The sequence below is a fragment of the Phoenix dactylifera genome, unplaced genomic scaffold, assembly GCF_009389715.1.
Source record: "Phoenix dactylifera cultivar Barhee BC4 unplaced genomic scaffold, palm_55x_up_171113_PBpolish2nd_filt_p 000007F, whole genome shotgun sequence".
Lineage (NCBI taxonomy): Eukaryota > Viridiplantae > Streptophyta > Magnoliopsida > Arecales > Arecaceae > Phoenix > Phoenix dactylifera.
The window spans coordinates 1,049,737-1,107,202 of record NW_024067666.1 but is presented as its reverse complement, the minus strand read 5'-3'; the positions used below and the strand labels follow the sequence as shown (position 1 = coordinate 1,107,202).

Genomic DNA, 57,466 nt, shown 5'->3' with positions numbered 1-57,466 from the left:
TTGTATGATTTTTGAACCAAGACTATTGGTATGGAAATTTGCAAGACCATCGTGAAGGCTTGCTATGTTTGTGAATGATGGAGATAGCTGGCATTGCTATTATGAAATGAATGCCCTAGCTGTCACTGTATGAATACATTGCTTAAAACATGTATATGCCTTTATATGCTGGAAAAGAATCACATAGCCGTAGGAAAGGGTCAAACAACCTCGCTCTTGGTCCTCTTTATCTCAATCAACTGTACTTTTCCCTCAGTGGTCTTGCTTATCCTCCATATTATATGCATTAAACTAGCTTTGAATCATATAGGGCATGATATAGAAAGAACTTAGTGGGGAGCTTTAAAAAGATAATTTACCAAATAACCTTAGTATCTATATACTTTTGCCATAACAATTAGTAGTCTAGAACTCAAGTCCTTCCATAATAAATGGAAAAAAATTTCATATTTGTTGGTCACTCGGTGGCGTTCATCCTTGACTTTGAGGTCCAATGTATTATTTTTGAACCAAGATGATTGGTAAGGAAATTTACATGAACATCATGAAGGCTTGCTTCATTTGTGAACAATGGTAATAACAATCATTGCTATACTGATATGAATATCCTGTCATTATGTAGGGATACATTGTTGCTTGTGTGTATGCTTTTATATGCTGCAAAAAGGAGTCAAATAACCATTGAACGGATTCATGGGATTTAAATTTATAGTATGCCATATCTTGTAGCGTGCATGGTATTCCATGTCTACTTTGCTGAAGCTATCCATATATGCGATAAGGATGTTTCTACTGATATCACAGTTCTAAATAGTGGCCATAACAGCCATTTCAATAATCATGCAATGTCATCTTTGTCTTCAAACATATATCTAAATTCAGTTAATTGTCCATCTTGAGCACCTCAAGTTGAAGGTAACGTACTTGCTTGAGTTATACCTCCTTACGCTCATAACATCATCTTAATTTCCCGCAGAACAAAGAAAAACTAAAAGATCTCCCATTGATAAGGGCACTGTTACAATAAAGGCAAGGGAACTCCAACATCTGTTGCAGAGGTTGGGGTTGTATCTTTTGAGCAAAAAAAATGATTGAACTTCTTTCACAATGTTGACCATTAGATCATGCCCTGCACAGATCTCAAAGCACTACGAACTTCTCTATTTATTCATTTACATAGATCTCGAAGTAACTATTGTGCGATCCAACTGTAGATTTGTGCAAAGAAAGGTGAATCACTTTGCACGAAAGATACAACCCATGTCCCTGTTGCAGATGGCACCATCCTCTATAATTAGCAGTCTTCAGGAACTAGGAAGAAACTTAATTATTGCCAAAGCAAGCATTCTTAAAAAGATGATCGTATGCCCGATCAAGGACTTGTTTCTCCATTGTTATGAATTGGTAGATTTCCTTCATGGTTCTCCTAATTCTCTTTTTTTATTAAAAAAAAGACTATATGGTAAAATAGTTGACCGTGATGTGCATGATATCACCATCAGTTATCTCTTTTTTTTTTTGAGAGAGAGAGAGTACATGCATTTAGTTTTCTTTGTCAATTTAAGGTTTAGCACCCTTAAGGATCCACATAAATTATGTAAGTTATTCTTCATTAGGGAGGGCGATGGCATCGGCGATCGAGGACTCGTTAGGGAGGGCAGTCACTATGCGGATGCTGGTGTCAACTAAGGCACAACAAATAGTGGGTCAGCATTGTAGAGCTTGACCTATCAATGCCCTAGGACTTGAAAACCTGCACCACCTTCGTCATCAGCAAGAAGTTCACTTCTATTAGAAAGGGGTAGAAGAGAAAATCAAATAAAGACAGAGAGAGGGAGAGAGACTGAAAGAGAACTTAGGGCTAGTTTTTGGCAAGAATTTTGATACTTGGACTCAACTGAGTCCATATCATTTTTTTTTCCTCAAAAAGAAGAAAGAGTTAATATCAGACAACTACTACACATTATCTTTCATGTAGGTACCTTCATTGAGCCTTGATCCTAATTACTAGGAGGGTGGACAACATTGCAACAATATGAAAAATGTAGGATTAGCAATGCAACAGTTAGATATGCAAGGAAGTATTTGCAATTCCATACAAAATGCAAGGGAGTATTTTTTTTGTTAGTCTATTCTAATAAACAAATTGACTTCATAGACCGCTATACTAGCACCAATAGGGTGAAAAAGGAATTGAGCTATCAAGCTAGGCTCTGTTGTAGCTCAACTCATTTTGTAATCAATTTGAGCTTGAATCAACTAAGTTAGTTTTAAGTAAAACTTGAGCTCCTCATGTGTTATATTCACTAATTTTGCAATAATATTTTGTTTCAGAATAGGATTAACTGCATTTTCTATATTACAAGTATATTTTCTTACCTTTGATGGGTATTTGCGCATTTATTTTCATAACACAGTAGCACTAAAAATTATTTATTCTATTCGATATCTATAGCTCATTAAGCTAGGGGAGGGGGAGGCTCTTGTTAAGTGAATTGTGTTAGAAAAATTGGATGGAGTATAGGTGGCATCCTGTTCATTCTCTTCTTTAAAGAGGGTGGAGGCGTGTAGGAGGGAAGGAGAAGCATTGAACCCTTGATTCCTCCTACACCACATGACCACAGTGCGCCCTAGGTGGGGCAGTTGTGGTCACGTGTTTCTCTCGAACTTTTTGAACTCGTTTGGTTTCTGGAAAAAGGAGGAGGAAAGTTGGGTCAACAAAAAAAATGAAGAGATGCCTCATATTTGGATAGAATTTTTAAAAGAAAGAGGTAGAAAAACAGCTATCCTATGAGATTAAAATTTGTATATTTTATGGGAAAGAAAAAACCATGTAGGATATGGAAAAGTCCAATTCTCACCAATTGGAAATTGGATAATTTTTTTCAAAAAATATCCTTAAGCTTTTAGATAGAATAGGATAAGGTCTTTCTCTTTAATAAGGATATAACAGATATTTTACGCAATTTTTATATAAAAGTAGATGCTCAACTAAACATAAACTACTCTAGAATGTGATACTTTCTCACAATCAACTAAATATACAAAAATCACTTTCTCAAGTATTATATTCCTACTTATTAGCTTCCTAAAAGAAATATTTCGGCGAGAAAAAAATTCTTTCTATAAATCAAACAAGTCCTCTAGGTTAAGATATCAAGTATACATGAGCGGGGGGAGAAACGTCAATTTCTTGGCTCAAATACATGTACAGGGCAGGATGGTGCATAGGCTTGGTAACTCCACTGGTTAGAAAAGCATTTTAATGTAACCAAGCAACTTGTAAAATAGACTTCCTGGTCTGTCTCTATAAATTGTAATTATATTTTTATTATTTAATCATATCGAGTGTGAGTTTTAGTTTTTAATCCCTTCAACAAAGTCGTTTTGGGGCCTACACAGTGTGTGCAGCCCCCTCTTCTCATTTCGAAACCTTCAGACTGGACTTGCTGCAGCTATCCCAACATTCTGTTCGACTAGTCCCTTTAGGCCTTGCTGATGGGATTCCATTTTTGTTGAAGCTGTCTCATCCAATGGACTAGAGGCCTTTCTAGTTGATGATGAGCCCAAGAAGAGCTTTCTAAAATAGAGCTGTAATGGTTGGATGAGAGCTAGAATATTTTTCTCATTAACTTCTTGCTCTATTGACAAATTTTTCATATTAATTTTTGGGCAATATAGTCATCCGGTTGCTTTATTAGTTAGCAAGGTCATATTTCTCTTGGAAGAGAGGGATGATTAATTAGCACCTTGTCCAGATCATATTTCACCTTATTATTTTTCCCTTATTTTCTTATAAATTATCATATGCTTTATATTATTATTATTATTATTATTATTATTATTATTATTATTATTATTATTATTATTATTATTAATGTAATTTTTAACAAGAAATAAAAAATTTTATGGTTTAAAGTTTTATTTACAATTTTTTTTTGTGAAAAATAGGAGGGGTGAGAGAAAACCTCACCCGCGTAGCAGCCTCCACTAGGCCCCCTTCTACCTAAAAATGTTTGACGAAGGCCTTCCGTGGTATCCTTCATTGGGTTTCTCATTCACGTATGAGTACGTCACCCCAGCGCTATTTCAGTACCAGTGGACCAGAAAGTGCTTTCATCGTGTGTGTCCAAGTGGGTGGCATCCAGTTCCCATATTTAATCGACGCCCACATATTTTTTAAAAAATATTTAAAATATTACTTCGAGTAGCCTTGTAAAATTGTTAGAGTGGCCAATAGAGCCACGAAATGGGTGGCTGCTTATGTGGCTTGCCACTCCGGAGACATCCTATCAGCTACTTGTTTAGTACTTAAATTTGGGCTTCAATTTTTTATTTTACTATTGTCAACTCCGTTTATTAAAAAAAAAAAAAAAAAAAAACCCAACATGAGGAGGGAAGACTGTCTCTTTCCACGGTGGTGGTATTTGCTGACGCGGCTAATCAGCGGACCGACACCCCGGCATCCGATCGCCGCCCGCCAAGTTCAGCGCCGCCTCCAAAAACCCTCAAAAAATCTTTTCCCTCAGCCTTCTGAAAAAAAGGATGGCGCTCTCCTCCGTCTTCTGCCCTCTCCTCGCCTCCAAAACTCCGCAACCCAAGAGCGCCCCCAGCTTCCATCTCGGAACCAATGGGCTCCGCCCTCCTCCCAAAAGGACTTCCTGGCCTTTCATTCCTCGCAGCAATCGCGGCCGTTCGATCGGTATCAGATGCGAGAGGAGGGACGACTCCTTCTACATGAGGAGGTGCGTGGAGTTGGCGAGGAAAGCAACTGGGTGCACCAGCCCCAACCCCATGGTCGGCTGTGTGATCGTTAAGGACGGAGAGATCGTTGGCGAAGGGTTCCATCCCAAGGCCGGGCAGCCTCACGCCGAGGTATCCCACACTTCTCCTTCGCCTCTCTGTTTAATTCTTAAGTGCTTTCCCAGATGCAATAGCGTAGTCCGTTCTGTTTCCATTCTATCTGTCTCCTGCTATTGGATTTATAGTTATTGTTGTATCTTTAGTTCGCTGATGCGTTATTACCGAAGAAAAATGTAATCTTTGATTCGAAAAAGTGACCCATATAATTTATTTTCACATTTTTCTGCTATTGGATTTATAATTACTCCAGTAATTTTAGTATACTTAAGTGTTATTAGCTAAGAAAAATGTAATCTTTGATGTCATGTAATTTAATCTTCATTTTTATTCTGTTGAGCAAGAATTTGTTGATATTTATGTATTGGAAGAGTGTTTTTTTTTTTTTATGTGTGTGTGTGGGTCCATTTTGTTGTATAATTTGAGGGTGAGCCTTGGCACAACAAAAAGGTTTCTCCATTATAACTTGGGTGTCGCAGGTTCAAAACATGAAACAGGCTTTGCCCCTTGTTCGGGTAAGGCTGCGTACATCTAGCCCTCCCTATACCCTGCAGCAGAAGGAACCTCATGCATTGAGCCACTGTTTTTTTATTAACTATGGTGTATAATTTATTTGGTGTTTAGAATTTGGAACAACAGAAGAACTTTAATGATCCATAGCTCTTCTATAATTGATCCAATATTTTCTCCACTATTTTACTGAGGTCATTTTGTTCTATTTGCCGAAGTACTTTTCTATTATGTGATAAGTATTTTGTAGTATTTTATATTTCAACATCTGGATTCTGGACTAATATGTGCTGCATGTCTAGGTATCCGGTAAAAGACTTTGTCCATATCAGAGATAGCATGCAGAAATACTATATTTGTATTTGTATTAAGTAGCATTATACTTCTTTTTCCTCCTATTAGACTCCCTCTTGTACATTTTTTGAGTTTCATAGTGTATTTATCTGTCAATGTGTATTGTAAGCTTATGTTAAGTTCTATTGATTTTTCTTTTCCTCCTGATTTCAATATATAGAGCCATTATATGCTTATCATTAACAGCATTATACAGATGTAACTCATGGCACTAGATCATATTTACTGAAACATTTTGATCGATAAAATGCACATATTATAGCCATTTGTCCAATTTCCTTTCTGCTGTTACTCATGCATTTAGAATGTTGTGTTTTCTCTATGACCATTTTTCCCTCATGCCCACTGAAACTTAAGGGGTTTAAGGCACAGAAATCTAACAGACCAAGTTAAGATGGGGCTAAACTTACTGGACTCTAAAGATTTGGGTGATGAGCGCCTGACCATCTCGAAAAAAGAACAATAAGTTGATTCAACAAGATCCATTGAGTCAAATTGGGCTAAAAAGCCTTTGTGGTGCTCAAAATGGGTTCCATGCTTCGATATCTGTCAAAAAGAAGTGCTAGACTTACACTTGCACCAGGTGAAGGGCACCTATACGTGTTATGTGCAGCAAAAACTCTACTAAATGCTGTTCGGTTCCCAACTGTAAATTAGATGGGATCTGCAAAGCCATGAAGTTGTGCAGCTCATAACACATGTATATACTGTAGCCTACTGGCAAGTGCATCTTTGACATGCTTTCTGCCCAAGTTATCCAAATGCATTTCTAACATGCACTGCAAGTATCTTTAATGTAGTTCTAGCCACTGGCTTCCAGGTGCTGCTGCTTCCACTCTATTATTGAGAGGATTAGAGAAAAAAAAAAAGGTCAGCATGGAGGGTCTTTTCTGACACAGTTAAGGCAGCAATTAATCAGCATTTTGCCATCTAATAAAACTTATCATGCATCAACATTCATCTCTTCACCATTTAGCTGCACAACTTGATGGTTTTGCAGATCCCATCTAATTTACAGTTGGGAACCGAACAACTTCTATTATATGCTGTAGCCTACTGGCAAGTGCATCTTTGACATGCTTTCTGCCCAAGTTATCCAAATGCATTTCTGACATGCAATGCAAGTATCTTTAATGTAGTTCTAGCCACTGGCTTCCAGGTGCTGCTGCTTCCACTCCTATTATTGAGAAGATTAGAGAAAAAAATGGAGGGTCTTTTCTGACACAGTTAAGACAGCAATTAATCAGCATTTTGCCATCTAATAAAACTTATCATGGATCAACATTCATCTCTTCTCCATTTTGTTCTTTAGCTTCCACATGTTGTTGATGTGCTGGGATCCAGTTAGATGCAAAAGGTTAACGGTTGGTGCCAAAGTTTCATCATAGAAATTGCGCAACTAATTGCACTGCTGAATCAACATACATGAAGTTATATTTGATATTTGCAGGTTTTTGCAGTGAAAGATGCCGGAGATTTGGCAGAAAATGCAACAGCATATGTGAGCCTTGAACCCTGCAACCACTATGGAAGGACCCCTCCTTGTACCGAAGCGCTGATTTGTGCAAAGGTAAAGAAAGTGATTATTGGAATGGTGGATCCAAATCCAATTGTAGCTTCAAAAGGAGTGGAAAGGCTCAGAGGTTCAGGGATAGATGTTATTACCGGTGTGGAGGAAATGCTATGCCGGAAACTTAATGAGGCTTATATTCATCGAATGGTTACAGGGAGGCCATTTGTTACTTTGAGGTAAGGCAACTAGCCCTCAATCACTGATTCAAAAGAAAGAATGGCTATGGCTATTTTGCTTGACAAAATGAATGGGCATCATAATAGCAGAACCAGTGTCCTCTTTACATCCTGTTCTTATTTTATAGAACTTCTTAGACGATTGAACTTCACATGGTGGAAACAATCTATGTGCAGACGAAGTATGTAAACCTTTTGATAGATATATGTACTATGAAAGCCCTCCAGAACTTTATGAAATCATAAGAACTTTTCACCCGGTAGACAAATAATAAACACACTGGTCAAATTTTTAAAATTTATCCAATGTTTGGCATATTTTTTTAAAATAAATTATTAAAAGGCTGAATGAGATTGGATATGCAAGTATTTTTCTTTTGCGAGAAACCCTACACTATCAAACTACTCTATAGGTATACTTGATGGGCTGTAAAATAACTGCCTTATTTCCAGGAGGTCATGCTTCAGAAGGGAATCAAACATTGATTTCAGGAAGTTCATGCTTGAAAAAGTTAAAGATAAGCACTACTCACGTATAAATGATTGTCAATCTATTTCAAACCCACGTTTTGTTTTTTGTTTTTCTTAATGCAGTTGTCAGAAGCAGATAACCTTAATTTGTTAATCTCAATTATTGGACAAAAATTGACATAGATATATGATCTCTGATATCAAGGAACCCTGGTCCATAGAAAGAAAAAAGAAAAAAGGTCTTTTGTCCGCATTATAAATCATTGGATAAGGGAGAAAATACACTTGAGACATGTCTCTCACTCGTGGTGAATGCACAACGATCTGAACACACCAAAGTAGAGTATTGTTCTTTATGTTTCTTAAATAATAGAAAGAAAGAACTAGCCCAACAGTCCAGAAAATATGCTACGAAACCGTGATTGTATCTATCTGTTAAGCGCTGTTTCAACCAGAAAGTTTGATACATCTAGATTATATTTATATTCTTTCTTTTTTGTTGAAGAGATTTTTTTAACCTCTCGAGAAAATACAAGCAGGGACCTAGGCAAGGCCAAATCCCTCAAAATCAAAAGATAGCTATTAACCTATTTATGATAATTATTCAGCCCTATATTAAACCTTGTTTGGTTGACCATTCAGCATACTCATTGGCTTCTCTATACATATGAGTGTCCCTGAAGGTAGATAATGTCAACTCCAAAGTTTATATTGATATTCACCGAGTGGCATGATAGGTGGGGTCTCTTTATATTTCTTGGCTATTTGTTCTTGTAGAACAATCACAGTTTGCCTTTAGTAATGTTCCATTCTGATCGCATCATGCTGTGTAATCATTTGCAGTTGTTGAAAACTGCTAGGCTGATGAAAATGAAATTAAATGGCATGGACTCGGTTAAAAGGTTTCACAATGCGGCTCCAGTATGCAGGTGGTCGAGGTCTTGCATGGTGCCAAAGTGATATGCAGCCACTCTTAATTTGGTGCCTGTGTGGTGTCTATTTAGAATATTAAAAAATTAAATAGATTTATAATAGCGAACAAAAAGAGTACAGATATTTGAAATAGCTCAGTGAAAATTCACGGAAAACAGAAAAACGATAGAGGATGTGGAGGGCTGCATATTGGGGGGCTTGGACTTATGCAAGTCATTTGTTGTCTCATCATGTGGTTCACTTACATACATAGGTAGCCTAGACTTTTCTTTGTGGTAGTCGGGGGGTTGCATAGACATATGCAACCACATGCGCATCAGCATAGACCTTTTTAAAACAGAGCTGATAATTTTTGCAGCTATGCTTTTCCGTTTATGGTTTACAGATATATATATATATATGTATCTTTTATGTCTATATGAATTGCAGGTATTCTCTTTCATTCAACGGGAGAGTTTTAAATCAGCTTGGACCAGGAGCAGAAGAATCAGGTGGATATTACTCAAAGTTACTGAAAGAATATGATGGGGTTGTAATTTCCAGCAATTTGTTTCCCAAAACCTTCAGCTTACCAACATCACATGAGACTGGAGCCACTCAACCTCTCCGTATTATTATTGCAAGGGGAGTAAATTCGTTACACCTTCCTGCTCTCACCACAGAATCTGCAGGTAAGCTAGTGGTCTTGGCAGAGAAAACCATTACTGTGGAGCCTAAATTGGAAGATGTCAAAATAGTTGTCCTTGAACAGATGAGCTTGAGTTCAATTCTAGATTATTGTGCCCATCAGGGATTATGCAGTGTTTTACTAGATATCAGAGAAGATAATGAAGTCCTTAAAGAACTTCTTGATGATGTTCTTGATGAGCACTTGGTGCAGAAGGTTGTGATGGAAGTCTGCCCAATTTGGTGTAGAGGTGAAGAGGCCTTTTTGGCATTTGGTAGGAAATCATTTAGATTGAGGGACTTGGAAACAAGGACCGAAAATGAGAATGTTGTGGTAGAGGGATATATATTGTAGTTTCAGTGGGGTGCATTCCGCATTTTTTTTTCCGGCATTGTTAACTCCATCGCCATGTCAAACTATATGGAGCTTTTGAGATGTTAGGTCATTTAATAGGATATTGGGCATCCTATGCTAATTTTATGCATATGGCCATGGCCAACAAGGTGCTATTTTTAATTGCATTGCGAGCACAAAAAAAGAAAAAAACAGTCATTTACTCCCATCGAATTAAATTACAAATTTTGATTTGCATCCTGATCCTAGCTTTCAAGCACTTCCTGTTTGTTAATGTAAGACAGAACTAACCAAAGAAGTCTAGACATAGAAATGACATATATATGGCTGCTAAATGCCTCCATTGACATGAGAAGTCTAAACACCTCCAACTCATTTACAGGTGAACCTTTATCATACCAACACCTTGATGAAGGTATTGGAGGATTGATTTTTTCCATTTTGGATCAATATCAGTAAAATTCATCTTATGCAACTGCTACTATAATCTCAGAATGATCTCTATTCCTGTAAAACTATAGAAGCAGCTTTTGTGTGGCACCGATGCAGTGAATGTAGAGCCATTGCCTTGACTCTTCTGGTCTTCAGATTGTCTGGCTTGTGATGAAGTTTCCTTCCCTCTGATTGCTTTGAGGCAGTGGAACATTTGGCTGTTGTACTTTTTCATTCACATTCTTTTGTTTTCTGGTAAGATTCATTCACATTCTTTTAGGAAGAAAGATTCATAAAGTATTTAACGAGATAACCTGATCTCAAAATTACTAAATTAAAGCATTTTCTACAGGTCTCAACAAGTATTTCGCATAGGTTATCAAATCTGGAAGGCAGCTAATTTCATTACTAAGGAGAGGAAGTGAGATGTCAATAAGCTATATGTTTTTTTTTGAATAAAAGAAATGGACCATTATTTTTTATTCGTTACCCCAAGTTTGATTCCCTCAATTATAGCCTCCACTTATTGCTGATTATAATTTTAAAATTTTAAGTTATCCCTTCTGCTCAATTTCATTGTTTTCGCTCCAAACAATGACCACTCATGTTTAAGGGAAGAGAAAGACAAGCGCATATCTATACTTTCTGAGGCTAAGATTGGGGTATACTTGCGATAAAACTTGTTTGAGGATATTAATTAACCAAATAAATGCTTATAATGTTTTAGTATTTTATTTAAATTATCTAAATTATATCTAGATAAATATATTTTGGTTGGTGAAGAATGTTTATATTTCCTTAGTTAATAAAGAACTTCTAGTGGCACAGAGTAGCCGCAGAATCTCCTTTATGTGACGCGAGATTGGGAGGTACTTGCCGACTGTGTCGGCAAACACCAGGTGGCTGATAGGCGATGGACGGAGCATCGATGTGACTGGTGATCCATGGGTGGATGCTTTTCCTTTAAAATGCTGGCCGACTATGGTGGATACTGAGGCGACAGAGGGGCTCCGGATGTGCGACTTCCTAGCACCAGGGAAGGCAGAGTGGGACTAGGCCAGACTACATCAATTGTTCGGGGTACATCTTGCTGAGAGGATCCGATCCCTTCCAGTACCAAGATGTGAGAGGCCAGACGTCAGGGTTTGGGGCACCTCATGCAGGGCCAGTGTCAGGCTGGGTGATCTATCCCGGGTTATCCAGCGAGAGCATGAGCGGGGATCGGACTGCGCCTGGATTTAGAGGTCTGGGCTCCACCCGAGGGCAGCACTTTCCTTATGGAAGGTGACGTGGGACTGCCTTCCGACGAGAGCAGTGCTGAGTAGGCGTGGTTTGGGGATCCCTGCAGAGTACGGGGCTTGCGATGCAGAGGAGTCTGTGGACCATATGCTATTCCAGTGCACTTGGGCGAGGTCGACATGGCAGTAGACAGGGGTCCCGGAGGAGGCGTGGCGTGAGCGACGACTTTTCCTATAGATGATACGACAGTGGTTGGCCAGTCCCAGGACATGTCAGGAGGCCATCAGAGCGATTTGCACAGCCCATCAGATCTGACTGGCAAGGAACGCTCGCACCTTCGGCAAGCGCAGAATGTCGTCGAGGTTTGTTGCGGAGTCTGCTCGAGCACTGACGATGGAGTCTAGACTCACCATCCCTTCAGATACACCCTTGATAGCTCGGAACACCTGAGGTTCCTTCTCTGCTCAGGCAGTTCCTCGGACGGTGTTTTTTACTGGAAAGCCCCCACCTCCGAGCTTCCTTAAGGTCAACTTTGACGGGTCGGTGTTGGATGGAGGTACGCAAGGCGGGGCATGCTTTGTTATACGAGACCCTCATTCCAGGGTAGTGACAGCGGGCGGTTGCCGGTTGTTCGACATATCAGTTCCAGAGGCGGAGTTGCGAGCTGCTAGGCCGGTCTTCGCCATATGCAGTAAGTGTTGCGGGCCAGCTCGATCATCTTGGAGAGCGATTCGGCTACAATTATTGGGTGGATTCGGCGGGAACCGAGTGGTGAGAGCACAGACCACCCTCTGATCCGGGACATTGGGATGATGGTGAGGGATGGTGTGGCCTTTGAGGCCAAGCATGTATTCAGAGAGGCCAATGGGGCGGCTGACTGGGTGGCTACATACACGGCCCACCACTCAGGATACGCCCTGTGGATAAGAGAGAGGGAGATGCCACTGGCACTCCGTGAGATTGTGTATTTTGATTTTCTTGGGTGTATTCGTACACGCGTTGTATGAAGAACCCGTTAAAGCAAATAAATAAATAAATAAATAAATAAATAAAGAACTTCTAGTGAACCAAAAATTAGAATTAAAATTTTGACATCTATGAATATTTTTATACCTTGAGAAGACATTTAAACTCTTTTGAAAAATATAACTTCAAAAGCCTATTTGCACCCAGCACCCACACTTGTTTGCCTCCCAAATTGTTTGGCTCTCACTTTCTCTTGTTTTTATTCTGCTCCTTATCTCTTTAGAAATCTAAATTTCAGTCTCTCTAGAATTGATAACCTGCTAAAAGTGGATCTGTTTATCTCTTAACATGTTGATCTTTATCTATACCTTTATCTCTAGAAGTGGTAGCCGGCTGAAATGGATAATTCTTTTTTTTTTCTAACCCCTTTTTAGTTAGACGGTGAAGTATTAATTTACTTTAAAATTATCAAAATAAAAAAAAATGCTGAAGTTAATCCCTTTATATAATGTGTAGGAAGTATATTGCTGGATTAAAGCTTTAGTCAATTTACTATGTTTATCTTTGGAAAAAATTAAATCAAGCTTGAATCAAGTTATGTTTCAACTTAACTGTTTGATTTATCCTTAAATTGCTTATGCTCGTTAGGATTATCGAGCAAATCAATTAAGTTTATATTCAGCTCGTTCAAAATTAAGTTTGAATTGAGCTCAAAATAATAGTAGACAAATTAAGTTTGATCCAAGTATTCAAGTTAAAAATTATTTTCAAACCAACCTGGATCATATCTAAGTTCAATCAAGCTCAGCTCAAATTATACCCCTAATTTGGCAGCCAACGCTAGAACAAAGCAGCGTTCTTGATAGCCAAAGGAAAAAATAAAAAAGAAAAGAATCGTGGTGCTCTTACTTTTAGCAAAAAATACAGGAGAATTTTGAAGGGCTATTATCCAAATAAAAAAGAAAAGAATCGCCGTGCATTGCTTCTGATCAGCTGGCCAATTTATCCAAATCCAATGTCCTCTTCAGTCCAAAGACCAAGCAGCATCTCAAGATTGGCAACTGGAAAATCCTAGGTATGGAGGAGCAGGTTCACAACTAGAGATACCTGTATCTATTACTGGGAGGAGATTATGGACAACGGAGTGCCGCGAGATCGAGTAAGGCATAGGCTGAAAGGGTGGCAGGTGAGAGCACTCTCCATGATGGATAGAGTGACTCAGTCCTGGCCTATCTGCTGACTCACATAGCTATGCCCAGGGCTGCACTAGTGAAGGTGGAGCAGTTATTCAAGAACTTCATATGGGGTGCGCACGATGGGATTTCATCTTATCGCTTGGGAGGTGGTTTGTCAGCTTCGAGACCTTGGGGGTCTGGGTATGTGCTCTCTGTTAACGAGGAAGGAGGTGATGGCAGCCAAATATATTGCTCAATTCTTGCTTGAGCCGGACAGCCTGTGGAGCTTCCTGATGAGGGCCAAGTATGTAGACCAGACTTGGCGTTTGACTTCCAGGTTGATCGTCCCAGCTCTTTCATTTGGTGAAAGATGTTCTCTCGTGCCCCAGAGGTGATGGCCCGAATCCGGTGGACAGTTAGAGATGGCCAATCGATTAATGTGGTCAACGATTCTTGTCTGTCGGATATTTCTATTCGATCATGGCCCACCATGGTCGATGTGGAGAGCTTGGGCCTTAAGAGTGTGCGACCTATTTAGGCCATGTGAAAGAAGATGGGATGTTGTACGGGTCTGGAGCCTTTTTGGGGATCAGTTAGTGAAGCAGATCCTAGCTATTTCGATGCCTCGAAGGGGAGGAGCTTACAACAGGACATGGAGCTCGACTTGCAGATCTAGGGTGAGAGTTAGCTATCTTGGGGAGCTGTACAAAGTTGAAACACCTCATTCGTTGGATAGCGGCTGGCTGTGGAGGCTCTATGTTCACCCGTGAATAGCTTTATTCCTTTAGAAGATAGCGTGGGGTTGCCTCCCAACGAGGGGAGTTTTGAGCATATGGGGTGTGAGTCTCCACCCCACTTGTGACTGGTGCTAGAAGGAAGAGGAGGTCATTGAGCACGTGCTGTTCAGTTGTCTGAAAGTAGCTTAAGTGTGGTAGGTGGCAACTAGGGTTTCTTGTAGTCTCCATCCTCGGTTGCATCTTTTGTTGATTACTTGAATGGATCAACCAACAGACCGATCATGGGATATTGGGGTGTCATTGCCGCCTATGTTGCATATCACACATGGCTGGATAGGAATGCCAGAACCTTTTAAGGAAAAAGGTAAAGTTTGAGGACCGTGGCTACTACGGAGATTATTTTAGCATAAGAGTTTACTCAAAATCAAGCTGTAAGGAGGATCTGGGATAGCTAGCGGCATCTAGAGCCCCCACTTAGCTCTTGGAGCGACTCAGACGATTCTCGTCTCTTGGGAGCCTCCATCCTCGAGCTTTCTCAAGGTAAACTTTGTGGGAGTGTGCTTGAGGAGGAAGGTTGAAGAGGTGCTGGGTTTGTAATTAGGGACGTCGACTCCAAACTGATCGCAGTAGAGAGGAGCCGACTCTATGATATTTCTGTTTCTAAAGCCAAGCTCACAGCTGCTTGGGATGGGATCATTTATGCACGAATCAAATTAGGGTCTGAGCGCATCCATTTAGAAGGTGACTTAGTTACTATAATCAGGTGGATCCAGGGCTACATGAGAGCATGAGACGAGCACCCGCTGCTACAGAACATCAGAGATCTCGTGAGAGACTGTATGCCTTTTCAAGTTACTGATGCTTACCAAGAGGCGAACATCGCAGCTAATTGGGTCGTCTCATTTGTTGTATAGCACTCCGACGGTTAGCTTTATGAAAACTACGAGTCTACTCTAACCCTTTTTCGTCACTTTTTTTTTCTAATTTTTGTAGATGTATTTATGCTAAAAAGATATGATATTTCCGGCTTAAAAAAAATTATTATTATTATTGTGTTTTGTAATATATTGGACTTGGAAGGACTCCCGTACGAGAACAACTCTGCGGGCACCATGCAGTTGCTTCCGTGCGACGATCAACCTCAACGGTCAAATAGTAACGTTCGGATTCATCCGGCTGAATTAAACCCAAGAACCAGGCCCCAACGGTCAATGGTTTTAAAAAAGAAAAGAAAAACTAGCCGTTGCACCCGATAGCTTTCCATTTCTACGCCCTTCCTCTCCGCATCCCATCAGTGATTTATTTCCATTAACTCTCCTTCGCTCCCCAGTTCAAAGTAGAAGCCAGCAAATCTCCAATTCCGGTGGGACAACTTCAGCCATGGCAACCAGATGTCTCTCTCCTAATCCATCCAGGCCCCTAAACCTCAACCCCAAAACCCCAGATAGCAGCGGCAGCAGCATCAGAAAGAGCACAAACTCTAATCCATTCAAAGCTTCGAATCCCTCAGGTAAAGAGCACTTCTTTAAAGACTACTCTTCTTGAAGATTTTCTTTGTATCCTTCCTTCGAAAATTCCCGGCGTTGATTTTATTTGTGATTTCCCTTCATAGATGTACCTCAGAGGAATTCAGGATCCAAGTCCGGGGCTGTGCCTTCATCTCCGCGTTCTTCCTTTGAGCAAAAGGAGAATGAAAGGGACCTGAACTGCTCAAAGACAGCCAGGGTGAGATCCCCTGTAATGCCTTGTTTGAAGGGTGTCAAGAACTTCATGGCCCCGACAATTTCTACCACTTCCAAGGCCATCGCTGCATCCCCGAAAAGGAGAATCCTCGCAGAGAGGAACGAGGTCGTCAGGTCTTCTCTTACTTCAGTTTCTGATCCACATGAATCTCTTGCAATGGAGGAGGTTGTCTCGAAACCTCAACTGGGTTGTGCCCCTCATACCCTCCACCATGATGCTGCAAATTTTTCCAAAGTTCCATCCGAGGAACTGGGTTCGAAGGATTCCGTGCCGAAATCTGAAACGGCTTTCGGTTTCCAGGAAGTCTCGGATGGCGCGGGCTCCACGAAGGTAGACCTTGAAGTCAAGAACCTGCAGCCTGTCATAGCTTCCTCCTTTTCTCCTTCACCAGCTATCGCTCCCCTGGATGCCGATCCATCCCTGCCTCCTTATGATCCCAAAACCAATTACCTCTCCCCAAGACCTCAGTTTCTTCGTTACAGACCCAACCATAGGATTGAGCACTACCTCAGCAAAGAAGGTCATTTGCTTGATATAGGAGATGGGAAGCAACTTGAGGATAGCTTTCCCTCTGAAAGCTGTGAGGCCACCTCCAGTCGGACTGAGGAAGTACAATCTTCTGACTCGCAAAAGGATTCCGAGGAAGTGTCTTCTTCCAATGAGGTGGAAGTTATGAGAGCTACTGATGCAACCCTTGTTTCTGAAACTGAATTCATACCCGATTCAAATGGCAAACATACTAAATCTCGCTCTTTCGTAAAATTTAAGTTCATTGCCCTTCTTCTGGTTCTGCTCATCCCATTCCTTCTTGTCCCCTCATCTGATTCTCCGATCTTATCTTCTACTTCTGCTTCTTCCGTATCGAAAGCCCCAGCATTATGGTTTTTTGAGGTTCTGCCTTTTAGAAACCACTTGACTGCTTCTAGTATGAATCTCCAAGAACTAACTAGGAGCTTGGGAAAATGGTCAATTAATTCATTTTCTTATTATACTACTGTGGCTTCTCTTCCGAAAGAAGAGGAATTTAGTTTGCTTTATGTAGCTAACTTAACAACAGCCTTAGTTATAGATGAAGGTTTAGAAAAATATGAACAGTTTATTGGGACAACTGAGATGGAGCAAGCTCCTAAGAAAAGTATGGGAGAAGAGAGTCATGAAGGACATGAAATAGAGAGAAAAATTGAAGTGGAGGATTCAGGAGCTGCGCAGGATAATGATGCTGAATATGAGACAGCGAGGATGGAAACAAAGCGATCTGAAGATTTGAGAGAACATATCATGGAATTGGATGAGGAGAAGATTGAAACTACTGAGCTTCAGGAAGATCTGAAAGAAGACAATAATGCTGTGGAATTTGAGATGGTGGATAATGTTGAAGGGGATGCTACGAAAGATATGGCACAAGGAGGTAATATTCAAGGCATTGAAGATCAGAAGAATATTGAGGTGGATAATGTTGAAGGGGATGCTACGAAAGATATGGCACAAGGAGGTAATATTCAAGGCATTGAAGATCAGAAGAATATTGAGGTGGATGTTTGCCTTTCTCATGATCTTGTGACTGAAACTGGAACAGTAGACAGTGAAGAAGATGGTGGTGATTTCAGTTTCCCTTCTCAAACCAAGCCTGCTGATTTTGATGGTCACCCGGTAGTTGGCAGTAAGCATCAAATCTCCAGTAGCCCAAAATCAGAAGATTCTACAATTTATGGACCCGAATATGAGCTTTCAGTGCCATTGGCATTGGGAGTATTTTTAGCAGCTGCAGTTCTGGCAGCATCCCTGGTTTTTCTGCATATGAAGCACAAGCATACTGCTACAGTGGCGACGCTTGCGAAGCTTCCACCACCCAATAAATTGATCTCTACATCAATTTCTGGTAGCAGTGAGAACAATAAAAGAAGATCTTATTATCAATCTCCAGTGGATGTTGAGATGGTTGGTGACTCTGGTCCTTCAGAAGTGAGCACTAGTCTGTGCAACAGCTCATTCTCTGGCCGGGGCAGGACAAAGAGAGCCAACGAGGAAGAGAATCTGAGCAACGAGAGAAAGCTGAGGAGGGATTCTGCGGTATCATCCTCCTCTTATGGAAGTTTCACCACTTATGAGAAACTCTCTGCTAAGAAGGTAAGAGATTATTATTTTCTTCTTGTTTTATGGCTGAGATGCAATGTGCTTGCTTTTACTGTACTTCAAAAAAAATGATACTGACTTTAAACTGCGTTTTTTTTATGTGTACATAGGGATCTAGAGATGAAGAAGAGGCTATGACTCCAGTTAGGCGATCAAGCAGGATAAGGAATCAAATTAGATCTCCATGAGGAGAATATGAAGCCTTACTCTAACTGTTTATTAATCTCATCTGATGTGTTTCAGTTCCACGTACTGTTTAGCTTCATTTTATTTAATCAGTTGTGTGAAGGTAGTGTAGGAAGTGTTCAATGAATTAATAACAGCTTTGTGCTGTTCTTTTTTATTAACAATTAATCTCATATACTTTCCCCATTTTCTCAAGTCTATTTATGTGCTGTTGCCTCATGTGTGCATGAAGAGAACTGTTTAGGGGGGCCTCTTGTTACAGTGCATAACTATCTAAATTCATATGAGAGCAACATGTTCATTTGACTATGCTGTGTTATGCTCATGACAGATATATGTGAAGTGGAACCTGACATAATAGTCGGATGTTAAAGGATAATGCGTAAAATAAGGAACCTAGACATGTGGTAAAGAAAGAGATGGAGACTCTTTGGAGGATATATATATATATATATACACATACACTGAGGCATATAATTCTAGTATGAATACATCTAAAAAAAATTAGAAAATAACAAGTCGTAGCTAGGAAGAAATACAAACCTTGGTGAAAGATTTACTGCAGAGAAAAAGGAGCACAAGACCCATAGCCTGAATTGGAGGTGATGCGGCTTGGGGCCTATGATTACTTCAGGAACGAGCATTCCTCTCTTTTTTATTTTCTATTTTATGCCATTCCAATGCATCTTTCAAATAACCAGTAAAAATTAAATCCTCTTTTGAATATATACCAGTTTATGTCATTTTCTTTTAGTTAATAGGATCACAACTATAGACCATATATAAAGCTTACTAATTTTTTCTCCCTCTAATCAAATTTAATTAAAATCTATTTTATAATACCTGCATATTATGGCCCATCGAACCCAAATAATTAGGGTTGGAAGCCATATTTCACCTGAAGGGATCTACCTAACTCAAATTTGACCCAATATCAGCACGCATGGCTCTAATTGACTTGCTGGTTTGTTTGGCGGTCAAGCACATTTAGTCCTTGGCTTTTTATGACATGAATATATAATAATCCATTTTGATTGTTTTGAACTGCTAATTGCACAAGTAAAAACTATTTATATTTAGATCACAACTCAAATTTGTTTTCAAAAATACAATACCGAAATCTGTGGCTCATATTTTATTTCTAAAACTATACTTATATATTTCTGAAAATAATCAGTTTCTTTCTACATTTTCCTCTATGTCCAAATCTTGACCTGACCCGGCCGGACTTGCTGGTGGGTCGGGTCAGCTCACCCGTACCCGACCCGCGAACCCAACAGGTCGGGTCTAGGCTGGGTCGGCTCGGGTGATTGGTAACATCACCTTAAGTCCATCAGTTGGACGGCGTAGATGAGTCGCGGCTGTGTGATCAAAGGCGATTTATAATTCCAGGAATAATAAATACCGGCTCCGCGTACCCTCGGGTTCTCGCCACCGAAAGCTAGGGTTTGGGTTTTTCGAGTCGTCTGCCTTCGATACCAGCGAAGATGGGTCACTCCAACGTTTGGAACTCCCATCCTAAGAACTACGGCCCTGGATCCAGGGCTTGGTATGATCCTTCTTGTTTCCTAATGTCGCTAATCTTCTTCGACTCTTTGTTTTCTTTGATCTTGTTGCTTTGTTTAGCGATTTAGTTTTTGATTTCTTTGGCTGCGTTTTTTCGTGAAATTTTGATTCTCTTTGTAATCTAGGTGCTTCAATCTGAGATATTCTTGATAGCAATTTATATCGGTTAGCTACATGATTTTGGGAAATACTAGCTTGATTTGTTTTTTTTCTTTTTGAGTTCGAATCTCGAGGGATTGAAAGATTATAATAAGAGCAAGAGGCCATTAGGATTTCCAGTATCAAACATACATCATTCCGAATCCTTCGTGATCAAGAAGATTTTTTTCCTCCGGGGGACGTTTGGGGTATATAACAGTATATTTGTGATGCCTTGGACTGTAGATTTTTTGTAAAATCATTGGGGTATATAACAGTATATATGTTATCTTGCTTTTTTGTTTTTGTATGCCAAAATTTTATTTTGTACGAGCTGAAGTCTTGATCAGAAATATACATGATCTGAATATATCCTATTTTATAGATTATTCATGTACTCTGGTATAGCTGCCATCGTCAACCTTTTTATCCTCTTTAAATCTTCTTGTTTTGGTTATCCTATGCTCTGATGCAGCTAATTGTCCTTAAAATAAGTGATTAAAGCAGACAGCAGATGTCTATGCTAACCTTTCCTGTTTTATTGGTTAATCATGCACATTTTACCAAAAATTTGATGAAAGCCTTGTTTTCCCCTTTTAATGCTTAAATCGTCTTTTGTGGATGTCTTCACAACGTTCCTGATGTATTTGTTATATTAGAGGGGTAGTGTCCCTAAAATAAGCTATGTGCTTCGTTGTTGTTCATTTAACGCATGGAAGATTGTTAATGGATAAGTTTGTTGTTTTTCTTCTATTTGTTGCCAGCATTTTCTTGCTATAACCAACCTTGTACTTGTATCTTGCAGCCGCGTGTGTGGCAATCCACATGGTTTGATTCGGAAGTATGGGCTCATGTGTTGCAGGCAGTGCTTCCGCAGCAACTCCAAGGAGATTGGCTTCATCAAGGTATATAATTTTGAATGTGGGGTTGGTGTCAAAGTTTGAACATTGGGTAGATGGATATTGCATCTCTCCCATTTGGTTCTTGACTTGTTGGGTCATAGATTTTAGTTACAACAAGATGATGGTTCTGTTAGTTTTTAAGTTTTATCCATTTGGTGCATTCTACCTAAAAAAAGACTAAAAGCCATTTATAAACATACCCTGCTACTTATTTTTCTGGGTATGGCATTGATGCTTTCTGAAATAGCACTTTAAATTTCTTCATTACTTTTTAGAGGTCTTCTCATATAAACTCTTGCCCTTTTTTTATGAGTTATTGTTTTCTTCATTTGTTAGCTTTTTTTTTTCCTTGGCCTACACTTTGAACTTGTTTAGGTTTGCTAAACTCTAATTCTATCATGCATGTTTGTGACTGTGTATTGGATCTCATGCCCTTTCTGTTATATACTTCAACATACTGGAGTGAATCCTGATTCAGGCTAGTTATTCTTTATGAGCTTAATTCTTTTTTGACCGTAATCTTGTGCAATTGATATACCACTAGCTAGGCAAGTGTGTTATTATGTTCGGTATTATTAGTTCACTTATTATGTTGTTTGAGTATTGCAAGTGTCTAACCGATATTTGTTGTCACTTCAGTATCGTTGAGAAGAAGAAAGCATGCCTGGGACAGGCAATAGAGGAAGAAGAATCGCGGCTATGGTTTCCCATTGAATTGCTTGTTAGTTTCTTAAGTATGATGGTTAATGAAGACATTGTGGTTCCTTGAAAGTAATTATTGAAGTTTGTTGCTCCGCCCCCCCCCCCCCCCCCCCCCTCCCTCTCTCCCTCTCTCTCTCTCTCTCTCTCTCTCTCTCTCTCCTGGATTTGGTAGAATCTGCAGAGTTTTCATTTAAATGTGATGGTTCCTCTTCCTGATTTCATATGTTGTCAGCATATGGTAATTTGGTAGCTTTGTGAAATTTACTTACTGTTCCAAGCCTTTTTTTTGTTTAATAATTATGTAGTGTTAAAAGGACTGACATTGCTGGGGTGGTAGTGGATCGATCTTGAGCTTGCCTCATCCAATAGAAGAAAGATTATCATCGGACCTTTTGACTGACCCAAGAGGGCCAAGACTGAGCTTCTCACGAATGACTTGTCCATTACTCGCCTATCCATATCATCTTAGTAGTCTAATATGGTCAAGTGGTATAATGGGTCTCTGAAAATGATCATGGTCTTAACCGTGATCGTAGTTTTCAATCAAATCTTTGATGGAACCCTTAATATTCCTCAAGTTGGAATGCATGTCATACGTACTCAACTTGTGAATTGGCAGCATGGATTCAAACAGCTTCTGGTGGCTCGGTAAAATTCTTCTCCTGATTTAAAGTGGTTGCAATCAGATTCGATGCGTTTGCTTTAGTGGACCTGCAGATACAATGTGCTTCGTGGCAAATCACATGAAATAGTCCTAGTGAGCTGCCCGAAGTAGTTCTTATACCTGGCTACAAAAGATACCGAGACAAACGCATGATAGAATCATTCGAGGCCGATCCATATACGTATCGTAAGCTGGTCAAATCATTTCCGTGTGTTTGGTAAGCTTCAAAGTTTGTTTCGTGAAGCAATGGGCCGAGTGAACTTTGAGAGCACAAATCTTCGATGGTCTCAAAATTGTATTTCCATTGACAGTGTCGAGTGCCAAATTTGGTCCAAACAACTTCAATGCAGGGAAAAAATATTTGAGGGGTCCAAGTTCTTTAATATGGTAGTACCAGCTTTCGAATAAAATTACTGGGAATGCTATGTACGGCAAGCGACGTAAACTAAAATGGTAGTAAATGAGAGCAACTAGACCAAGTCAGATTAGAATAACCAGTTCGTGGTTGAGTATATGCAGCAGTTTGAAGAGCGAAAACAACTTGGCAAAGCTATTCTGCTTTTTTGAATCCCTTGTGGTCTTCTATTTTCTTCTGTTTTTTTTTAGGAAATACATTGGAGCGTCTCGCCATCAGGGTTGGTAGAGAAATGCCAACCAGCTGATGGCGTTTAAGCCCATGGAGTCTTGCAAACCATGATGTTCAATGACAGTCCTCTATTGCTTTATTGTTGCCCGAACCTAAAAACTATTTGGATGAAATTTGTTCCAATATGTGCCTTGTTTTTGTGGATGTACCAAGCATGACTATCTTTTTATGTTCTTCCTGCTGGTCCTTGCATCTTTTTTAGAAACACTGCTTTTTCCAAAAGCTTTTTTTTTTTTTTCCCATTGCACATATGTAGGTTACTATCTACTTTTCGTAACATAATCGTAATTAGTATTTGATGAAGGGTTCCAATCCTGTTGGAGGATAAAAAAGAATAAGACGTGTGCTTGTGAGAGTTGTGAAGATGGAAGAGCAATGTAATGTTCATCAATAGATGACGAAGTTTTTCATCAATTGGCATAACTTAGAACTAAGGGTTTTTTACATAGCAATCCCCACGAGCTTTGTATTTGCATACTTTTTTCCTTGTGATCATAAAATTTGTTGTCATAGGTCCCTTGAGTTTACCTAATGAGACTCGTACTGTATGCTCATTGTTTGTTGTTATTAACATACATCATTTACCTTTTGGTACTACCTCTTTCAAAGTAAAGCACGCTCTATTATCGTCACTTTCATTTAATTCATTTGCAGATGTAATATATAAAACCATTCTTTTTTGTGACTATAATAAGTAAAGACCTTGAGTATAATCTAAACATCAAGCGTCTTTGTACGAAATGACTAACATGTAATGACATTCATCGTCATATAGGAGCCATTAACAAGCATCAGTTTGTGGTACCGACTCTTTCGATAGTAATCCATTGAGTGCTCTATTCCTCTATACTTTCATTTACTTCAATTGCAGATATAGTATGGAAAACCAGTCTGTTCTATCACTACTGTAATTATGGATGTCCTCGAGAATCACACTAAATATCAATTGTCCTTATAAGTACTAGCTCTTATGCGAAGATATATATCCTCATACAGAAGCTCCTGCTATGCATTGCTTAGTTTTTAGTACCGGCTCTTTGCAAGGTAACCTACAGAGCAGTCTATCTTCATCATTTCAAATTTTATTCATCCCTAGATATAATGTAGGAAAAAAAAACGTTAGGTTTTGCCACAGCGATAAGTAGGGATGTCCTCGAGAATCAACTAAACTCCAAGTGTCCTTATGAAGTCACTAACATGCAACAATGTTCATCCTTAATATTGGAGCAATTGACATGCATCGTAATACTTGTAGTACTGGCTCTTTTGGTAGTATCCCATAGAGCACTCTATCCTTGTTATTTTAATTCAATTTATCTGCAAATATAGCAGGGAGAACCACTTTGTTTTACAACTTTAGTAATTAGGATTCTTTTTCAGTTTTCTAGTCACTCTTCTCCATTGCTTTTGGGATGTCGCATTGAACTTTTTCAGGCAATTTGTATGTGCTTAATCTGAGAAGGGAAATGTGGGTGCATTTCTTCCACCGAGTTTAGTACGCCATCTTCTTAAATGTGCTACATGATTGCTGTTCCCAAAACAAATAACAAATCATCCGATGTTGTCGTACGTTCATCTAGGTACCATTTGTCAAGTTATTCCTTTCTTTACGGCTTTGCACCAATCATACCTAATTCGAGACATGATCGCCGATGAGAAAGCTTACAAAAAATAAGGCAACAAAGTACTAATTTAGAGTATATAGAATTTCTTTTTCCTTAATATGGGATCACCTCAAGAGCCGTCACAAGCTGAAATCTTTTTATGATCTGACAGAACAAATCACTGCTGATATTCAAGGCACACCGCGACGTTTGTTGTTTGTAGATGATAAGGTGGTGATGAATTAGAAAAATAAAAAAATAAAAATCTAAATTGGATTTGTGGAGGAAAGTTTTTATAGCAGATCAAGACACGAAAAACAATAGAATTGCAAAGAATTCATAAGACACGTATGGCAAAAATGAATCTCAATTAGAATTATGGATAAGAGATAACTGAAAAGAAACCAGTTATAGGATGTACTAGACAAAAATAACTCTGAGATTGTTAAAGAGATGCAAAAAATAGAGTGGTATTTCTGGAGTATTATTTAAATGAAAAGGAAAATTTGGCAGAACAGCATCAACTTGCAATATTGTTTAGCCCAAAAAGGCTTGGCAAAAAAGATGATATGAAGAAAGTTCATTATATATATATATATAAGAATTGGATTTAGAGTTCATGAATTAGATAAACTGACTATAAAAACAAGATGGATTGAAGTTGTACAATGAAGAGATATGGGCTGAAAAGGAGGCGATCTGATGGTTACAGAAAAACCTGAAATAAAATCAAAAACAGCTCAAAAAAAAAAAAATCACCGCATGAGCATAGACACGGTAAAAAACTTGAAATAGCATAAAAAACAGATCCAAAAAATACCATTGGTATGTGGATAGATGTAACGCATGCGTCATGTTTAACGGACATTGGAACTAATTGTAGAGGGCTACAATTATCAGCATATTTGTATCATGGACGGGTAGCATTTGCTGTCGAACCTGGTTATGGCCATATGCCCAACGAACATTGGAACTAGTTGTAGAGGGCTACCCTTTTTATGTAGCCCATTTCTAGCCAAAATGCAGGATAACTTAGCACATATATTCTTGAAGAACCTGGGAGACAGCAGCCCCCTCATAAGCATTATTGCCAAGCCTGACGTGGCTGCGACTGGATCTATCGATGGATGAGCTACTGGATATGAAAATAATAAAAACATCATGTTCTATCAGGTCACAAGAAGCAGCAGCCAGAAATAATCTGGATGACCAAGTGGCTATATTTAAATGCCAGCATACTGACATCAATATTGCACCACAAACTAGTCACTCTGCCACCCATGAACCAGTGTTCTGCTTTGCCCCACATATTTACTCTCAAATAATAAAAGAAATGAAAATGGAGATATAAGATCCAATCTTCTTATCTTTAACCAACAAAATGACAAGTACTGACTCTGGGCAAAAGGTTGTTTATAGTTTTTTGCTTTCACAGGCAAAGTGGAAAAGCAAAATATGCCTTTGATCTTAGAGCTATCAGTTAATGAACTTGACGATCGATTTTTCTCAAAGATACACTGAAAAAATCAATAATTGAAAATGTACAATCCAAACGAAAATAGAGTTTGTTATTCAGTTGAGGTTGCATGCATCTATGGCGATGACCAACTGAAGAAAGGTGAAATCCATTTGAGGCCACCAACCTGCCTCTGTCAAGGTTTCTCAAATCACAGCCACCATGTAGACTTTGTAAATTTCCTGTTTTGCGGCCACCATCTTGCCATCAATCTCCAGATACATATTCTGCTCTCTCAAGCTGTAGCTTCTTAGTGATCAAATGACCACAATCATGCTAGAAAATTAAAAAGACTTTTAACACCTTCAAGTGTCACACAAAAGCCTTTCATACTTGAACCAGGCCTATGAGGAAGTCAGTAAATATGTGCTCGTAGCCTGGCATTTTACCGTAACCTGCATGGATCCCAAAGAAAAAAAAGAAAAATCAGTACAAGCATCTGAATTTTTGACACCTACAATTTAGAACAAATTTGAGATTATTAATTAAGAAAAAAAAGGGATACATGCACAATATTAACTAAATAATTAAAAAAATTATGCCATATTATCCTAGCTTTCAAAAGTTGAAGAAAGAAAGAAAACAGGAGACATACACACATCAAAAAAAATCCTCTCACACATTCACTTAAGTAAATAATATGCAAGCATTGATTATAATAATATTTAGATGCATACTGCAATGTAACACACACATGCACACATAATATCCTCTAAGTCACACATTCACTTAAGTACATAATATACAAAACTTGGACTACAATAAAACTTAAAAACATGTTGCGACGGAAAACAAGCGCTGGCCAATATTTAAGAACCACAAGGAACTAATCCATCCCCCCCCCCCCCCCCCCCAATGAGAAAACCCCAAAAATAAAGAACAAATCAACCTCCCCCCTTGCTCTCCAATTTCAAGGACTAACCATTTCCTAGTTAATACCTGAAATCAACCAAGCTGCACCTAGATAAAAATTAGCAACGTTCCACCGGATATGGTTCTTGAATAATTACAGACTACTAAAGGTCGTTCTGAACCAATTACCTAAGTTACCTGGACATTTGCACCCAGCTCCAAGAAACCATGTCAAATACGTATCTAAATTGGATATGAGTCAAACATTTGGATACTTATAAAAATTCTTTGATTTCAGCTTTTAAAGATCAGCGGTGAAACATGTAAATTAAAAGCCCCTTCACAAGTAACATCCTTTAATGTTTTGATATATATATATATATATAGACACACACACACACACACATATATATATATATAGACACACACACACCCACAGAGAGAGAGAGAGAGAAATGAGCTGGGAAGCTTCTGAGAACACTTGCCTCCCAATACTTCCTAGTCAAAATCAATAAAGCACCTCTCAGAATGAAAATCAGTACCATGGATCTTGATCTACGACATTTAAATTGACCAGAAATCAAAAATTATACATCTTGGAGATCTTTTAGCCATGTATCAACTAAAAATTCAATGACAAGATATCATGTTTCAATTTGATCTATAGTTTAGAAACATTCAAATTAGGCAAAATTTGATCTATATGATTTAATATGTTTAGATCAAGATCAACGATTTGGAATTGCAAATTATATAGTTTCTACTATGTTTTACTTACTAGCTATATTGCTACTATTCATTTTTTTTTATTGGTTTGATGCATGGGCAAGATACCTTAAAAAAATAGTTTCCAAGTATCTAATGCATCTCAGATTATGATCAACAGCATTGATTTTCATTTTGGAAGGTCCTTTATTTCTTTTGATTAGGAAGCATTAGGAGTCAAATGCTCTCAGAAGTCAGGGTGGCAATCGAATCAAGTCGGGTCAGATAGGATTTGGGTTGGATACAGATCAGGTCAAAAATTTATCAACCCAAACCCGATATGTTTATTAAACAGGTCAAAATTTCAAATCTGACTTTAACCTATTTATTAAATAGGTAACCTGACTCGATCCATATAACCTATTTATTAAATAGGTTAAATAGGTTAAATGGATTTTTAACTCGGGTTAAAAATCAGGTTAAACAGGTCGGGTTAAACAGGCAGAAACATGTTAGGTAGGTCTCAAACAGGTTAAACAGGTTAAACGAATTGGGTCATAATCCAACCTAATTATTAAACGAGTCAAAGGTTTAAACCTAAACCCAATTCATTTAATAAACAGGTTTAAACAAGTTGACCCATTTACGACCCAAGCATGTTAATGTCAAATCCAAACCTGCTTAAAGCGGGTCATTCGTGGGTCAAGTTGATGGGTCGGGTTATAAATTGCCTCGCTTACTCAAAAGCATCCTAGCTCATATATTATAAAGAACCATCACAAATAACATCCTTTAATGTTTTCTTTTATATAATGTTATATATGTGTCGGTTGAGTGTAGTTATTTTTTCCCCTATATCTCCACATATCTCCTTTTCCATCCGAGCGAGTTTAATGCATAGATATATGTAAAGTCCAGTTCTCAACTCTACGTCCATGGCTCCACACAACAATGACAACAATCATGGGGATTGTAATCATTTATGTGAAATTAGAATCTGAAACGTGATATATGTATCTCACCAACCAAGAGGTGGGCATTCCTAGATATACTTCCAGAGGTATCACTAACATAGGCCAATGTTCATAGGCATTGAGTGTTCAAACTAAATCTGAAAGCCAGATGACTTGTTCAAAAAATATCTTGACTTCCCTTCATTCTCCCATCCAAGTCAAATTAGTATTACCTGAATACTTGATTTTGATTTTCAAATTACACTTTCGACACATAAGCATGAAAAGAAAAGGAACAACACCTCCTAGCACTCCAAAATGGAGTAGCAAACTTTACTAAAAACTGCATTCTCACCAACTGACTGAATTTAGAGCTATTTAAGTTGCCTCCAGGGCAATTGATGACACTTAATTTGTTCCTTGAAGTACCCATATCATCATTGTATAAGTTTTACGTAATGCCACAAATTTTCTTCTTTTTAATTAGAAAAATATTACATAATCTCTTTAACCTAAGGGAAATTAACTAATGAATTTGGTATGGTAGTCAACATAAACTCAGGTTCATTGATACATACAATTTATTTATTTATTTTTGTTTTATAAAAATGACTTCTAGTGTTTTTGGGACAAATTTGCAAACATTAAGAATGAACAATAGTGTAAATGTCATTAGAAAGACAGAATTCATTTCTTCTGAGTCGGACACAACTAAATGCTGCTCATTCCTCAAATTTCTACCCTAATTTCGCCTCTTCAGTTTGCTTTTCACTGACACAATAGAAGTAATACAATAAACAATTAATATTGCTCAACCATCACCGTATCATGATTCTAGTTACTGACTTCAAGTAAATTAAACTGTCTATTTTAGGTATCATCCTCTAAAGGCCTTTGTACGTGCTATTGGATAATCTTATCCAACTTAAAAGAGCTCATAGAACAAGTGTACATTTTTCGGTGCATGTATACTAATTACAAGAAGGTACACCTAATAAGCAAATAACCATAAGAGATACAGCGTATAGAAACTAAGTGTATATAATCAATGTGCAGTCAACTACAAATAAAGCAACATCCTAAATGTAAGTTATCTTTCTATATTGATAAACATGTTATTTGCTACTTTCAAAAACATGAAATTTTAATCCAATTCACTTATAAAAGAATGGTACAGGAAAAATCTAGTATACCTTAATGAATTAGCAGGTTTCACTTACCAGGAAAATAGTTGATATCGATGACATAAAACTGGTCCCTTGTTCCATGCTCTCTGATTATATCCATGTTGAACAATCGAAGACCCTAACCACATAGACAACAATTAATTACAATAAGAAAGGTTACTGCAAGAGTTATGCACAGAATCGAGTGAGATATTTTACCAATCGGCAACGAAGCTCTCTAGCAAGCCTCTCGAGCAAAGGTCTTGGAGGAAGTTCTGCAATAGAAGAGGGGAAAAAATCAGTATCTCCTTCATCATAGAAAGAGTGCAGGTTCAGTTTGACACTGCACAAAAACCAGAACTATAAGCCAATCTAAGAACATATGGTCAGAGAAATCATGGATGGCCTCTACCAGCAATATCAGGCTCCAGATCAGCATCATCAGCCGAAGCAGCAGCACAAGACACCCTTGGGAACCGAAACACACCAGCAGTATCAAGTAGTTCACATTTATTAACATCAGGAAGAGAAAACCGGCGCACAACCTTTATCGACTCCCCCACTATATAGACCTTAAAGAGAACACCACCTGCAATCAAGCAATAAAAATTAGATCCAATGTCAATAGTGATATAGCTATCAGAAAGAATGACATCGTTCATTAACTATAGCAATCATACCGTGATTAACAAACTCCTGGAGAACCAAGGGAGGGTCAAGCTTTGACAAGGCAAATTGATCAAAGGCAAGAGATAATTCATGTGATTTTGCACTTCCGTCCGCCACTAATGGCTTAGCAACTGTAGTAAATAAGAAACAACACAGTAAGAAATCTCGTCATGTCTTAACTCACGGATGTAAAGTTTCACATATACTCATATAGCTGAAGCCGCAAACATAAGTTGTTTCTAAAATTAGCTAAAAATTTTAAAAGTTCACTCTTTGGGGATTCCATCCTTGTGAACCACATGAAAAACTAGATACAACTCAACTCAACTAAGCCTTAATTCCAAACTAGTTGAGATATGCTACATGAATCCTTTTCCACTATTCCACTTAGTTTAGGGCCATACTTTCTAAAAGATGTTGAGATATCAAATCCTTCCTTACTATTTCATCTCAAGTGATTTTCGATTTACTTACCCCTCTTTCCTTCTACATGTATCAAATCACTCCTTCAAACAAGTGCTTTCCTCGGCCTATATTGTACATGTTTAAGCCATCTAAGACATATGTCTCTTAATTTGTCCTCACTGTGTGCTACCTCCTTTCTGTCATGAATGACTTCATTTTTTATTCTATCTTTTCTTGCATTACCACACATCTATTTTAACATTCTCATTTCGACCACTCATCTTATATACATGTAATTTTCTAACTACTCAACATTCTATACCATAGGTATAGCTGATTGTATGACTATCTTATAAATTTTTTTCCTTCAACTTCACATATATCTTATAATTACATAATATCCAGTTGCATTCCTCAATTTTATTCAACCTGTTTTAATCATAGGGATAACATCCTCTTCAATCTCCTTTTTTTTAAGAATAATTGATCCTAAAATACCAAAAATGATTACTCTTAAGAGCTTCATAATACCAAAAATGGTTGCATTTTATATATTCCGTCTTGGTCCTACTTAACCTAAAACCCATGGATTCTATTACACTCCTCCAAAATACTAGATATGCTAGGAAATTCCAAAATAGAAAATCATTTGAAGGACGCGACGGTAGGAAAGAAACACAATTACTTGAAAGGTATGTCCAGTACTTAAGTAGACCCACGTCAAATTTTGCAACATGTTTGGGAACCACATGTCTTGAGTTCATGAGTTGCTAATGTCAGGTTTTTTCAAAAGCTTCTCGATGTTCACCAACAGGCCTTGCAGTTTTAGCTAGTCCCAATTATTAAAAGCTGGCTGCACTGTGTATTAACACAAATTTTGACTAGCTAAATAAACTCACCAAACCCTTTATCCAGAATATGCATGGCAAAGATGCTGCACTCCTTAATGGGCAGAATTCTGGGTAATGAACTTTCAGATGAGGTCCCATACATGACTATACATGCATGACCCAGTTCTTTTAACTACTTTAGGTCAATAAAATGTACGATCAAAAACATGCAATCAAAAAAGTTGTTTGCATGCTTCTGGATAATGGACTTTCATTATTTTCTAAAATTTAACTTGACAGTTGAAGTACCTGAATCTACACTGGCACCCAGTTATTAGTATATTACAAGTCACTGATGCATCACAGAAAATTAGTAACTCCCTCTGATCATATAATTATGCTCATTCCTACTAAGTCAATAATGTTCCAGGCATATGTATGTATGTATGTATGTGTGTGTGTATGTGTGTGTGTGTATATATATACACATAGATATGTACATGTACATACATATATATATATATATATATATATATATATATATATATATATATATATATATATATATGTATGTATGTATACATACATACACATAGATATGTACATGTACATATACATATATATATATATATATATATATATATATATATATATATATATATATATATATGTATGTATACATATATATATATATATATATATATATATATATATATAAGGTCTCCATGTAAGAAATAAAAAAGTTAGAAACTACATGATTTTGAAACATAGATAGGCAGAATACCTAACGGTAATGTTAGTCCAGCCTCCGCAACAGCACGTGGGATGGATGTAGGGTCTTCAGTTATAACTAGTTGCCTAGGAACCCCAATTTTACCTGCAGCAAGTCAATTGCACAATGGAAAATCAAAGTAAGAAGCTACATAGATAAAACTATGCATATATGCACAAAATAGATAATCATGACCAGAACTATGGGCTCTTACCCATCTAACAAAGACATGGATGAATATAACATAGTGGACCATCATCAAAGAGAATGTAAACTTTGCAAGATATCAGTATTAACCTAATGATATTTCAGACCTTAGTTGCTAGATGGAGTGGATGTTGCAGGTGTTTGAATGGGTGTGGGTGTCAGGAAGTGGATACTCTAGAAACATTTTTAGCAAGCAAGTGTTTAGGAAGCAGGTGCAGGTTCAAGATTCCAGAAAGATTCTGAAGTAGGTACACTACCCTGGGTAGAAGATTTTGGCTACCAAGTTTCAGATCTGATGCCCAATATATGATCCGTCAGCGATTTCTAATATACCAAAAGGACATGAAAGAAGCAACATGTTTTCTGAATCAAAAAAGGATGCGAGCATGTTATTCGAGCCTTGAGCCAACCAAGCATAATCCTATAATGGCTTCTGCGAATGGATTTATCAGAATTTTAAGAGAGAAAAAAATTGACAGCTATGCATTGGGAGCCCACACATTAAGACTGGGATTAAAAATTAAAAAGAAAAAAAAGAAAGCAAATAGAGGAATTACCATAGCAATCAGACAAATTCAAATTGGATGCATATTGAAGCATTGATTGGCGATTGCGTAACTGCTGTATGGCATCCGGTGGATCAAGAACAGTCACTTCTGGATGTTCTTCCCGGTAATCCTTCAAGAATATGGAACAAGGATGGCAGAGAGTGAATTTAGTAAAATATCAATACTTCAAGTTAAGTCATAAAATTACTGGACAGGAACAAGCCATATAAAAGACTGAAATATTTCAATGTTCCAATTCACAATGCTTTTTATTTACTTTTTCAGCGGAATTTTTTCCTAATAGCAATTTAAACCTTTTTTTTATTTCCATGACGACTACCAGACTACAAAAACTATAAGTCAATAACTATATTGCCAAAAGAAAGAATAATTACAAGAAAAAGTTTTATAACAGTTCCAACTAATTATTACTAGCTAAATAAACTTAGTAAAGCACTTCATTTAGAGGCTATTTGATAGGACTACTGCTCAGTTTCATAACAGGCAGAAGCATACCAGACCAAAGGCCATGAGCTTGCCGGTTTCTAGCTCCTAGCAACAAATGTTTAAAGATTGTGCAAAAAGATGCATTTTTAGGTGCTTAAAATGTTTTAGTGAAAATGGATGAAGTGTAGGATACATGGAATCACCTACTAAGAGGTAACTGCTCTGGAGCAATCAATGTCGGAAATAGATCAAAAGCAAATGCAGATCCAGACTTACTAATTATTGCATTTTTAGGATCATTATTTCTGCATCACCAAACACAACAAGTATGACATGACATAACATAACACATGCAAAACAAGAAAGTGTTGACAGCCTAGCAAAGAGTTAAAGACATATTTGTTCTTATGACAAGAGAAGATTAGTAGAATAAGCACACAGAAGAAAGAAGCTATGATATATAAAAAAGACAAGCATAATGCAGGCAATACATCCTCCAGTGCGTGCACACTCTCTACTTGCGGTGCGTTAACTTACTCTCCAACACAATCAGCCAGTTGATATAAGAACATACATATCAAAGGGTATCTTAGCAGAAAACTGACGTCCTTACCGGTATAAGCGTATAGCATTTTATTATAATTAAAACCTACTAGCAAGCAAGACCTCGGCAATTGCAAGCACACTTCCAGTTCAGTTATCGGAGCAACTGGATTGACAGCAAGTGGTGTTATATGCAATCTAATAATATACAATAGTTACTGTCATCACAAGCAAGTGATCGAAATTCTGACAACCAAGGCTCACACATAAGTTATGACTAATAGCAACACACACAGTCATATCCAATATGCAAGAAACATTGGACTAATTCACATTGTATTTAGCAAGAATAGACATATATTTATCCCCATCCTAACAATGATGACAGCATGTAGAATTGCTCCCTTGTATCTGTCAAAGAATGCTCATTATAAAGTAACAAAGGAAGCTTGAGGGGTTGAAGAGTCTATTGAAAACACCCAAAACAAGCAATTAATCTTGAAAATGTACAACAAGATAACTGCAAGGAAAATATGAAATTACATAAGTTAAATTATTTCAAGTATATTTACATAGATCTTCAAGATCATACAGCTAAGTAGGAAAACATATCAATCCCTATTACTTGTTTAATGATTAAATTATATTATAATTTTTGCAATACTGTATCATTTCAGTTTCAGCTTACCACAGAAGTTCCACAGCCTGCAAATTTGATCAGAATTTTCAGCATAATACATAAGCGTATGGCATACTTATCTGTATTCTGTACATGCTTAAATATCCACACTAGTTATCTCAACATGGTTTCATGAATTTGTAACAATATACACATGTAAAGAGTTACTGGATTAGTTGGCTTCTTTGAAACTTCGTCAAATATGACAAGAAGTAAATAATGTAGTGACTCAGATTTTTGTCTTCAGAGACAAAAAAGCAAAAAACGATTAGAAAAAAAATTGAAGATGATTTTTTGAATTTGATAACAACTAAAATATAATAAGTAAATAATTTGATGACTCGGATACTATTGTCTTTGGAGATGAAAAGGCAAACAAATAATCAGAAAGAAAAAAAATGGAAGATGATTTTTTGAATTTGATAACAACCAAAATATAATAAGTAAATAATGTAGTGACTCAGCTACTTTTGTCTTCAGAGACAAAAATGCAAACAAACGATTAGAAAAACAAAAGGAAGATGATTTTTTGAATTTGATAACAACCAAAATATAATGCAAGTGCCATCAACAACACCTAAATAGATCACCAAGCAAGAGCTACATAAGCTTGTCATCGAAGGCAAAACCCTCAATTGCCATATTATTTAACACTTCATCATTTTAATTATAAGATCATGATTTATGATAAAGAAAGAAGATGCAGTCTGCAAATTACATCAGGGAAAAATAGCTTAAACTCTAAAGGATCTCTCCATTTACCAGTCAATGCTAGATCGTACTAGACCATCCACTCGAACTGGCAGCACTATTGCAACAAGAAACAGAAATGTTGAATTGCATGGAGCCATCGAGTTCAAATCATAATCTAATGTAGTATACAAGATAAGGTGTATCACATGCAGTTCAGACTTACGAACCTCAAGAATTTGACGCCACTTTTTTCCTGACAACTGGAGAGTACAGCAGAACACAATGGTTAGATGAAAAGGATCTAGAAGATTTTTGGTAGATATCAGATGCATCAACTTCTTTGAGACACATGTTTATGGTGAATGATGTAAAAATAGATGAATTAAAATAATGAATTGACAAGCTAATCACTACTCCCATGTATGCATGCATGCATATATCTGTACACATACATACATACATAAATATAAATGTGTGTGTGTGTGTATATATATATCAATCTAACAAAAAAAAAACAAAGACTTTTAACCATTTGGAATCCATATAAGACTAGAGAGTCAAATATAGTTCATTAAAGCACTCACCTTGTGGAGAACAATATTAAAAGGACCTTGATCTGAAAGAGGTTTGTTTTCGTCAATCGCAACAAATAAAATCCCCTTCTTCCTGCACCACATTTCAAAGTCATATGTTTAAAAATAAAAACACTGGGAGGTCGATGTTTACAACAATATGTACATATTTATCACATATGCCAGGAATACCAGAGATTCTAAACAGTGAACCTGGCAAACTGATAAATCGTATAGCTGACAATTGCTACAATTTGACACACAGGATAAAACGAGAACCAGGCCCGTGTATCCAGGTAAATAAGTCAACATAGATATAAATACGATTGGCCAGGACAAAGCAGCATATACCGTGCTGGTTCAGAACAATGAAAATGAACCGACATGACACAAAAATACAAGTTCATTGAGATGGCCTGAAGACAAACCCAGAAAAGAATGAGTTGTTCTATCAACCTCATAAGCCCAAGAAACATTAGTATGATACAATGCACATGATATTTTTTATTTTTATGCCAATCCATCAAGCAAGGTTTACAATACCAGAGCAGAGCTCTGTCAGCCTAAGAAATAAACATGCTGGAACTTTTTCAGCCCAAACAAGTTCAAATAAGTAATAATACACTAATCAAAATAATAAATAATTAAAATCGAATAAAATTAAGTATCATTTCAGATAATTATTTCTACAAAAGAAGGTAGATACTTAGTTAAGACGTTTGAGAATAACAAAGTAATGCAATACAGTAGTTCCTGAACTGTATCCAAGCCTCAATTCCCCTCATGTCTCCTTTTCCAGCAACTCATCATCGCCATTGCTAACAATTAGCTCTTCCTAGGTCCCACATGACAACCATGACAAATAAAAGTTGAAAGCAATTCACACTTTAACAAAAGATGCTGTTGGAATTCTTCCATCCAAAACTAATTCTCTATCCGCACAAAAATAAAAAATCTATAAAGGGTAAAGCTTCATCCAAACATGACAGATATTGGGCTCCATCCAAACAAGATGGAAATATTGGCTTATTCAAGATGCCAGTTTCGGTTTTTTTCTTTTTTCGGTTAGACACAACATAAATGGAAGAAATTGTAAACTATGAAGTCAAGTTGAAAAGGAAAACATACACCTAACTTTGGACAAAATATCAAACCATCTTGTCAAGTCGGAAATGCTATAAATTATATATCAGACATTCTATGCAACAAGTCAGTAACTATGTAAATTTCAAATGTTACATAAACCATGTGCAAGGTGATAAACTTTATGAGCATTGGCCATGACCAGAACTAGCACATGAACTTTTTTAGTGAAGAACACAGCATCAACTAGTCCCAATAATAGACTTTTTTCAAGCTACAATACAAGAGATTCCATTTTTTTAAAAATCACAGGTTCCCAGCCTGATCCTAACAATGTATATACAGAAGAATATTCCAATTCAAATAACCCAGCATTCCATAGTTATCTAACAGAATATTCTGATTCAAATAATCCCTTATATTCATACTACGAAGTATTCCAATTCAAATAATCCAGATGTTTCTTAGATTAGTCAGTATTATTTGAGTGACGTATAAAATCCATTACACATAGTCAATTTGAATACAAAAATGGAACTGAATGGAGACTACAGCAAGCTCCAGCCAGCTCAGCTCAGGTGCTGTGTATAGAATACATAGTTATCATTGCATCCTTTTCCACCAACTACTAAGTTGTACCATCTCAACAGAACTCATCTCCGTATTACTCAACAATGAGATCTTAAGCAAACACAAACTAATAGATACTGTAAATAGAATCTACAAACTCCATCCTCCTAAGCATATTTTTCTGGGAACGAAGTTTCAAAATAAAAATAATGTAATGTTGTTTGACTCGATATTGTCTGAGTCAGGCTTCGCAAGGACATGAAAATCCTCTTGATATAATAAGACAAACAAGAACCTTTTGACGAGGAAAACTTCGAACAAAATTTCAAAAGTTAAAAGGGAAAATCAGCCTCCCAATGAATCATAAAATATATATGCTCCTGAACAAGAAAAGAGAGAAAACAAAAACCCATCATAAATCATGTGAAAGAAAGTGCACGCTTCAGCAGATGGAGAGAAAAAGAACAGATGAAAAATAAACAATAAATTTTAAGATTCCGTCCACCACGAACACACACCCAAAACTGCATCAACATTCAACACATACCAATAACAAACAAAATCAATCCTTTTCGCAATTATCAGGAAGCTCGATATGATTGATTTATCATCCCCAACCTTTTCGATCAAGAGCAGCCAACCATTTCAAACCATAAATCGGAAAAACGAAAAAGAAAGAAAGAAAGAAAGAAAATTGCATCAAGGAACGCTATCGTGACCGCATTACCTAGCCAATCTTTCAAGCTTCGGCTGCATGAAACTCCTGACCTTCTTAGACGTCAGAGCATATCCCACGACGAGCTTCGGCCGCTGTGAAGAGGAGATTTCTTCGTCCAACCTCATGGTCACCACCTCCCGACCCGAAACCCTTGAATTCAAGCAACTCCCCCTCCAGAAATCCGAAGAAAAGAATGTACGAATCGAGGGCCGGCTTCTAGACCCCTAAGAATTGGAATGCGAGTATCAGATGCTTGAGATCCTAGAAACCCTAGAATCGGAGAACCCTAATTTTTCCAAGCGCTCGGAGAACGACGATGGGAGGGAGAGGCAACGGACGGCCGGGGGGTCAATTTAACGAGTAGAGAAATTGACGGGAATACTCGCGGTGGCGTTTGAATCGAAGGATGGGCAGATGACGGAATTGACCCCCATCACATTCGTGCCAGGTGGCGCCGTTACCAAAATAGATGGGATTGTTCGCTTGGCCAAGCTTCTTACGGGCAACGCGCTTGTGGCTTCATGACGCAAGGCGATTAGAATTCCATGGTTGCCTCCAAACTACGGTTTCGGCGCTGCCGACTGAGATTTGAAATGGGCTGGCTTTATGCCGAGCTCCTCCTCCTCTTCTTCCATTCCTTCTTTTTCTTTTTAAGGACGGATGATTCATATCTAATGAGTCCTTCGTCTTCTATTTTTTCTTTTTAATGATTCATATCTAATGAGTCCGAATACATCTAATAAAATCAGAAAATAAAATATCTCAAAATACCCAAGGTAGCTCCCCATCTCTAGCCCACACGATACTATCAGTATGGCTGGCCACATAGGCGGCCACCTAATCCGCTGCCCCATTGACTTTACGGAAAATATGCTTGGCCTAAAAGACCACTCCGTCCCTCGTCATGGCCCAGATGTCACGAAGTAGAAGATAGTCGTCACCCATACCCCTCGGACCCCTCTAGATCCAGCTGATAACTATAACCGAGTCGCCTTCCAGGATGACAAAGCAAGCTCGCAAGGCTAGCCGAGCATGTCAGAGGCTTGCGCACGCCTCCCTCAACTCTATACTAGAAACCGAAATATCGTTATGTCGAGCTTTCGACTGGACCTCGAAAAGGTTTCGATGGAGCTTAGATCTAAAGTCCCAAGCTGGCTTTCTAATCATATTGTTATCGAAATGAACCAAAGCTGGCTTTCTAATCATCAAGATAGAATCTAAAGATAGAGTCCACCTTCCAAGGGATCCCATGAGTATTCTACAATACAAGAGCTTTGAAACTTATAGATATCCCCTCCATATGCCTAATTTTCATCACCGAAAATAATAAAGCTTTCTTAGAGACTTTTCTCAATTCTTGCATAGGGAGAGATTGTTCAAGAGCATATGGTACAAGGTCGCAGGCAAGAGGAGATACTGGTGAGAGGTTAGGAGTATTCTACCGAGATCTTCTGAAGACCTGAGATGAGAGGCTAGAGGTCAGTAGGAAGAAAATGTGCAAGTAATCCATAGCTTTAGTAATATATATATATATATATATATATATATATATATATATATATATATATATATATATATATATATATTCAGTACTTTTTCGTTTCTTTTCTAGCTTCTAGGTTAAACTTTTTTTTTTTTTGATACATCGGCAGCTCATACTTGACGAGTGTGAAGATGGCCAATAAAATCAGAAAACAAAATGCTGCGCAAAGGCATAGGCCTCCCGAATGATGAGTCGCAAAGGAAGCAACCTAATCTGCAACACCGTTTCGCCTCCCAATATACGTGCATGGCCTGGTAGGAGTCAATCTCCCCCAAAGCTCTGCAAATATCGTGGAGCAGCGGCCGGTCCTCAACTGAGCACCCCTCTTCCCAGATCCACCCGATCACCGTGGTCGAGTCCCCCTCGAGAAGGATGCGATCTGCACCTAGTACCTGCCTCGCATTGGAAACACCCTCGCAGGCCACCCAAAGCTCCGCGGTCACCACTAATGAACCAAAAATCCTCCGTCCACCTGCCGCCACCAGTCTAGCGTCATGATCCCTAATAATAAATCCCACATCTCCGCAGCTTCCGTCCGCTGATACGCTGCCATCGAAGTTCATCTTAACAAAGCTAGAGGGTGGGGGCACCCAGGATACTAATATCGTTCTGGATGCTGCAAGAGCAGAATGGGGGCCCCAAATGTCCTTGACCAACCTAGTAGGTGAAGCCTCAATAGTGTCGGTGATCTCCACCACATGCCGTAGAGCTCGGTCCACCACCACCCTCGGATGGAGGCTCTCGCCATCGAAAACCCGTGTATTCCTCTCCAGCCAGCAGTGATAGGTCAGGTAGGCATCACGAGTCCCCCTTTTCTCTCGTACAGATCCTCGAATCGAGGCCTCCAAATGTCGTAGGAACTCCTCAATGGACGCCCACATCTGCCTCTGGTCAGGCTGAGCTGAAGCATATCTCCATATCTGACTGGCTCTCCGGCACCAAAAAAAACATGGTAGATGGTCTCCTCCGTCGCCTGACAAGCTCCACATCCGGCAGGAACCCTCACTCTTCGCCTCACCAAAATCCCACTAGTAGGTAAACACCCCCAAGCCACCTTCCACAGGAACAAGACCACTCGGGGGGTGAATGTGCATCCTCCAAATCCAGCTGCAATCCATCTGTCGCGCTGAGGGCTCTCTACCTATCGACAAGAGGTTCCGAACTCTCACAGTCGCCCTCCCTATCCTGCTCCATACCCTTCTTAGTTCTAAATTAAATATCTGCTTTTTAGCATCTCCCAACTCGCCACCAGCTCTCTCCTCGTCTTCTACGGTTCTACCCGTTGCCAAAATTCTAGCTTCTATAAAGCCTCCTCCATCAGGGCTAACTCAGGCTTGATTTGAGTTTGAGCTTGCTTGGGCTTCGGGCAATTCGATTGCGGCGCGTCTGCGAAAAAATTTTTATAGAACTTTTGGGCTTAGGCCCAGCTGAAAGCCCAAAACCAATCAGACTAGATTCGAGGAAGGTGGCCTAGCCCCTTGATTTCTAGCCTAGTCCTCATTATATTGGCTGATAATATTTTCACATTGATCGATGCAATGCCAACGTAAATCCATTTACACTTTTTCCATTCTTCGTTTCTTTAAATAGATGCACTAATTAATAACTGCTTCGATTAATTGTTAATTTTGGATAATTTCATAATCTATGCTTAAACTAATTGTTAGTTTTTGATTTGTCATTATCTACCAAGATTTCAATATCTCAATACTGATATATTAGCTAAGATTTTGAAAAATCTTGATCTCGCCAAAAATCTGTATATGTGTTTTCTGAGTTGTACACATATGCATTAGAGATTATAAGGCATGCATAATCTAGCAAAAAAGAGGTATCCATCAATTTGCTTAGATGTGTGAATCAATTGTTCTAATTATGAATCAACTATTTTAAATTGGTACATCCCATACTTTAAACATGTGCGTGCATATATGATATATCTAGGTATGTGTCACAAATTACAAATATACATATTGCACATTAATCTATGAACATTGCTTGTGGAATCAAATGATCAATGCATAAACTGGCATAAATGTTTTTGCATATTATTTGTCTTTCCTTTTTCATTAATAGATAATAAAAAGGTATTTAAAAATTAGAATGAAACTCTTTCTCTCTCTATCTCTATTTTCAGTGAACAGCACCTATGGCGGTGTGGTGATAACCATGAAGTCAATTACAGGAGGAAGAAGAAATAGAAAGAGAAAGGAACCTACTTTGGTTCTCTCGCATTCTCCTTGTTCTCTTTCTTTTCAGTGAACGATTATGATGACGATGGTAGCACTACATATATTGGAGAAAAGGGGAGAAGGGAGGGCGGCATGAAGAAAGTTGTGAAGCCTGTTCTTTCTTTTGATGAGTGATGATAGATAGTGGTAGAGATTGTTGATAGCTAAGAATAATTATAGGTTATAATAAAGATTATCCATAGTGACAGGAGCTAGTGAAGATTATTGGCGGTGGTAAATGATAGTAAGGATTATTGATAATATTAGGGATTGTTGAGAGTATGGACAGTGACGCAAATCGGAGATGGTGGTGAGAAACGGTGGGGATCATCGGCGGCGGAAGGCGATATCATGGGCTGCGGGATCATCGGCGGTGGAAAGTGGGAGAGGGTACTCTTGCCTAAACGGCATGGATGATATCTCACTCATGGCTTTCATCGACCATCCATTACTCCATCAGATTCACAAGCACAAATCGTAATGCACAAACCCATTCCCACCCTTGGAGGGAAATTAAATAAACTACCGGCGCTGCTGACCGTTTATTCCCAGCCACTTCCCTGCCCTGTACCTCGTTTTCAATCGCGGCGTGGAAACGGTGGGTCTTTTCGCCTTTCCGTCCTTGGTTTCTCCGTCCTCTCACCTAGAAATGGTCTCCCCTTTCCCTTCTCCTCTCCGCCCCCGTTCCCTCTCGGAACCATCGACCCCTCGAAATTAAACCAAGCTCCCCTCCCACCAATCCACCGGTCAATGGCGGCCGCCGCGCGCTCCCTCTTCGCCCCCCAGATCTCCGCCAAACCCTTCATCTCTCGGTCCAATTCCGGCTTCCGTGGCTTCTCGCTTCCCCGTTCTATTCATGGGAGTTGTAGAGCTCGTGCTGGATTCCGTATCCGGTCGTCATTGCTGGTGGAGACCGAGCAGACGAAAGCTCCTTCCTTGGAGGGGTTTGAATTCGATGTGGTTTCGGAGGCGGAGCTGAAGAAGAGGGGGTTCATGGGGCTGAGGAAGACGAAGCTGGTGTGCACGGTGGGACCAGCGTGCTGTGGCGAGGAGGAGCTGGAGCGGCTGGCGCGGGGAGGGATGAACGTGGCCCGGCTCAACATGGGCCACAACACGAGGGAGTGGCACCGGGAGGTGATCAGGACTATCAAGAGGTTGAACCAGGAGAAAGGGTTCTGCATCGGAGTGATGATCGACACCGAGGGGAGCCAGATGCACATGGTCGGTCATGGGAGCGCCTCGTCCATCAAAGCTGAGGTTTTATGCTTCTATTTCTTATTCTAAAAATGTTTACTTGACAGCTTATGCGATCAAAGTTTGCAGCTTGAGTGTTCAGTGGACTGCCACGGAGAAACTTGACAGCTTTTTTTTTTGACATGTTAATTTAATTATCTGTTCAGCAAATAGCCTCATTTGGTGGCTGCTAATGTTTCTTGATAATTGCTTGGTTCGTCTTTTCGGTGTTAAGAAGCAGAAATTAGTCTCTCCATGTAAAATAAGTGGCGAAGATTTACTCTGGCTGCAGTAATGTTTCTTGATGATTGTTCAGTTTGTCTTTCTGGTTTTAAGAAGCTGAAATTCGTCTCTTTATTTAAAATAATTGGTGAAGGCACATTTGGGCTTTGTTTCTGCTTATTGTGTAATGTTGATATTTCCCTTAGTTTGCTCCTTATATGAAATGGCTGCATGTTGATGTGGTATTTTTTCTTATTTTGGTGTGATACAGGATGGATCTGTATGGTTATTTACTATAGAGAAGTTTGAGGGTTCTCGTCCTTCCACAATTCAAGTGAACTTTGAAGGATTTTCTGAAAGTATGATGTTAAGTTCGAGTTGGATTTGTAGGTTTGAATCATAAATGCCTTACAATCCTTTCTTGTGTATGCTTTTAAATTTATGTTTGGCAGGTGTTCTGGTGGGAGATGAAATAGTCATAGATGGTGGGATGGCAACTTTTGAAGTCATTGAGAAGGTTGAGAATGATTTGCGTTGCAAGTGCACAGACCCTGGCCTGCTGCTACCTCGAGCTAAGTTATCGTTCTGGAGGAATGGGAAACTTGTGGAGATGAACTCTGGGCTCCCGACCTTATCAACAAAGGCTAGTTTTTTTAAAAAATATTTTATAACAAATGATATCATGAGGCTTGTACATAAGCACAAGTATGCATTTGCTGGCATTTTTTTGACACTGTCTTGATTCCTGGTGATTAATTACTAAAATTTCTGTCATCGGTTTTCTCCTTTTTCTCTATAAATTTCACTCTTGATCCAGAACTTAAAGTCTATATCGGCTATCACTTTTGTTGACATGTAGGACTGGGCTGACATTGAGTTTGGAATATCTGAAGGAGTTGATTATATTGCTGTCTCATTTGTAAAGGATGTTAATGATATCACCAATTTGAAGAGTTATCTTTCCACAAGATCATCACAGTAAGCAAATTAATAGCCTCAAAATAATTCTTTTCTCTTTCTCTACGTGGAAACAGATGATTATCTGTGGATCATGACCTCCAGAAGTAATATGGTCTATATTGACATCAATGACATTATATTCTTATCTATATTGAGTTTATTTTGTTTACTTTGACATGTACTATGATCTGGATATGGTTACCCTATGCTTCTGTATTACTTTATCATGAGATCTAAACTAACTAGGTAAGTTCGCTTTAATTTGCACTGATTTTATTGATCAAAGAAGCTATGGTGATGAACAGATTTAATGATCACATCAGAAAATAATGGAACCTTACATTCTTAATACTGTAACTCTGAACTATATAATCAAAATTTAATGAATGAGATGATCTTTTGAATTTTTTTAATTTACTTCACTATAGTGCAATATCTACAATCACCTTAGGCTATAGTCCTCTGGTGCAACATATGTATACAATGCATGACAATATCAATGCACATACATATGCCCGGTAGATACTAATTTACTGATATGCCTACTGTTGTCATAGTATTATATTAGTAAGACTGTGTCGGACTCACTCAAGAAGTCAGGCTGATGAACATCTACAATTTGACTTCATGCTGGGAGTGGTATTTAGTGGTATGCTTTGTCATGGTTACAGTTTAATGTTATCAGTCAATTATTTGATTTACAGGGGAAAAAAGAAAGTTTTGGAGGTGATTTGACCAATTTATTTTCACTTACTCTTCATCTTTAACTGGTTAAGGACTACTTTTCTTGTACTGATTGATTAAATCATTTTCATACTCTTAGCGTAAGTTTTTTCAACTTAAACGCTTACTGCATTTCAGTATGTATTTATTTTTGGATTTTGAAGTAGTAGGATATGGAGCAATAATATGCTAAAATATGGGGACTGTTTCTTGTTCTGAAAGCTAAAGCAGTTTTTCTTTATCAAATCTGATAAATTTATGGATATCAGGGTCATTTAATTATCTAGGATTTATTTGTTGAAGTTATTCAAAGCAGGTTTCCATGCATCATTTGTTTGGGGTGTTATTCCCTATTTGCATATTCATTATCTTATTTTAAGACTTTCATCTTACAGGTTCATTAAAGTTCTAGCGAAGATTGAGAGTTTGGAATCTCTCAAGAATGTAGAAGCCATTGTAAAAGCTTCTGATGGGATAATGGTGGCACGTGGTGATCTTGGAGTTCAGGTTCCTCTAGAACAGATCCCAACCATCCAACAGGAGCTTACTTATCTGTGCAGGCAGTTGAACAAGCCTGTGATAGTAGCTTCTCAGCTTCTTGAATCCATGGTTGAATATCCGACCCCAACGCGTGCTGAGGTATTATTTATATTTTCCACTTGCTGTTGCTAAGCTTATGTTGCTCTTATGATATAATGCTGCCACTTCTAGGATATGTTTGGGGCTCATAAATATTTCCTGAAAATTTATTTATTGAACTATCAATAAGGAGGCAGTCCTATATCTGCATCTATAGTTTTCTACTCATCCATTATGTGTTTGGCACTGAAGCCAATCAGAAACACAAGGAGTTTTCTTGGCTATGAAGATTTTGAAGCAATGTGTTTCTAAATGGGAAAATTACAGTCTTTTACTTTTATGTCTGAAAAGATGACGAATTGTGAATTTATGCTGGTATTTTCTCTGTCAGCTGCGCTGCATCAGAATATTCTTATTTATTATTCTGAAACAGGTGAGTCTGTGTCGTATAGCAAACACAAGTGCATATGTATGCATACATAATACATACATTATGTACGTGTGCATATCTCTATAGGTCAGATTACTTTTCCATGGAGTTCTGCAACTATTTTAAAAATCTTTGTAAAATGATTTCTCGCTGAAGATATGTAAGGCCTCCTTTGTCTATGAAGGTGGAGATAGTAGAAATGATCAAATGTATTAGTAGAATGATTTATTGTACTTCAACATGTTTAACTTCTAAATGATCGATACAATAATATAAGCAAAACACATGAACCAAGATGCATGAACAGACATTTTTGTGATGAAAAGGAGTGAATGTTGAACAAACTCACCAATGTTATAATTGATTCAAATCTGAAGGGAGAAAGCATGTAGCTGATTTATACCAAAATTTACCCAAAGGATATGATAAAACCCAAAAAAATCTTCTTCTTTTTTTTCTCGAAGTTATAGGAGCTACCATTTTCTACTTATGTCTTGCCCATGAAACCTGCATCCAACATGTTTTTGTGTTCATAGCAAGCTGGAGGTGTTGTAGAAAAGATAATTGCTACAAAACAGTGATCTCCAGGTGTTTGAAAATTGTTGCCAAGGATCGCTTGATGTATATACAGATTACGAACTGATTTTCGCTCCCATTATCTCTAGTATGTGAGCTATGCCCGTAACTTCTGATGGTGATGGTGATGAAGTCTAAGTACATTGCTAGAGTAGATATAAATATATTTCCCTTTTAGGTTATTTCCAGCAAGAAGTCATGTTTTATTGTGACTGCAGAATAGTCTGCAGTTTTATCAGTAATGTATGCATGCATATGCATAGAGAAACTGGAATTTTTCCAGTGTATTCCATCCATCTATCTGGATCACAGATTTGAAGTGTTGCTTATACTCCTTAGACACTGAAATTTCTGATCAAGTAGGGATTAGTGACTATTGACTCCAGTTTTGAGTTAAATAAGGTGGTCTTAAAACAGTGAAACACATCCCCCTGGGCATTTATGCCTGTTACTGCACCTTTATTCTGGTTCTCTTGTCAGATTTCATTGCTTTTCTTTATCTGGATAAAGTATTCGTAGTTCGTCTTACTTAATAGCCCTCGACATTTCTCCTCTTTAATTTTTCTTTTCTAATTACAATTTCATTTTTATTTAATAAGGTTGCAGATGTTTCCCAAGCTGCAAGGCAGCAAGCAGATGCCTTAATGTTGTCAGGTGAGTCAGCAGTTGGATCAAATGCAGAAAAGGCTCTGTCAGTCTTGTGCATGGCTAGTGGAAGAATGGAATTATGGAGTCGTGAGGAAAACCGGCAAAACCTTCTGTTCCTACCTCAACTTGCAGAGACCTTGCCTGATCAGATTTCCGAGCAGATTTGTAACTGCGCTGTGGAAATGGGTATGTCTTTTGCTTCTTTATGTTCTAGTAATGCATTGTATTTTAGAGCAGGAGTAAAAATTGATTCTGATGGATATTCGTTATTGCAAGAAGTTGATTTTATTCCTGTTCAGATCGAGCAGATATTATTCCACATTTATAAGCCATGGGTTGCTGGATTTAGTTATGGTGCTACAAATTATAGAGATTCTGTTTTCATTTATAATCACTTCTATACTTTCTGTCAGCACATTTTTCCTTTTATTCTGCTGAATCTCCAACTATCTACTCTCTATGTGCAGCTAATAACCTCGGAGTTGATGCCATTTTTGTGTACACAAAGCATGGTCACATGGCATCACTTCTGTCGCGCAACCGTCCAAACCCTCCGATTTTCGCATTCACCGACAATGCTAATGCCAGAAAGGGTATGAATCTGCACTGGGGCGTCGTCCCACTTGAATTTCCATTATCAGATGCCATGGAAGATAATTTTAAAGAAACAGTTAGTCTTATGAAGCTCAGAGGTACTGTGAGACCAGGGGACATGATTCTGGTGGTCTTTGACTCTGATGTTAGCTGCTTATCTGCCAGACCGGCTGTGTCCCAATCAATTCAAGTCCGGATCGTAGATTAGGGTGTTTGTTTTTCACTTCAATATGTATTGAATCATCTTGTTTTTCAGCAACGTAAAAATAAAAACAAATGACTTGTTGGCGAGAAGTGAGAATAGTTGTATTTTTACCAGGCATCCAATTGTATCAAGGAAACCTGAGCCATTGTTTTTATTGGAATCTCTATGTGTGTCTAAAATTCTAAATCCATGTCTCCTGACGAACTTCTAATTGAGGATCCTTGCATATGATGGCAGTTCATAGATCTAATTGAGGATAATTCCTCTTGTATGTGAAATCCTAAATGTTTTAAAAGATTGTAATCAGCAGGCGAGACGACCAGGGAGTTTCCTGACTCTTTAATGCAAACAAGTAGAGGTTAAGGTAGCTTGAAAATAATAAATTATAAGAAATTAATAAATATAGAAAGAATCTCAAAGAATAGCTTAATGCAATAAAAGAAATAAAACACATCAAGAGATGGTGAGTCGAAAATATTAAAAGTCGCAATAGCAAATACTAATTTATAAATTGATAGCATCTTCTATTGCTAAACATGATTCAAAATTTTAATGTAGGTGCCTAGACACAGCCCACCCGAGTCATTTTTTCTTGAAACAGTGATATTGACTTTAGTATTTAGCCTTAATTATTTCAGTCTCATTATCTTTGACTGATGCTGAATTGATGTGTTCTAATTATCTAATTGATTTATTTACCCCGTCTCTTCTAGTTGTTAAGGAACGACCATTCTATTCTATCTGATGAAATTAAAATTTCAAGATTTGCAGCTGCCGTTATGATAAAAGGATCTCTACATTTGTGCTTGCAGGCCTATTTGGTAACACCAAACGTTTTTAATCATGATAACGATAGTATTTTTTTTATTTTAGTGGTGGTGTTGTTGTAGAGACAAAGGTAGGATATTATCCTAAGGTTTTCAAACAATTACCAGGGAATTTCATGTCAGCTAGGAACTAATATGCAAGAGCATATCTTTGGCCAGTATATATCTACATTACACAAAACTAGATGGTAGTTTTATTATGATAACAACCAGTTACATGCCAAAACAACAAGGAGATGAAATTCAAGACGAAGCCACCTCTCCATTGGTGCTAGCGCTTGAACCTTTTCCGAGGACTTTTAAAGGGCATGTACCCTTCAACATTGTGAATAAGCCTTGGATTGACCCACAAGTTTCTAACCAAGGATACTAAAAGGCAACCGAAGCTCAGGACCTTCGGCCATGCCTATGCTGCAGAGAACCTTCGTAGAAAGAAAGAAAGTAGGAGAGAAGAATGCCGAGGAGGTGGAAGAGCGGGAGCACTGCATTGTGGATCTAAAGTTAGAAAACTTCTACCATCCTTTCTTGACACAATGAGAAGGAAATGGTTTGATTGGCATTCCATTTTTTTTTTCAATTTGCAACCTAAACCAATATGTTATCTATTATGTATTATCTATTATATATATCTCAAATGGAGACTTAGATTTTGTATAGATTTGGCATATAGAATTTGTATTAATAACATCGATATTAATATGCTTGGCCATCATTAAAGTTCATTTCTTGATATGCGGTAGATTTTAATGATACTCAATTTACCATATAGATTTGGTAGTAATAAGCCATTATTAAAGTTCATTACTTGATATGCGGTAGATTAATGATGCTAGAATTAATATGCTTGGCAGCTATTAAAGTTTAATAGAACTCTAGCTATGAAAATCTTCTATTTATTATAATTTATGGCATTGGCATATTGTATTTCAAAAAGAATTGGAAAAAGGAAAAAAAATAATATCCGTGTATTATATGAGATCAATATTTATGATGCTAGCATTAATAAAAAAAATTCTACACGGAGGCTTTGTGCAAAGTTTTTCATTTACTACGTGGATACTTGTATTGATGACACCAGTATTAATGATGGAAGTTGTGCTCGACAATCATTGAAAATTAACACTTAATGTGCAACAGAAATTTGGCTATTAAAAATTTTATTTATTATAATTTATTATATTGCTAATATCACATTTTAGGAATACTTAGAAAAAGAAGAAAAATTGTACCTTACTATTGCATAGATTATATGCTAGTATAGTATTTTAAAATGGAGCCTTTGCTTGTGCAAAACTCTCCATGTGCCATGTAGACGTTAATATTAATGATGCCAATATTAATGTATTCAACCATCATTAAAATTTATTATCTATGATATTGGTACTAATGAATATCATATTCTAAAATTATATATCGATTTACCTAGAGGTATGTATTGACTTACTAGATAACTAATTTGTTGGCATATATGACCTGGTTATATAGTATGTATTGGTAAAAAACATATTCTGAAAACTATATATCAATTTACCTAGAGGTGTGGTCATTTTTTTCTCATTGATTGAGTTGATTTCAACCTCCTTCTGCTTTGTATGTTGCTGCTTTGTTGCTGTCCGACCATCACCTTCGTTGATAAGCATATGTCACCTGCCTAAGTGAGATTTCCCTCTGTAACAATGGAATGTTTAAATCCCTTCTATTCTCTGTGGGATCCTATTTCAGTTGTTGCATCTCAAAAATTCTTTTTCTAGAGTTGCTGATCAATCCTATGCTGATTACTGAATCACTATTAGGTGTGTATTAAATAAGCTTGCAGTATGTATCAGAAAATCGACGAATGTGTATCATCGGCCATATAGTGTGTATTACTTAGTCATGTAGTGTGTACCGATAAAAAAGTATGTTTTAGAAATGAGGAAGAAAGAAAATGCGACACATAATTTTATTTTTTTTATTTTTTTAATCATGGGCCTGAAGACTCCATTAATAGAAGGAGTCTTAACTTTTGGATTACTTGTTTAAGATGGGCATTAGAGAAAACATTGCAAAATTTTTAAAAAATTTTTTTTTTTTCTATAGTGCCTGCCCCATATGATTTTTGCTCCTCCACCCCTACTCATCAACAGAAACATCCACCCCAGCTCTCACTCCTGATAGGGAGGTCCTCAAGTAGTAGACCCTTCTGCATTCCAAAAGAGGCAAGCATTTGTGACATCGAGACCAGTTATAATACATCGCAAAGATAGAATTCAAAATAAATAAACCTGCTATTTTGGCAATTGAGAGCGCAAGGCCGATGGAAGAGGAAGCAAAGGACATGACGGTTGCCAAAACCGAGGGTCACCAAATCTTGTGGAAGTTGGGTATTTGAGACATGACAATCTGAATGCTTGCATAGATGATCATGTTGGTATTGCTCGATACTTCGCACATTGCATCGTGGCCATTCTTATGAAAGCAATTGGATCGTTTGATGGCCCTGATGACATGAAAAAAAAAAATGTACACAGTCCAAATGACATTATGGAAGTGAACATTCACACGTATTAGTTTGCTGGCAATGGTTTAATTAGTAGCTAACCCCATACTGATGAAGGTGGTGATAGCGTAGCCAATGGCTGTTCCTACCAGATTCACATATGGAGTCACTCCACATAGTTTATAGTTCACTCCTCCTGAGAAGAGAAAAGGAAGAGAATTAATGGAAATCATATAGAACAAGGAAAGGGATAAAAAGATTTGATTTCCAAAATATTGACATTTTGTTTTAATCAAAAGTATGTTCGAAAATATCTCGATATTTTTAGGACATTCTAGTGACTGATTCAAGTGGATGTATTTATTCAAAGACTTCATAAAATAATTGAATCGACAAAAAACCAAAAAAAAAAGTATAGTTCTTGTTGCCGATAAATTCTAAACCAAGGTGGAGATATTGCTCGGCTTACCTTGAGGTCGGTAAGAACCAAGCTAAGTGAGGCTGGATAAGACTGAGGTGAAGAAGATCCGGTCACTATCGAGGCTAACCTACAAAAAGTCTACTTACTGGAAAGTTTTCAGCAGAAGATCCTCCGATGGTTAAGTCGGAATAATAGAACAATAGTGTGGAAGGAAGAAAACTTGTAGAGAATAGTCTCCAAAATGAGCTTATCTAAAGATCCCCATACCATTCCTTTATATAGGATAGAATACCGATCCATTACCTGATTTGGCGCGGCGTGCCTTAACTGCAAAGTAACGGTTGGTTGCACGTTAACAACATGATAATCATCCCGCGTGAGCCAGCACGCAGCAGTAATTACGCCGATCGTGCATTGACTGTAGTATTACTATAACTGCTGGTCTTTATTAGTATGAGCAGAGTGGCATCTCAATTTCACCGAGGTTGTTCACCTCGGTTAATACCAAGGATAAAGAGGTTGGTATAGGCCAAAGTCAAGATGTCCCATATTTTTCCATTAGTTCCTTTTTCCATATACCGGGTGAGGAGATATGTGTGTGTGTATATATATATATATCGCATTTAACTTTTTTTTATTTGTGCGATAGGTCTCCAAAACTAGAAGGCTCCATCGATGGGCTTCATGTCAGAAGGAAGAGAAGAAAACTGAACAATTCCTTTCACATGCCCTGATCTCGGTAAAACTTTCCATGCATGTGAAAATAAAAATAAAAATAAAAAAACACGTAAAAGAAACTAGCATGTCAATAATGAGAAAACGGCATACTGCAATGCCACCACCTAGTGGAGTCATCACGAAGAAGGGTCGGCCTGGTCAGGTTGGTGAAGTCAAGAAAATATTGGAAATCGGTGATCTGGTTCAATCCCACCCTCCTCTTTCAACAGGCTTTTTCTCATCCTAGTTCTCAAAACTAATACTTATATGGATCTGGTGCAGATTATGAATTAAGATCCCTTGTGGTACTACTGGCTTGGGAGCGGCAGCGAGCAGTTCCTGGGTGGATGGAGAGAGCACCCGAATATATATATTTAAAGGTTAACCAATAAATGGAAACACCGCGCTTGCTTTCGTAGCTCAGTTGGTTAGAGCACCCGTTTAGTAAGCGGGAGGTCTTGAGTTCGACTCTCAACGAAAGCAAATTTTTATTTTGATTTTCATCCTATTTTGACGCCGGAGACCCCGAGCCCCCTGTTCCCTGCAAAGGATAGGCCCAAAAAAAAATTTAGACTGGGTTTGCAAAATATATAGCTCAGGTATTTTTGGGCCATGCAAGGGGACCCCTTTTTTCTTTTTTTTTTTGCACAATAGGACTCACATACTACATGTGTGCATGCGCGCGTGTATAGCCCATGAGATCAAAAAAAAAATATAGAGCGCAAAAAAAAGAAACAGTCACGTGGTTCTTCCAAATAAAACCTCCAGAATGATGGGCCGCATAACATGCCTCCCAGTCCACAACATTGTTCGCCTTTCTATAAACGTGTATGGTCTGAAAGGAGATGCACTCGCCCAGAATACGGCAGATGTCGTGGAGCAGCCGCATCCTACTAGCCGCGTGCCCTCGACCCTAAATCTACTCGATCATAGTGACAAAGTCTCCCTCAAAGAGAATGTGGTCCGCACCCAATACTCGTCTCGCATAGGTGAGGCCCTCCTATACTGCTGTGAGCTCAGCTCCCACTACAGACTATCCTGCCGCCATGCATCTGGCCTCATGATCTCGAATGACAAACTCCGCACCTCCGCTACTCCCTCTCGTGCCAACGTTGCCATCGAAGTTTATTTTAAGAAAGCTAGAAAGTGGGGGCTCCTAGGAGACGAACATTATCCTAGGCGCTACAGGAGCTGAATGGAAACCCCAGATTTTTCCGGCCGCCCTAAGGGACGACGATGCAATGCTGCCAATAACCTCCACCATATGAGCAGAGCTCGGTTCACCACCACCCTTAACTGTGCTGCTCAATCCTCAAAGACCTGAGCATTCCTATCAAGCTAGCAATGATAAGCGAGGTAGGCCACCCTAATCCTTAGCTCCTCGAAGCCAAGCCTCGTGAGGTATCCCTAAAAAAAAACCAAAAATCCTCGGCTGACGACCATCTCTGCCGCAACCCCAAAGAAGCCGAGGCGAGCCCCCAGAACTGACCGCCCACTGGACAACCAAATAAGGCATAGAAAATCGACTCTTCCCCTTCCAAGCAAGCCCAACAGCCTGGGGAAATGCGCACCCCACATCGAGCCAGCACGCCCCTGGTGGGCAAGCAGTACTACGCCACCTTTCAAAAAAACATGGCCACTCGAGGGTGGATGTGCAGCCTCTAGATCCAGCCCCCCTCAATGTCGGCTATGCCCATCTTTACGTCGCTCTCCTCCCCAACGCCGTCTAAAATATCTCTAGCTAATTTCCTGCTAATATATCTCTTGTTATTTATTATCCAACCTGAATCCAATCTTCTTCTTTAATCTTATCACTTAACATTAGGCTAGATTGGGCCAGATTGGCCTAACTTTGGATTGGGCTATAGGCTAGGCCCAAAAGATTTTGGACTCGCTTGGACTTAAATATAGAGCTCATATATTTTTCGGGTCGAACGAAAGACCCCCTAACCCCTATATATAATATAATATAATATAATATAATATAATTTATATTATATTATATTATATTATAAAGTAAATTTCAAAAAAAAATTGAGATTTATATTTATTATACTTATACCCTGTCAAATTAACAATATTAGTAAAATTATTTATCTCATGTGAATATGTTGAAATTGCCTTTGAGTGGAGAAGAGAATACATATGTTTTCTTATATCCTTAAGTGGATGTTATATCACTTAAGATTATTTTAGTTATTTTTTATATTTTTTTAGATGTGGTATCTAGGTCCCATTTAAGGTTAATGGTTTAACTAACAATTGTCAAGTTATGGATTAAAATATTAGTTAAAAATGAATCTTGAGTATAGATTTTTCGTACTGTAAGTATAATTTATCTCTAATTTCAAAAAAAAATATAATTTACTCCATATAATAATATGTACATAATAATATGTAAATTCAGTTATTAAGTTTTTTACCTCACAACAAACGGGTTCAATGGATTCCGGAAATTTAGATATTCAGCTACTGAAAATAGTCAGCAGATCATCCGCCCAAACTAATTACTTCCGGAAAAAAATTCGAATGCTTGTCCTGCAAATAAACTGTTTTGATGTTAATTTTGCGGCAACATTTGGAAGAAAGAAACTTGAGGAGAATAAAATTTGTTATGATACTGATGATGTCTTGCTGAGGCATCGCTTTTTAAAGTAAGTGTGTTAAAGGTTTGGTGTTGTCATGTCAAATATGTTCGGGCACAACAATACGGGTTCATTTCATGACCTGGCACATCGACGGCCCGCCCATTCTTAATTCTACGCTGTGGAATCTTACCAACGGCTGCTTCAGTGACCGTGCATTTATTTAATTTTACAATGTGATTTGCTGCATATTGTGCTGGCAGGTATTTGCTACATATTTTGACCAGGCTCAGGGATTTTTAGTATAATTGTCTCCTTATGAAAGTTGATAATACAAAACTGGAACGTAACACGGCCATGATATCGAGGGGCAGCAGCCCAGAATAATACAAAACCAATATTATATTTAGATTTCAAAACTACCCTAACTTCCAAATTTGTCTCAAAAAAGTATAATAATAAAAGTTCAATTTTATTATTTATTAAATGTAACCAATATTGTATCAGAGCATCTATATCAAACATAAGTACCAATCCATAATCCTCAATATTTAAAAAAATTCTAGGCTATAAATTCATAAACAACTAAAGAACTAAAGTTCTGCTGTATAATTCGCCAAGCTTGCTAGCACGGACTCCAAGCCTGGACCATCCTTTATCCTTATTGACCCTACTCACCGATGAGAACAATAAAAGTAGAGATATATGAACGACACAGCTCAATAAGTAAATCTTTCATTACCATACCAGATCATGCCTAAGTTTTTCCATTCCAATGCATTATTTAAGGAAAATAGCAGATACTGTAAAAATAACGCATTTCAGAGTCGAGTATATTAAAATAAGTCGTAAAGTGAATCCTGCATGAACAATTCATTCATCTTTCATAAACATAGTTCCAAATTTATATTACAAATAAATTTGTAAATCATTCTTCACATCATTTAACCCTATTATGGATCAAAACATTGCCCACATATATTCTTGATACAGTCAATTTATACCCGTGAGAGAGCCATAATCGACTGCATGCACAGTTTGCCAACTATAATACCCGCTAGCAAGGGCTGTTACCAACTATTATATCCGTTGGCGAGAGCCGTTACTAACTATTATATCAGCTGGCGAGAGCCGTTACTAACTATTATATCCGCTGGCGAGAGCCGTTACTAACTATTATATCCGCTGGCGAGAGCCATTACCAACTATTATACCTGCTAGTGAGAATCGTTACCAACTATTATACCCACTAGCAAGGGTTGTACATAGCTATCTCAAAGCCTTTCAAATACTTATATTGTTTTCTTAAAACATACACATAAATAGATAAAAATACTGAATGGCATGATCAAATTCATATTTCATAACAAAACTATTTTAATTAAAACATTTATTGAACTATTTTTCATAATAAAGCATAATTTTCATAACATATATGTTGATCCATAATTTTAAAAAAATATATAATATTTTCACAAGCGAATCTTATGTAGAAAAAACATAATAATTTTAAAAAAATAATGAGTATAAGATCTATTTACTTTTTTAATCTTAGACAATCAGGCTTCGCTAGACAACTCCATTAGACCTATTCAAAATATTTACCACAAAATTAATTTTTAATCGATAATTTTAATGAAAAAATAAGAAAGTTTTGATCGAGCATACGGTGGTTTCGTGTGGGTCGTTTTGACGATTCGCTTAATAAATCGGATTCAATCAGAGCCAAAATTAATTAACATGGTTCATTAACGAAGGTTTGAGGGACATTCAACAGGGCCGAAGTAATTGATCCAGTAGGCAGCATGGGCACCAAGGCAATTTAAGGCCTCTT

General features: G+C 38.0%; 5 protein-coding genes and 1 non-coding gene across 10 annotated transcripts; 5 read left to right on the top strand and 1 right to left on the bottom strand.

Moving 5' to 3' along the window:
- The first annotated feature begins 4,425 nt into the window (after window positions 1-4,425).
- LOC103705345 (riboflavin biosynthesis protein PYRD, chloroplastic) lies at window positions 4,426-10,135 on the top strand. Its single transcript, XM_008789009.3, has 3 exons — window positions 4,426-4,875; window positions 7,175-7,473; window positions 9,307-10,135. Exons 1-3 carry the CDS (start codon window positions 4,546-4,548, stop codon window positions 9,896-9,898), a joined length of 1,221 nt encoding a protein of 406 aa, XP_008787231.2. The 5' UTR covers window positions 4,426-4,545; the 3' UTR covers window positions 9,899-10,135.
- A 5,563-nt stretch (window positions 10,136-15,698) lies between these two features.
- Window positions 15,699-18,798, top strand: LOC103705346. 3 transcript variants are annotated; one of them, XM_017842321.2, is made up of 4 exons: window positions 15,699-15,957; window positions 16,060-17,552; window positions 17,637-18,317; window positions 18,434-18,798. In XM_017842321.2, the coding sequence occupies exons 1-4, from the start codon at window positions 15,828-15,830 to the stop codon at window positions 18,509-18,511; spliced, it is 2,382 nt and encodes a 793-aa protein (XP_017697810.2). In that variant the 5' UTR covers window positions 15,699-15,827; the 3' UTR covers window positions 18,512-18,798. The 3 variants fall into 3 exon arrangements, with proteins under 3 accessions (XP_017697810.2, XP_017697811.2, XP_008787232.2); XM_017842322.2 differs by having other exon boundaries at window positions 16,060-17,636; window positions 17,721-18,317; XM_008789010.3 differs by having other exon boundaries at window positions 16,060-18,317.
- A 1,102-nt stretch (window positions 18,799-19,900) lies between these two features.
- On the top strand, window positions 19,901-22,096 carry LOC108511225 (40S ribosomal protein S29-like). Its single transcript, XM_017842334.3, has 3 exons — window positions 19,901-20,058; window positions 21,019-21,118; window positions 21,755-22,096. Exons 1-3 carry the CDS (start codon window positions 19,997-19,999, stop codon window positions 21,761-21,763), a joined length of 171 nt encoding a protein of 56 aa, XP_017697823.1. The 5' UTR covers window positions 19,901-19,996; the 3' UTR covers window positions 21,764-22,096.
- Window positions 22,097-26,071: 3,975 nt separating this feature from the next.
- LOC103705347 (inositol-tetrakisphosphate 1-kinase 3-like) lies at window positions 26,072-39,144 on the bottom strand. Of its 3 annotated transcripts, XM_008789013.4 has the most exons (11): window positions 38,669-39,120; window positions 36,301-36,382; window positions 35,944-35,976; window positions 35,786-35,831; window positions 33,364-33,484; window positions 32,612-32,704; window positions 30,604-30,723; window positions 30,336-30,512; window positions 30,143-30,198; window positions 29,978-30,062; window positions 26,072-26,642 (listed from the first exon to the last, which is right to left on the bottom strand). In XM_008789013.4, the coding sequence occupies exons 5-11, from the start codon at window positions 33,404-33,406 to the stop codon at window positions 26,575-26,577; spliced, it is 642 nt and encodes a 213-aa protein (XP_008787235.1). In that variant the 5' UTR covers window positions 33,407-33,484; window positions 35,786-35,831; window positions 35,944-35,976; window positions 36,301-36,382; window positions 38,669-39,120; the 3' UTR covers window positions 26,072-26,574. The 3 variants fall into 3 exon arrangements, with proteins under 3 accessions (XP_008787235.1, XP_008787233.2, XP_038971639.1); XM_008789011.3 differs by lacking the exon at window positions 35,786-35,831 and having other exon boundaries at window positions 38,669-39,144; XM_039115711.1 differs by lacking the exon at window positions 38,669-39,120 and having other exon boundaries at window positions 33,364-35,831.
- A 3,837-nt stretch (window positions 39,145-42,981) lies between these two features.
- LOC103705348 (pyruvate kinase isozyme A, chloroplastic-like) lies at window positions 42,982-48,789 on the top strand. Its single transcript, XM_008789014.4, has 7 exons — window positions 42,982-43,690; window positions 44,160-44,247; window positions 44,341-44,531; window positions 44,748-44,866; window positions 45,967-46,210; window positions 47,756-47,990; window positions 48,272-48,789. The coding sequence occupies exons 1-7, from the start codon at window positions 43,184-43,186 to the stop codon at window positions 48,604-48,606; spliced, it is 1,719 nt and encodes a 572-aa protein (XP_008787236.3). The 5' UTR covers window positions 42,982-43,183; the 3' UTR covers window positions 48,607-48,789.
- A 4,667-nt stretch (window positions 48,790-53,456) lies between these two features.
- TRNAT-AGU lies at window positions 53,457-53,530 on the top strand. Its single transcript has one exon. It is a non-coding gene; the product is annotated as a tRNA-Thr (tRNA).
- Window positions 53,531-57,466: the final 3,936 nt, after the last annotated feature.

Excerpts from the sequence above, each read along its gene's own strand:
- LOC103705345 (XM_008789009.3), top strand. The coding sequence starts at position 4,546 with ATGGCGCTCTCCTCCGTCTTCTGCCCTCTCCTCGCCTCCAAAACTCCG. Across the intron at positions 4,876-7,174 it reads CCGGGCAGCCTCACGCCGAG|GTTTTTGCAGTGAAAGATGC; the intron begins GTATCCCACACT and ends TGATATTTGCAG. Across the intron at positions 7,474-9,306 it reads AGGCCATTTGTTACTTTGAG|GTATTCTCTTTCATTCAACG; the intron begins GTAAGGCAACTA and ends TATGAATTGCAG.
- LOC103705346 (XM_008789010.3), top strand. The coding sequence starts at position 15,828 with ATGGCAACCAGATGTCTCTCTCCTAATCCATCCAGGCCCCTAAACCTC. Across the intron at positions 15,958-16,059 it reads CAAAGCTTCGAATCCCTCAG|ATGTACCTCAGAGGAATTCA; the intron begins GTAAAGAGCACT and ends TTCCCTTCATAG. Across the intron at positions 18,318-18,433 it reads AGAAACTCTCTGCTAAGAAG|GGATCTAGAGATGAAGAAGA; the intron begins GTAAGAGATTAT and ends ATGTGTACATAG.
- LOC108511225 (XM_017842334.3), top strand. The coding sequence starts at position 19,997 with ATGGGTCACTCCAACGTTTGGAACTCCCATCCTAAGAACTACGGCCCT. Across the intron at positions 20,059-21,018 it reads GGCCCTGGATCCAGGGCTTG|CCGCGTGTGTGGCAATCCAC; the intron begins GTATGATCCTTC and ends TGTATCTTGCAG.
- LOC103705347 (XM_008789011.3), bottom strand. The coding sequence starts at position 38,784 with ATGAGGTTGGACGAAGAAATCTCCTCTTCACAGCGGCCGAAGCTCGTC. Across the intron at positions 30,513-30,603 it reads CCAGGAGTTTGTTAATCACG|GTGGTGTTCTCTTTAAGGTC; the intron begins GTATGATTGCTA and ends GCTTGATTGCAG. Across the intron at positions 30,063-30,142 it reads GAGAGCTTCGTTGCCGATTG|GGTCTTCGATTGTTCAACAT; the intron begins GTAAAATATCTC and ends CTATGTGGTTAG.
- LOC103705348 (XM_008789014.4), top strand. The coding sequence starts at position 43,184 with ATGGCGGCCGCCGCGCGCTCCCTCTTCGCCCCCCAGATCTCCGCCAAA. Across the intron at positions 44,867-45,966 it reads CTTTCCACAAGATCATCACA|GTTCATTAAAGTTCTAGCGA; the intron begins GTAAGCAAATTA and ends TTCATCTTACAG. Across the intron at positions 46,211-47,755 it reads CGACCCCAACGCGTGCTGAG|GTTGCAGATGTTTCCCAAGC; the intron begins GTATTATTTATA and ends TTATTTAATAAG.